Source organism: Stegodyphus dumicola, chromosome 8 (genome assembly GCF_044657685.1).
Source record: "Stegodyphus dumicola isolate Sdum_Otavi_A_Nest chromosome 8, ASM4465768v1".
In the NCBI taxonomy this organism is placed as follows: domain Eukaryota; kingdom Metazoa; phylum Arthropoda; class Arachnida; order Araneae; family Eresidae; genus Stegodyphus; species Stegodyphus dumicola.
In genome coordinates, this window is record NC_140775.1 from 54,417,327 (window position 1) to 54,489,415 (window position 72,089).

The following is a 72,089-nucleotide window of genomic DNA, read 5'->3' on the forward strand; positions in this document are numbered from 1 at the left end:
TTGCTACTTACCACGCCTGTTATGGTAAGGACGATTTGATGAGATTTAGCCTTGAATGTGAACTATTTTCTTTCTTTTTATTACAATTCTTTAACTATAAAAGCGAGGGAAAATAGACCACAAATAATTCCTCATTGTTTACAGAGAGAAAGAAGCTTTCAACATGCATTACTTGGTAAGTATTTGCCTTCTTTCCTTAAAAATGATTAAATAATTAATAATTTAATAATTAACAATTTAAAACATTAGCTACTTGTAGAAGAGATCCTCTTTTAAACTGATATTAGAAATTTAAAATGGATTAGTAATATAATAAGAACAACGCAGAAGGTTTCCAGAAAATTTCATTTTGCTTCATTTAAAAGCAATAATAATGAAAGTAAGTGTAACTTAATGATATTGATAAAATTGTAAGACTGTCTTATAAAAGCGTACAACTTTATTGCGTGAAATCGAACTATCAGGCATTTATGTTGTTTATGTTGCATCAATGCTAAACTAAAATTGCTATAACTAAAATATCTTTTTAGAAACTAATCTAAACAAACGATTACGATTGAGACGAAATTCTCAAATTATCCATAAAACGCTTATTACTTTGTAAAAGATTCGCAGTATAGGAATGAGCAGAATATCTTTTTGTGTTATTTGGCTCAAATGTTCTTTTAGAATTCAGTAAAAAGCGAAAATTAATTTCATTTAATTTCGTCATCTTTTTGTTTTAAGGCTGCGTTTAATATTATGAACTCTATCGTCGCGAACACCTTCCGCAGACTACCTCCTCTAAATCTGCCCAATAATTTTAGAACATATAACGAAGTATTAGCTGTGAACATTAACTCTCTAAGGCGGTCACTTCCACAGATGATCAAAATTATTTGCAATTATAGGAAATAGTATAAATCGTCTTAGAGAGGGTTCACTATAGTTTAGTTTACAAAGATATTCAGTTATTATTCAAAAGAGCTGCTTTCAGATAAGGTTGAAACCCTAAACTTATTATTACTGCTTAAATTATTATTCTTGATCTCAGACACACTTTTCTTATTTTTCAATAAAAAAAATCTTAATTATAAATTATATTTGTATTAGCTATATTATTTAATTCATTTAAAATTTGACGATAATATATAGAACTAACTATTTAGCTATCTTTAAAGAAATATTTAATTAAATCTTTAATTTAAGCTATTAATAATAAATACTCACATGATAATAACCTGTAACATTTCGTATCATTTACATTTTAATGTTTTGAAATTTATTATAGCGTTACATTTTCTTTATGTTTCAGTTTGCTATTCTTGTTTTGGTTGCTTTGATGGCCGTTGCTTTTGCTCAGTGGCCGTACTACACTACTTACTATAATACTCCTGCCTTTGGTTATCCTTATGCCTACAACTACGGTGTTTACAACCCAGCTGTTAACTACTGGTGGAAGAAATAGACGTAAGTTTATTTATATCCCATACATTTTTCATTCAATAGGGGCAAAACGAATTAAAAAAATTATTATATGTACGTGACAAATTGATGTGTCAAATGTAAAATCTGCGTGTATCATGATACATATGGATGTTTTAATAATATGTAATCATAGCAAAACGCACTTTTACTTCTAAATTTAAATTAATGAGTATGGATATTTAAAAATAGTTTACTCACGTAAAGTAATTTTTAATTTTTATAGCATTTTACTTAATTTACTGTAAAAGGATTGTTAATTTTTTGAAATCATTAAAAATACTCAAACAAAGGTTTTTAAAACTCTGATGCATAACTATTTCACCTCTATTAACGATTATTGTCTTAAGTTTTCTTTAATTTCGATTTAAACAGACAGCCAGAGTTTTCCCATTTTAATGAAAATATATTTTAGTGTATTCTTAATTTACTTTATCACTTTTAAAATGCGTTTTCTTAACACAAGTTAATTTCATGCGCTTATACATGAGTACTTTAGTTCTATGTGTTGTAGGAATAGCAGTAAGAACTATTTATTGCAGTTTTGGTAGCATAGTTTTACTTAAGATACGAGCTAAATTCTTCAGTTTAAAAATGTAATTCTGTTTCTCGATTTCTATGATTAGCATGTAAATAAATTTAATAACTAATTATTGAAGAATCTTTTCAATTCTTAATAACTCGATCTAAAAGATGTTTTATTCATTTTCATACCTTTTTGCATTATTTCTGTTTTAAAACTGCTTCCCAACTATGTTTTGAAAGACAAAAATATTCAAATTGCTTGTGCAACAGTTTTTCTATTTCTTCTTATTAACTAGTAAATGGTTCAACAGCGGCTTCTTCTGTGGAAAATCGTATGAAATATTCAAATAGTGAACTAGAATGATAATAAAACATGTTCCTTCCTATGCCTTTAAAGAGGTAGGGGTGCAATTCTTAGGCTAGATAAAAGCTTTTCTTACGTAATTTGAACTGTAAGTATGACCGAATTCTTAAGAAGTGTAAATGTGTATTTTCAGAATACTTTTAATTAGACTAGAAGAGAAGCACGCTAATGTGACAATCAAAATCGTAAAAACAACCTTGTATTTAGCGTAAGTATAATGAAACACTCAATCGATTTCGAGGGCAGCTAAAGGTCCCTCCTCATCAGGAGAAAGAAATACCTAGAAAGAAGAAAATAAAATAAAGGAGAAGGAGTCTCAGAAACACGTGGTCCTTATCAGCACTGCACGTGGTTATAACTGGATTTTTAATCAGAGTTGCACTGGCCGCCTACTTTTACTGAGCCAGGCTATCTGATCAAGCATAAAGGACAAGAAAAATTAGCGAAGTTAAAATAGGAAGCGAGGGGCAAATGCACCTTTACGCTCAAAATCTGAACTTCAAATAATGGAAAGCAACCACTGAACGAATTTTTATACCCTCTGGTAGTACCAAACGCGAGGATGTAATGCCATCTATCCGTAAAAATAACTGAATTAAGATAGCAGAATTTTAAAGGCATTAGGAAGGACTGGATTGGACTTCAAATCATTAACTAAACCTGCTAAATCTTTGTGAATGTGAAAAGCCTCAAGAAAATCCAATTCACCTATGGAAGAAGCCTTTTGGATAATTTTTGCAGACCCAAAATCAAAATTATGGTTAAATGTCCAACTATGATACGCTATTGAAGACTTGTTAATTTCGCCTTTTCTGACATAAGATTCATGTTCCTTGATACGAAACTTCAACCCTCTTTTTGTTTGGCCAATATATCTTAAACCACACTGACACGATATACTATAAATTCCCCAAGAATTCAAGAGACAAACGCAATCTTTTAGAATCGAAGGGTGAATTTTATTAATAGGGGAGAAACCGACGTGAAAATATCAAGGGCCTAAAGTATGGCCGAGCTTAATAATAGCTTACGAAAGAGTAGCCTAAAAAGGCGGACGCGTGCAGCCAGAATATCCCGTATCTCTCTCTCCAAGACTGTAGAACTTCGCGGTTAAATACCGCTCTTCCTTATTAGCATTCAGACGTGATTCTAAAACTACGTTCTGGCCGGAAGTGGTAAGCTGAAATTAAGAATCGATAGGAAAGAAAGTTTAACTCAAAATTTAACTGTTAATAAAATTAACATAATCTTTACAACGTATTCTATAATAGCGGAAAACAAAATAAGTACGCCTTACCAGTCAGTATATTAATTCTTTTCAATAATAATATCGTTCACTGAAAAGCTGTTGAGTTAATGATGCATAATTGAAATGTTTCACATTTATAATAAGTAAATTTAATAACTCATTATTTCTTACTTAAGCTTCTATATTTCCTTATAGGTAGGCTCTTGAATATCATATTTTTGGGAAATACTTTTTATAATATATGTACTTCATACTATATTTGTAAGTTTTTAAACAATTCTTTATTCCTTTGCAGGAAATAATCAAGGAGTTACCGCACGCTAACGTTGATGGATCAATGGAAAATGGAATAACCGAAGTGCTGATCCTGTGCTCCTTTCTTAAATTTTCGGATCTCTTTCTTCTAAAAAAATAATAAATTTAAAAAAGAAAAGTTGTGTTGCGTCTTTTTTTTCTCTCATTTTTCGCAAATTCTTCTGAAAAATACCAAGTTTTAGCCAAAAAAATTTTAAAGAAACAAAAATGTCATTTTAAATGTAACTGTTATTTATTATAATTTATTGTTTATTGTTATTTATACCTTTGGTAATTTCTCAGATAATCTTCAAATCATTTTCACACACACACATACATACAAAAAAAAGTGCAAGCAAATGAAACCTATTAAAACACACATTTCTACTGAAAGCAGTGAAATAGTCACTACAAAAAAGTAAAACGAAACAAATATATTTTAATGAATAACGTAGATGCTACGTATCGTAAAGTTATTTATAAATAAAATCTGAAAGGTTTCAGATTTTAAATTACGTCCAAAGGGGCGATTTTTTGTGTCCTACCTTTATTTATTAAATATCATTTTCTACGTCCTCAAACCATAAAATTAAGTTTACCAGTAATATCGCAAAATATTTTTAAAATATTATTATTAGATTCCCGATACAGTTTCGCGCGTTGGAGATAAAAGTGTTTTTTTTTCGCCCAGCGTTGCCATTGCTCGCTTTGAAATCGTTTAGTTTGTTAATCAAAAATTCGCTGAAGAGTTATAAAATATGAAATCGATAATAAAACAAATTTCAAATTCAAATTAGGACTTCCACATGCCCGTATTCTATGGAAGATTACGTTATTCAAATTTTGATGGCTCTAGGTATTGTTTAATCACAATACGAGAAAGATATATACAGTCATGCAGATTCTTCTTCATTATTTAGTTTCTTTAAATATAATACAGGGCGATAATATTTGGTGGCAACAATTTGAAAAGTGAAAAACGCTTACCGTGAATCGACGTAAAATGCCGAAACGAAAGTAATAGTCCTTCTGGGCAAATTGGCCGTTTGGACTAATTATAAAGTTTTTCATTTTTAAGTTGTGCAGAGAGGATTTGCAATAAGTTTTAACGATTTTGCATTCAGTGTGTTTAATAATGAAATTTTGACTGAGAAGATATTAGCTATGTTACACTGATCATTCTAAATATGATTCTGTATTTTCTCGCACGTTTCATCTGACAAGTATATAACAATAATATGAAGTACTGCAATGTTTATTTATATTTTTTCACTTGAATAAGATGCACTGACCATTTTTTATATTATAAGAATCACTTAAGACTTTCATTTTTAAGAGCTAATAAAATTGATCGAAAGAATCGCATCTTTTCTTCCCTCTCTTTTCTTATTATACAATACCAACATTGATGTAATTAATGGTGCATTTAAGTACCGATTGGGAGATTTAAATTTTATATCTAACAACAAGTTTAATTACCATTTTACTAAAATATTACAGAATATTTAAATTTTTGTTTGTTAAAACAGGTCAAATTTTGAAATGCATTGCAAAAATATATAAAATTACATTTTAATGTTCTTCCACATTTAGAAATATGCCAATTTTTTATCAATGGCTCACAGCGAATTATTTCGGTTCATCATTTTGGTTTAGAGATCTTAGAAGTTTACAGACTGAGCTGACGAGGTTAGAAGGGTGTTTGAAAATTTGAAATATAAGAATGATCTCGAAATCATTTCATTATTCTCTTATTGTACTTCCCTTATTACTCTTTTTTATATCCCGGATTATATAAGATATTCTTTACTTATAATTTTTGAAAATCTAGAAGAAAGAATATTTTTATTCTTCTCAAACTAAAGAAAACTTTATGCTAGGACCTTCTGGGTCAAGGAACCAGTGTACAGAAACATAAACGTCAATAGTCTGAATATAAGACCCGAGAATGAAATGATAAAACACATAACTACCAACCTACCTTCTCATTTTTGTTTTATAACAGTAGAGACGTCCCTAGATATTTATTACAATTAAATCAATATTGCACAATTATTTATGTAAATGTATTGAATAACTACCAAACACACTCTAAAGGGAAATAATTACCAGAGAGAAAAACTGGTTGAATTAAATCCCATGCCATTCAAAATATAATGAGAAAATTATCCTAGAATTATCCTTGAGTTATTCTAGAATTGTTCTTGCACTATCATCCATGAGAAAAGGTAAGCAACAAAGGTTTCAGTTTTGAAGTTTGGTTAAGAACTTATGCAGCTTAGAAGACTGTGAATTAAATGAAAAAGTATTCCTACTTGCAATAAGTTGTTATTGGATTTCAGGTATAGTTAAATTCTTTGGTTTTAAGAAAAACCATGAAAGAAAGAACTCGAAGAGTTATAATCGGGTTTTTCGAAGAAATATGAAATACGTTCGTTGAAACGCTATAAATATTATATTTATTTATTTCAACGAAGCATTCGTATGTGATGCATAAACTATGTATGGATGTGTGTATATGTGATGATGATGGTTATGTGTATACGCTTATGTGATATATAAATGTATAATGAGAAAATCATTTTGAAATTCTCTATTCTATCTTATATTCATTATGAAGGCCAAGGAAGTTCGACATTTCATATAATAACAATATTATCTCAAATAAACTTTGCACAAATTTTATCATATCCTACATATATAATATTTGAATAACTATTCATTAAAATAGGGATTAAAGTAATTTTCAAAACAAGGTTTCAAAACAGGTTTTTTTATCAAATATGCTGCACCACATGGAAATTTCTGCTGTGTTGCACGAATTTTTATTGCACCAATTCTAATGAATTTCATTATTATAGTAAAACATACTGATGTTCTCTTCCTAAGAAATGTTATGTGTCTTTATGGAAGGCCTTTCTGAAGGAGACTAAACAGCGTTATGTTACACAAGGGGAACACCACGCGAACATCTCTCTTTTATCTCTTATTGTCACAGAGAACACACAAAAAACGCAATGATAATAAAATGTTAATGTTGAACATTTTCGCGGATTGTTAAAAAGTGTTATCACTTGAAATGCATTACTGAAAACTCTAGATACAGCGTCACACAAAAGGAACGAAACACTTGTGATTTTGAAAAACAATGGCAAAAGTTTTATGTATGCTTCCAAAAATATTGAGTTTAAAATTTCATATTTTCCATTTTAAGCTGAAAATGATGTCACAAAAGTTATAGGTACTTAGTATTCTGTAAAATTACAACTGAAAAATATTTTGAAACTCTTCTAATATTTTGTTGGTTTACTATTAACTTTCAAACGCATAGCTTAACATTTTTTGGCCTGGATTTTATTATTTATTACTTTTCTGTTATTATTTCTTAAGAAATTTTCTTCTTCATATTTCCCATTTCTGATTTCAGTAGTTACTTTGAAGAAATACTTTCGTTTGGAATTTCATGTTTCATTTCTTGTCAGATTATTATTTGACAAGGTTTAAATCTGGATACTAAAGAACAGTTTGAATCTTTCAAGAACATCACTCAGAAACCAGAGTCACGCATTCATAACGGTACATTCAATGTCCAAGTAAAAGCTGTAATCATTTTTCAGGCTAAAGTTTTGATTTTGATTTCAAATTTCCTTTTTAAATGTTGATATATTGACTCATTATAAAATTAATAAATTTCAGATCATGAAAAATAAAACCTCATAAAATTAATCATAATCCTCTCATAAAATTATGAGGGTAAATTGTGCCCTTCTGTATCACGATTCCTCCCTCATAATTTTTTATTAGTGCAACTAACTACAGTTTTCGAAATCCATGTATGGTCTCTTCGCCCAAAAATGGTAAAAAAAGATATTAAATTAGAAATGTTACCTTGTTTCAATGTTTAAAACAAGCATTTACTTTTCATAAATTCTGAGAAAGAATGCTGAAGATTTTGAAGAGGCAGAAATTTTAGCTTGGTACCCGATCATTATATCTAATACATCGGATTTCTATTTTAATAGTCTATCGATTTCACATTCATATTTAGAACCCATGTCTTTGATTATTTTATATAATATAATGCAGTAGTCCACAGTACACTTTATATAATCTCCAAAGTCTTCCTTTTACTTTGAGTTCTGTCATCTTTTGAATATTTCATTGAGTCACAGACTAATAAATTCTTTAAATGATTCACTTCAGCAACTTCAGTAATTTGCTTTAAATGAATTCACTTCAACAACTTCAAGAATTAATTAACTTTAACAACTTACCTTTCTTTAAAAGCTATAATCATAAAATGTTCAAATAATGTAAATTCTAGGATAACTATGATTTTTTATGTATTTTCTATAATGTACGAGTAATTTATGCAAAACTATGTTATTAATTCACACATTACTCATTTATCACACATCATTTTAACTTCAGTTTGAGTAGCATCCTTTTACTTTTGTGGCAAAAGTTTCCTGTTCTAAAGACAAAATATTAATTTTTGAGCTTGATATTGGAATAGTTAGTGTAAAGTAAAGAACAGTTGAAAGATTGCTTTAAAGAAAGTCACGTTTCATTAAAACTTAAACTAAACATTAAAACTCGAGACATAATTTTTGAATATCACAAATGTTCCACCACTCTTGTGAAACGTTGTAGTTCTATAATTCCTAAAAATCGTGTTATTTGTACTACTGTATGTCTAACTGTCTCTTTTATTTTCTTGAAATTAACAAAATGTCAGATTTTCCCCTTATTAAAACAGAATTTGTATTTATGTCTAACATGTTTAATTGACAGTTATGTCTTATCTATTTATTAAAGCATAAAGTTCTTTTTCAATTATAATTGAACACTTTCTGTGTAGACATTAGTGCGATTTAACTAATCTCGGAGATATTATATTATATTTTCTTCAGATTTACTTGGTGAATAAAATTTTAGTTCTTATTTTTCAACTGGAAAAAAGTAAAACATCATTTTTATATTACTGTTTTATTTCTAAAAGTAAAAATAGGAACACAGCAAACGGATGTGGTAAGTTAAAAAATTAGATCAATTTTATTGCAATCATCTTTCATTTTAATTGGTTTCGCTTTTCATTCCTCTTTCGTTACAATCGTCAGCTACTACAGCCCAGGAAATTGCTGATATTTTACCTATAGAGAAAAGAAAATTTTATAAAGTTACTTATGAAAATATGCTGGAAACAAAACAATGTTTTCAATTAGATATTACAAATATTACCTCAAAAATGCTTGAAAACTATTTTTAAATAAATATTGACTAATATGTTCAAATGATTAGTTTTTCATTAATACAATACATCATTTCTGTTTAAAAAACTAAAACAATTTCTATTTGAGCTTCGTAAGAACTGAAAAAATAGCTCTTCTTATGGTAAGTGAATTAATTTTTAAACAAAAAGAGTGTATTTCTAATAATTCAAATTCTGGAGCTACCATACATACATTCGGTATTCAAATGATCATTAACTGCCCATTACCCCATAGGAGACGGAAAATGATATCTGTTATATTTCATTCAGTTCTGGTATACTTATAGCTACTGGATATTTAAAATTGTGTATTAACCAATAATTATTCCCAGTTATGCCGAAGTATAGGAACATAGAACATTGAAATAGGTTAGAGAATGAAATATAACATTAAAAGGCAAAATGAATGATTTTACTGCATTAGTCTAACAGTCCCATTAAAAAAAGAATTGCAAACCTAGGCTATTAGTGAATCATTCTGTTTAAAAGAAAAGTTTAATAACTATATTTCAAAACGCAATTTGAAATCTGAGAATTTTTACACATAGGCTTTATGCTCTAAAATTTAGCACTTTATAAGGTATTTCTCCCGCCTTCTTAGCATGCCTTCGTGGTGTAGTGGTGGACACACTCGGCGCATGTTCGAGAGCTCCGTGGTTCGAGCCCCGGCGAAGGCATTGCTCATTTCTTATCTTTTCTGCTTTCAAAAAGTACCTAATGTCTCTACAGTGGCACTCGAACTAAAAAAGGTGGTGGAGGATGATTCTTCACCACCAGGATTTGGCGATTGCATCCCCTAACAACCAGTCGCCCTTTAAAAGTGGGAGTATATAAGGTATTTCTCCCGCCTCATTAGTATGTCTTCGGGGAGAGGTCAGCACACTTTCGGCGCGTATTCGAGAGGTCTGTGGTTCGAGTCCCGATGAGGGCATTGCTCATTTTTCATCTCTCCTGCTTTCGAAATAACCTAATGTCTCTACAACTTGATGAACCAATACGTTTTTAACACAGAAATTTTATGCTAGTTACTAAAGTACGGCAAATCGTATCCCTTATAAAGTTCATAGCTCTTAAGAAAAATTATTTCCTTGAAGAACCAGGGCAATATTAAAAAAACTCATAGACATGCAGTGCTCTGAAGTCTTTATCTACACAACTATGTCAAGAAAACAATATATTTGCTAAATTATGGGCCCCTGTGCTATCGAGGGTCTGTTGCAGTGCCAAGAGTACCCATATATAAAGGCAATGCTGGGAAGGTTGATTTTTATTTTTCAAACACTATTTAAACAAAAAAAAAGATGACTAAAGAAAGATTACTTACGTTCATTTCTTTCAGAAGTAGGTCAAAGCGGGGTTGTAGACGCCATAGTTATAGGCATAAGGATAGGCAAGAGCAGGAGTGTTATAATAAGAACCATAATAAGGCCACTGGGCGAAGGCCACTGCCATCAGGGCAACCAACACAAGGATAGCAAACTAGAAAATAAGGGAAAAAGTACTAGTATATCACTATTAAAAAGATAAAAGGCTGCATTTCCAAATGTACTACGTTTTAGTTAAAAAAGGCACAGTTGCGAAGACTAAAGTGACTTAATTTTTTTACACTTCGATATTTGCCTGCACTGGAGATTTTTCATCATTCAGACATGTATGTTTCATCAGTACCTAGCAAATTACTTTAATTCCTCAGAACTATTCCTTTTATTCATTTAAAAATTATTTTCTCCCTTCTTTCTGGGCCTTCGGAGCGCATCTGACGCGTAATCGGGGGATCGAGAGTTCGAATCTCATCGAGGGCACTGCACCTTTTTTCCTGTACCTCCATCGATATACCGTAATGACATTACAACTGGAGTTCGAACTAAAAAGGTGGTGGAAGATACGGTTCATCACCACCAGGATTTGGCAATTGTGTCCTCTAATCCCCAGAGGGAGTAGAAAGAGGTAGTATATATTTTCTTCCTACTTTCCGTGTGCCTTCGTGGTCTAACTGAAAGCACGTCTGATGCATAATCGGGAAGTGCAGAGTTCGAATCCAGGAGTGTATATTGCATATTTTTATATTCCTGCATCAATATAAACTGATGACTGAATGTAAAAACGCATTAATCGTAAAATGAAATTTCTAATTTCTTTTTCCTAAAAAATGCTCATTTATAAAATTATTCTGTTTATTTCACAATTTTTGAATTTGAAATGTAAAAATATGTACGACGTTAAAAAAATATAAGTTTCCGGAGCACTCATTCGTTGACTCTAAGCAATAAAAAGAGTCCAGAGAATTATTATTACGTCTAGAATGAATTTAGCCATTCGAATGATTGATTAAAATATTCATATAGTTTTTAATCCTGAGCTAATCATACACTTTGTTTTCAAAGTTTTGAATCCCACTGATGTACGCTAGGAATTTTGCAGAAATGTCTGAGTAAGGGCACATTTTTGTAACTTTTATTTAATTTAGCCGGTTAAAAAATTAATTAAAAAAATTTTCTTCTATCATTTTAATTTTAAAAATGAATTTTTTAATCTTTATACAATATCAAAGGAAGGAAAATCAACACTGTGTTTATTTTAAATATGTAACTCTTAGTTAAGTCGCACACAAGAACTAGTATTACTTCAAAAAAGATTTTCTACGATTGCGCTCATTAATACAATGTTCATTTGTTTATTTATTTTTAATAATTTATTTTTTATTTATTTACTAATAAATTTTCAATCATTTACTTACTTATTTATTTATCTTTAATAAATTTGTTTGCTTATTTTTATCTATTTTTTTAAGCTAATATTTTAAGTTACTGGAATTTTTATCCAGATTGACATCTATGGTTTTCTGTGCCTTTTATCATATCATTTTTCTGATAGACTGTAGGCTTTCAGGTGTGACGGTAGCACACTCGGCGCGTATTCGAGAGGTCCAAGTTTGAGTCCCGGGGAGCGCACTGCAAATTTCTTCAGTTTCCTGACATCGAAAATAAACTAATAAATCTAGAATTGCGCCCAAACTAAAAGGTGGTGGATGATGATTTTTCACCACCAGCGTTTGGTGACTGAATCCCCTAATCCCTCGTCGTCCATTAAAAGGGGGAATATGTAAGGTATCTCTCCCTCCTTCCAGCATGCCTTCGTGGTGTAATGGTTAACCCACTCGGCGCGTATTCGAGAGGTCCAGGTTCGAGTTCCGACTAGGGCAATGCTCATTTTTCGAGTCTCCTACTTCGCAATAACCTAATGTATCTGCATTGGCGCCCGAAATAAAAGGTGAGGGATGGCGATTTTTCACCACCAAGATTTGGCGACGGGGTTCACTAATCTTCACTAATTGGGTCCACTAATTCCCTTTTAAAGGTCGACCGCTTTAAAAGGGAAATATATAAAGTATTTTCTCCCTACTTTTCGCATGCCCTCGGGGTGTAACGGTAGTACACTCACCGCGTATTCGAGAGGTCCGAATTCGAGTCCTGGCGAGAGCTTTGCTTATTTTTCACGTCTCCAGAATCAAAATAGCCTAATGACTTTACAAATTTTTGACGAGATAACAAATAGACTAATTTTAAGAAATCTCAGTTAACTATCTTTTTCTCATTAAAAGCGGACTGAAATATAATTTCTAACTTTAAACGAAAAGGTAAATGATTTTCACATATGACATATATCCTCGTTTTACGTGGTAAGAGATCTTTCGTTAAAATTATGATGGTTTAGATATGTAAGAAAAGTCAACCGAGCTGAACATTAAAATTACTCAAATCTAACAAAAGTTAATTAAAAGAGTACTTAAATTTAGACTAAAGTTAGTATTCGTGGGCTTTCTGAACATTGGGGTGACGTTTTCACAGAGTTTTCGTATGAGAATTGGCTCATATTTACAGGAAACTAGCACCATTTTCAGCTAATATCCGATTTCCACTTTGGACATTCATAGGGTTTCAGTACTCTGCGGAAATTCCGATTAGTAGTTACACATGTGAAAAATACTAAATTTTGCTGTTTATTCTTTTCAAAATATGAGTCAAAATACAAATTCATTAACAGAGTTTACAGAACACAATATTTTATACGTATACATATGTCTTTGGAAATGTTTAAAGAAATGAATAGGATTTTACTCACCAGGTAATGCATGATGAAATTTAGCTTTCTTACTCTCTGTAGAAGACAAGAAAATATACTTTCTCATCTTCCGGAGACGCTCTTTTATAGTGGAAAAACGAAGGTAAACAAACAAATGGTATAAGAAAAGTAGTTCAACGTCAAGGCTAAATCCCTTTAAAATGTTGCAGTTCGTCTTAAAGAACGAGAGGGTGTGGTAGAAACAACTTTTCTTCTTACCTTTTTTATTTTCTTAAACCACAAATAATAAACAATAGCTTCTGCTTCTACTTATTTTAATCAGCTGATATGGGTACGTAGTCAAAATACGTCCACTTACGAATAAGTAGTTTCTTACCTATTTCTACAGCCTATGTAATACTTATATTCATTTTGACAATTATTTTTCATTTAAGATACTTTCAAGATACATTTTATTCAAAATATGTTAAAATTTTCCAAAATGCTTCGATTAGAGTTGAATAAATTTACATTCGAAATGAAAGAACCATTTAAGCACCAAATGAACATCGTGTTGTTAGCTTGTTAGCTAAATAGTTAGAAAACAGTACAAATACTTTTGTTACATTTAGAAAAACCTTTACACTTGTGATAAAAAATTAAACACGAAAAAAAAAAATCTGACATTAGTAAGGCAAAAATTGACTGAGATATTTTACATAGAAATCAGAAATTATATTCAGGAGGTAAATATAACAAAGCAGAACTTCAAACTGGAGTACAGCATATAACGTAGCATATTATCGCAAACCATTAATATATTTCGCATATCAAACATTCTCTTTCTACAACAAGATTCAGCAATCTAGCCATAACTTAAACTCATACGAAGTAATAAACTACATATCTATCTCCATGCAACGTTATTGCGGATACGATCTATACTGCGCCCACCAGCGGCCGAGCGGTTAAAGTCGCTGAACACTGGTAGTTCGGTCCGAGGTTCGAATCCCTCGAACGGGCTGGCTGCATGGGCGTTTTCGTGGTTTTCCCGATGTGTAACGTGTATACGAGTCAGTTTTCCTTAGAAAGTCCTCCACGAAGGCATCCTTCCCTTTAGGAGATAGCCCTCGTGTACTTAGCCATAATTAAATAATCCAAATCAAATCGATCTATACTGCTAGCTTTATTGCGGGGTAACTTCACATACATTTAACGAGCTAAAATATTACCAACATCTCTCGCTATGAACCATTATTACATTTTGAGACGTTTTATTTGCTTTTGAATTATAACTAACAATGCAATAATTTTATCAAAAGTTTATTCTATACACCTTTTGATAAACTTCAACAGTCCCTAAACCAAAGTCGGTGCTTCATTGTCAGTGATATTAGCATTAAGATCACTGGCAATTATATTATATCTATGAAAACATAAAGAGGCTATGATAAGCTTGAGAGACTTATCCGGCAGATATTACAATTTCTTGCTTCCTGTCGTCGGGAAATAAATAGCTCGTACTTCAGCTGCATAAAGCAAAACTGCTTTTATTGAGAAAATACGTAGAGGTGGTATACATCACACATTTTTTCATATCGAAATTCGAATACAAAAATATCTTGAATCTCTCGAATCCTTCTCAAAAATTGTAACAAAGCTTCTAGTTAATATTAAAATTAAAGTAAAATTTGAAATCTGCACTTGATAAAAAAGCAATTATAAATAATTTAATATAAAAAAATCTGAAAGTTTTCATATTTTAATTACGTCCGTAAGTGGCGTTTTTTTAGGGTCCGTGACCCTTAGCCGACTACCACTTAGCCGATGGGACACTTAACCGACATCAGTTAGCCGACACGGACAATTAGCCGACACGGACACTTAGCCGACACGGACACTTAGCCGACAGGTCATTTAGCCGACACGGACACTTAGCCGACATTAAATTTAGCCGACACGGACAGTTAGCCGACAGGACATTTAGCCGACACGAACAGTTAGCCGACTGGACATTTAGACGACAAGGACACTTAGCCGACAGGACATTTGGCCGACACAGAGAGCTAGCAGTCAGGACATTTAGCTACGGGACACTTGACAGTCAAGACATTTAGCCAACAGGATAGTAAGCCGACAGTGACTTTTAACTAACATGTACCCAATAATTATTTAAACGTACTATCAATTACAAAATTTCTCGACTTCTCCATAAGTTCAATATTTAAGTTATTTTTACACCTATCAGTAAAATTCATTTTTCGATTCTTATAGAGCTCATATGTGCTTTTAATTTTTTTTAATTGTGTTAATTTAGCATTGTTTGATATGTATCGTGCTGTTTGGTATATATTGGCGAAACTGAAAAAGCGCTGAAATTTCTCGTCAGGGAATACGAATTAAATTTCGAAAGGAAAAAAGAATTTTTTTAGCTAAGTACGGCGATCACTTAATTACGTTTGGGATATTCAAAAATTATCCGTAAAGCTTCTTCATTAAATCAACTGGGTTCTTTTGAACACTTTCACATCATTAATAATTTTTCTTGTTTACTTAACGATATTAATTTTCCAATCTCGCTCTTCCAAATGCTTTCAAATTTCTAATACCTTTACGTTTCATTACTATTTTAATCAGTACATCATGTTACATCCTTTTCTTTACAAAATCGTTTCGCTCCTCCCACAAATAAAATTTTCTTTTCCTGTCATGAAAAATCTAAATAAATGCAATAAAAATTGTTATTCTTGAATTATACTTTTTATAGAAACATATGGTGGTGAAGGATTAGTTTTGAAATATATATTATTTTGTTATTAGAAACAATTAAAAAAAGTGCATCAAGACAAGCAAAGGTATAAATTATTGACCTCTATAATGGGCTCTTCATGCCACCATCCTTGAGATAAAAATTCTGTAACATTTCATTGACCATGCCTCTCTCTTAAAATACTTAGGTTAATGTTTATAGCACTAAACTGGTGCATTATGTTTAATTTTGAAGTAAAATATTCTTTAAGATTTTATTTCATTCATAACTAAATTCTATTCTCAAAAGCTACATTTTTCACTCTTCATATATCGAAAACGTTGCTGATATGAAATTCCGGACGTTGAAAATCTCCGAAGAGAAATCGGAGGAATCTGCAGAAGGAGGAGCACCAAGCAGGGCGGAGCAAAGCGAGGCATCCTGAAAAGTCACCGTAATGTGATACCAACTATCAGAGCTAAATTTAACTAGATCAGTCATGTAACTAGATAATATTATGTACTCTGTTTTGAAAGTCGTGATGTGTAATTTTCAATATAATATGTTATATTGTGTCATGTTTTTCTCATAAAATGTAACTTTCTCAATATCTGTTAAAAATGTATAAATTTTCATTTCACTTTTCATAACTTTTGTTTTCTCTTTAATTCCTTCTCGTTCCTTTCTCGTTTCTGTTGTAGCTACATGGTAATAGGGAAATTTTTGGTGTCCATTTTCCTGAATGCATTTTAAAGTTCTAGCCTAAAAGGGCAATTTTATTGGAAGAGACTGGTTATATATTAAGTAAAAAGGTTACTCTATTTCTGTTAAGCCCAGCAGCGGCCGAGCGGTATAAAGTCACTGAACATTGGCAGTTCGATCCGAATTTCGAATCCCGCGAACGGACAGGCTGCATAGGTGTTTTCCCCATGTGTAACATGTATACGAGCCTGTTTTCCTTAGAAAGTCCTCCACGAAGGTATCCCTTTCGTTATGCAGATAGCCCTCCGGCTTTGCCGTAATTACATATACCAAACCTACTTCTGGCCGCAGGCCACTAGGTATGAATTTCTCTGCCAGAGTACTATTCCACATTAATAAATATGCGATGCCTAACCTCTAATTGTATAGGGTGTAAATAGTATTTTAGATTAAAAAAAAAGTAGTTCCAGTGTGGCGAGGAGCACAACGAATCAGTTGACTTCTTCTCGGAGTTTACAACAAAGCCTCCACTTGGGCTTGAACTCGGGAATACTAAGAAATAAAGCTTAACTAAAACGATATAGCCGAAGCTATCAAAATTCTACAAGAGTTGGCCCCTTAACGCTAACTAAACGGCAAGGCTATGAAAGGCCTAAAGTATGGCCGAGCGTAAAAATAGCTTTAGAGAGAATATAGCCGAAAGGCGAATGAGCTCTGGTCAGAATTTCTGGCTCGAAGTCCGAAGTCAGTAGAACTAAGTTAAATACTTTCTCCTCCCTCATTTGCATTTACCGTGATTCTGAAAACACGTTCTGGAGTGAAATTTGTAAGCTGAAATTAGGAGAGATAGGAAAGTGGTTTTAACTAAAAATAACTGTTAGAAACTTAGGAGAAACCTTACACCATCAAACATGAATTTGGCTTTTTGCCCGAGTTCAAGCTATTTATCCGACGGCATAAGAAATCATTGCTTTTCCATTCTATGCTGTGCAAAAACTGTAAATACATTCGAAAATCAATCTCTCGAAATTCGATAAATCAAAATTTTTGATAGGTTGATTTGAATATAAAAATATAGAATTAAAATTAAATTCTGCATGTCTTGATAAGCAGAATTTTTTATTACTTAAAATATCTTTCTGTTTTCGTGAGATTATGCTTATCGAAGTCCTACTGTCCTTGCAAAGCTTTATTTCCAAATCGTTCTATTTACTTGAAGCATCTAACAATGTTTAAGGTTATACTTGATCTAGTGCTGCTACTTTAATCCTGTAACCTAAAAAGACATATAACGAGTTATCGGTATATCTGAGATACAAAGTCTGCACATTATTTTTAAATATTTTAAAATTCTAATAAAAGGCAAAGCTTCCTTGAAGGTAAGGTCACCTTTAATAACAGAAATGTAAATATTTCAGAGCAGAACAGCATGCAATTGAATATACTTGTTTGTAAATGTTGTAAAGGCTCGTTAAAGTTGTTCATTTCAGACTGCCATTTGGAAAAGAACAGGGAGTTTAAACTAGATCTTAGTGGTTAAAAGAATATGCCAGAGAAATTCCTTTGATATTTTACTTAAATACACTTCAGAAGATGAACGGATCAAGGACTTAATTTGCTAACTTATATACCACAATTTTCACATTTTATTCAATTCTCGTAAAATTTGCTTAACATCTCTTTAATTTTTTTGTATAAATTAAATTTATAAAAATAAAGAAACAGGTATTAATTTCAGAATTTTTTATTTTTATTTTCATTAGTGTAAATTAAAAAGACTTATTAAAACTTGAAAAAAAGAAAAGAAACAACAGTAGAATTTCTCAGTAATCTTTTACACATTATTCTTTATGCCTGCGTCGTTCAGCTTTCAAAGAACATTCGTTGATTTGCCATCTTAAAAAGAAAAAAAAAACTTTGGATAAATAGGTCAAGAAAGATTATAATGTTAATAACAAACGTTAATTACAGTATGTTTTAGCGTGAAGTTTGTAATGTTGCAAAATTCATTTAAATTCGAAATGTTCATAAAAATTCTTTTTTCCCGGTAACTTCCTGTTATTAGATTCCCAAGATACTATTTTTTTAATTTCAAAAAAGGACTTTAATGAAGAATTAAATACAGTCCTTAAATAAAATAATATATGCAAAATTACGTTACTAGATATATATATATATATATATATTGCTTTCTGTAATATCATATGGAAGTCGTTCCATTAAATGCTCTTAAACACAACGGGATTAAAATTTAAAATTTTCATCTATATTCGTGTATATTCGTGTATGTATTCGTCTTTCACTGAGAGTAAACAGAAACCATTTTACTGAAGTTAAAAACGGATCAGTTTTAAAAATTTATATTTATCAGGTGTATTTTAAGTAAGGTGTAAATTCCTTAAAGAGTTCAGTAATACTTTTGCAATTAAACATTAGCAAACCAATTTATTCTTAGTGCTCGGTTTTATTACAAAGTTTTGTAAGAGTAATTTACGAATAACAAAATTTTATTTCGTTTCTCTCATTAAATATACGCTACTGTTAGCTAGTTATGGCTTTAAAAACAAAATATCACATATACTGTTTTTCTAAAATTTCTTATTAGTAGTGTATCATAGAAATTTGAAATAAACGCGATAATTTCTTGTAAATTCTAAGAGTTAAACTAAGTTTCAAAAGCAGTTTTATGTATTCCTTTCTTACAGAAAGGATGTTTCACTTTTTATATACTTTTACGTCTTCTGTTTTCTCTATCGTTCCTGGACAAATGAAGTAAATTTTCGATTTAAATGCAACAGTAGTACAACCTGAAATAAGAATTTTCATTTTCGTTTCCATTCCGTCAAAAATTCTTTTTTTTCCTGCTTTGTTAAAAAATTTTAACAGCTTATTGAACGATTTACATGTTTCTTGATACTAATTTAATTTATTAACTGGGTATGACGAAATTTTTCGTCATGCTGGGAAGACTATTTCAATGTATATGACGAAATGTTTCGTCATGCTGGAAAGACTATTTCAATGGGTATGACGAAATGTTTCGTCATGCTGGGAAGAGTATTTCAATGAGCATGACGAAATTTTCGCCATGCTGGGAAGACTATTTCAATGGGCATGACGAAATTTTTCTTACATTTTTTTGCAATCTGTCACTTGACTATTGTTCAAGAAAAATCGATCAATGGAAACACTTGTCCGCTCATAAATTGTGATAACACTCCTAATTTGCACAACTTAATTTCATTTTAGTCTGCATGTCCGTATTTTACATATTAGTAATAACTTGTTGATTTGAGTAATTGTTAGTTTTTTATAAATATGGCTAAAAATTATTGTGAAGTAGAAAATATTTTTGAATTGTCTGAAAGTGACGATGAAATATTGCCCGGGACGTTTGGTAAACGACGTCGAATTCTAAGAATAAGTACCAGTTCGGAAGAAAGCGATAACGACTTCTTTACTGATGGTCCGGACATTGAATCAAAGGATGATGATGTTATAGACCAAAATACTCAACCGACATCAGCTGAATGGAAATGTGAAAGAATTTTGCGATCGCCTTTCCCGTTTTTATCTCAATCTAGACTTACATTTGAAGGACCTGAAGAAAAGGATTGCCTTTTTTATTTCGAGAAATTTATCGATGAGAATTTTGTAAAACTTATTGTGGAACAATCAAACAAATACGCCGGACAGTTTTTTGAAAAAAATACTTCCATGAAACCGCGTTCAAGATGTCTCTCGTGGGTTGACACAGATGACCGAGAGATGAGAGTATTTATTTTTTTACTAATTTTGCAAGGAATAATAGGAAAACCTTCTTATCGGCTTTATTTCACAAAGCGAGAAAGTCTGGAGACTCCATGTTTTTATAAAATTATGTCAGAAAAAAGATTCCAACTGTTAGTAAAATTTTTACATTTTAGTGATAACAATGCTTTCGATCTAAAAGTGTGCAACAAAAAAAAAAAAAAAAAAAACCTACAAAATCGATTCCATTTTGAACTATTTGAGAAACAAATTCAAGGTGTTATACGTACCAGATAAGGAAATATCTGTAGATGAGTCTCTTTTGCTATGGAAAGGACGACTGTCTTGGAAACAGTACATTCCATCGAAAAGAAGTCAATTTGGTGTTAAATTGTATAAGATATGTGAAAGTAAATCCGGATACATAAGTGATTTCATTATATATACAGGTAAAGACACGCAGTATGGTTCGAACTATCCAGAAGAACAGGGACCAAATCGTATTGTTCTTGAATTGTGCCACGATTTGTTGGATAAAAGATATACGCTATACCTCGATAATTGGTGCACTAGTACTGATCTAGCTGAAAAGATGTGCAGAAGAAAAACCGATGTTGTAGGAACAATGCGGAAAAATAGAAAGGGAATACCATCTGATATCAAAAATTGTGTTTTGAAAAAAGATGAACATATTACTAGGTACAGAGACAAAATAATGATTATGAAGTAGAAAGACAAAAAGGATATAATTATATTGAGTACTATCCACGACAATAAATTTGTAGAAATAGAAAAACGAAGGAAAACGATATCAAAACCGGAAGTTATCGCTGACTACAACAAAAATATGGGAGGAGTTGATCTTGCTGACGGACAAATTAAAACTTATGAAATCGCTAGAAACCAAGTAAAAAAGTATTACTATAAGATATTATACCTGCACTAGACATGGTGGGTTTGAATGCATATCTTTTATACAAGAAAGATAGCGGTCACCTAGATAGGCTTCATTTCCTTATCGAAACTGTAGAGAAAGGTGTTGAAAAATATAGAGACGGATCGCAGTTGCCATCTACTAGTAGAGGACGATCCTCTTTGACACCAAAACCATCTCGACTCTTTGAAAGACATTTTGCAGACTATATACCATCCGACTCTTCAAGAGTAAATGTAACGAGGAGATGCAAATTATGCTATTCCAAAGGTCTTAGGAAAGAATCGTGATTTTGATGTCCCGACTGCAGTGTTGCTTTGTGTATGCCGCATTGCTTTAGGGAATATCATACGAAATAATTGTTTAAATTCGTTCAATTAATTTTTTTTCGGATTAAAAATGCTTAATTTTAAAAACGATTTTCTTTTATTTATTCCTTGCGATGTGCTGAAATTACTGCAAAGGAAAAAGTCCCCATTGTGAAACGATTTTACTGAAAGCTTATTCCCCAGTTAACAGGTTAAAAATTATATTAATACGTAGGCTTATGAAAATAGTATTTTTAATCGAATGGAAAAAAAAAATAAAACTCATTATTTTAAAACTTGTGATTCACAGTTTTCATTCCTTTTTTAATTGCAAACTTTATTTTCCCTTTGTGCTTTTTTATACTATCCTCTTCTTTATTTCATATTTACTTGAACTGCAATTTACAGACTTTTAGCTAGATTTAATTTATATTAGTAATAATAATAATTAGCAAATTTGTTTCCATTTTCAACTAAGAGTATATCGTCATATCATAAGCATATCACTATTATGATACATATTTGTGCAAACATCGAAATCAGAAAGCGTAATATCAAGCTTTGAGAAATGAAAAGCAATACAAGTGAGAGAATCATACCTTAATAAAGTCCCGAAAAGCTTTAAAATACAAAGCCGAAATGAAGGAAATCCGTTTCGTTATATATAAAGTCAACGGAATCTCCATACTCTGACCTGTATTCTAGTTGTTCTATATTCCACATGCTGCTGTACTTACAGAACGAGTTTAAAAATGTTTTCTAGCTTGTAAGTAAATGCACGTAAAGAATGCTCTCGCGAAATAAAAAATTCATTTTTTATTAGGTATCGTTAATCTGAAAACGAAAATACAGCTGAAATTCCCTGCTGTTTCCGCATTATTCCAAATAAATATTGCATGATTAAGAACACTTCATGTAAATGGTGGCATGAATTTTAGGTAGAAAAGACCCTCATGAAGAATAAGGTCGCGAGGAAACTAAGAATAAGGTCGCGAGGAAATTAAGAATAAGGTCGCGAGGAAATTCCTGTTAACTACAATGGTTCAAATGGCTAGAAGACAAGCTTTTATCATAGGGACTTGCAAGTGTGATAATACATTATGAGTTGTGTTTAGAAGAACAGTGTTTGAAAACAGCGTGTATCTAGTTTTTATATGCATTGAAACATTTTTTATTTATCTTCCTGCTGATTTCTAATTTTCTCGACACTCAAATGAAATAAAAACGAACGACTCTTTGTTCTATTTATATACTGAAAAAAATAGAAGAGAAAATTTATAAACTCTATTAGCTAAACCATAAAAATAAAATAAAATTAGGATTATAAAAAGAGTAATTAACTATCTATCGAAACAGAATATTTAATTACAGAAATTCATATGCAAGTGAAACTAAGATATCTGGAATATAAAATATACATAAAAAGAAGGATACCGAAGAACGGAGGAATTAATTTTCATTTCTTCCACAAGTAGCTGTAGAATAAGGATAACCCACGGCTTGAGTGCGTTAGTAGTACCATAATAAGGCCACTGGGCGAAAGCGACTGCTATAAGAGCAATCAAAATAATGATAGCCAACTAAGGAAAAATAAAAATAAAAAATAGGTATTAAACTCTGCAAAGAGAAATTAAAAATTCTTGATTAATTCGGCAAAAAATTCCATTTCATTTAATCTAATAAATCTGTTGGAGAAGGACATTTTATGCTATTAATAAAAAATTGCTGAAATATGACATGGAACTAGAATAATCCTGCATAACTCACAAATTTAAAATTGCACAGAAGAAATAACCTATAAATTCGAGTTCATGTCAACATATATAAAATAATATAAATTCTACTATTACTACGAAAGTCTAAGAAAAGAGAAAAACTACAAATTTAACTTGCATCATAATTATTTCCATAGAACATAATAAAGAAAATATGGAAAATAGCATGTTAATATTTTGAAGTGTATAAAATTAGTGTTAAATAAAGGTAATGAAATGTCCAAATTAAAATTCAGCATCTTCATATTATGTAATACACTATGCTACCAAATGAATTGAGGTAGGTACTTGTGCTTCAAATTACCAATTGTGTTTTACTCTCTAAAAGATACAAAAATAATTGTTCATTAAGCGTTACACTGGACCTAAAATTTGCAACATATCCGTAAATAGGAAGTAGGAATAGTACTTTAAAGGACTTTTAGCATGTCTAACACACACACGGCAAGTCCGCTAATCATTCATACTCACAAACGGCTAATGTACTGAGGATTTCTTGCTTTACAGTGGAAAATATATACACAGTGGAAATATATCACATAAATCCCAGAATGATAACCATTAGCTAAGTTCATTTGTCTAAAAATCTCTCATCAAAATTTGTGACATCTATTACCTAGTCTCACCTATGCGTATTAAGCGAAAAGAGCTACTTAAAATAGCTGGCTACGCTTTTGATACTGAAACGCCTATCAGCAAGACTACAGGTCAATGTTCTTTTCATTATATCTGACATCGAGATATCTAAGAGAATGTACACTTGATTGCGTCAATGAAGCGACAACCCACCAGTTTCTCTCCAGTGACAAAACGCCATTACAGGACATTATCCAGATATGCTTAATATTGATCGGTCTAATAAGTCGCTATAGTATTTCATCCTGACGAGAATTTCGAGTTTTCAGAAATCATAAGTTGTAATTACTGTAGAATAAGGCCAATAATTTATCTCTGATGATATGAAGTACTTTCAGTTGAATTTCCTTGAGGCCATCCCATGCGTCTGGAAAACCTCTTTATTGATGCAAACTATGTGCAAGTATTAACTGAAAACTTGCTCCTTTTCAAATCGACTGTCTTGGTGGCTATGGAAACTTTCAGCAAAGCAACGGTCCTTCTATTTGGTCATTTCGTCCAGCTTGGCTTAAGAAAATTATATAGAATTTAAAATCTTATGTTGTCCTCCAAGATCCCCATATATGATGTTAACAAGTCATCTAGTAGTTTGAGGAACGAACTGTTTCTGCATCTACTACCATCTCATCTAACAGATATGTAAATTACTGTTAAAGTGCCTTTGGATCTCAGCACTTATAGAATACTTCCGTCGTCAACTGCGACGAGCAACTAGAGGATCAACACTAGTCTGAAATTTCCTTGTAAATCAATTCATATGATTTTGTGTATTTGCTCATAATATAAAAGCTGAAGGCATTTTAATTTATGAATTTATTTTTGTTTAACATAATATGTGGAATTCAAAGAATACTTTTTTCCGAAATAAGTTTCACAACTATCTGGTTGAAATTTCCGTGTTTTATGACATAAAAATGTAGTGTGCCAATGATTTAGGAATCTTGATACTTGTGGCAACATCATTCATTTATCAAATGCGAATGAAAACCTTGATTTCTTTCGAATATATTGCGCATGTGGAAATCTACTTACTTTCAAAATATTTTACTTGAGCAGTTCAACGTCAAGGTTAAACATCATTAAAATGCGAAGTTTTCCCCAGAAGAAAAGATAAGGTATGACAGAAGTCACTTTTCAGTTTTTATATGTTTACCCAGACATGCAGAAAAGGCAAAGTATTCTATTAGAGATAACCGAAAAAATAAATATTTTAATTGAAACCATTAAACAGAAAAAAAAATTCTTATGCTACATTATCGTATATATCTATCCCTTTACCTAAAACATATTTTTTACAACCGAATACTAATTGTAGGCGTGTAAAAAGAGACTGATAATTTTCTAAAATTCTTCCCTACGTGAATATTTAATATGCACATTTCATGGTCATTATTTATCATCACGCTGCTATCTTTGTATTTGGCTAAGTGAATACTTAATATGTAGAACAGTTTAGAATGGCATAATATTTAACATATGTATCATGAAATAAGAGTCTATGATGTTTCTGCTAATTTTTAAGAATAAAGTGTTTGCTTAAATAACTCTCGCAGCTATTTGTATTCTTGAAGGTCTTTCAAGCATAAACCAGATTATATCTTTTCATTTATTTTTAATCTAACATACATAGTTTTGTAATGTGTTATTATAATCAATAATTAGTAAATGTTGTTAATTAAATATTTCAGAAAAATATTAATTGGCTTTAGGTGTAAGGGCTTTTATGCAAATAGTTCTTGAAGACTACGAGTTGTTGGGACTTCATCTGTTGAAGACTACGAGTTACGGTTTCCTGCGACTAAGTTCTAAAGGCAAGGTACGCAAAACTGATTATTTATTTTGCATGTTCCTCCCTCAAAAATTTCGATTATCACATTGCAGCAAATACTGATAGTAGCCACCCCTTTTCTATAGGCTTCTATTAATCTCATCGGGATATTTAAGAACATTTAAATAAGATGAGTGCGTTTATGGCATCAATGGGCTACGTGTACCATTTCATTTTCCGGATTGCGTGCAGCTCTATGATGAGACAGTACGGTTTTCTAAAACATTAGTTTCAACTGCATAAACATTTCGGAAGTAAAAAAGTTCTTTCTGTGTTATTGAAAATAACTACATTATCAACCCAACTCATTCAAACATGTATAAAATATTATATAGTTAAAAACGAGTAAGAATGTTTACATTCATTTTTATTTTCGGAAATATAAATTTTAGAGCACTTCCAAAAAGTCTATAACCACTATAGGTAAACAGATAGGTAACGAATGGGGGGAACACTTTGTGGCTACCAGTGGTAAGCAGTATCTCCACTGTCTAGAGACAACGCTTTCTGTAGGACCCCTAAAGATGCCTTATCGGGAGTTAATGGAGAAATTGTAATTACATTTACACTACTAAACAAGGGCACCTAGATTTTTAAAAAATCTCCAGGGTCTTTAGATTTCAACTGCGACCAACACTTATCTCTGAAGCTGATCTTCTGCCGATTACATAGCCGGCTCATGTGCCTTTGTCCATCGGAACCACAACAGAGCAATCATATACGAATTAAACAGTTATTTCAGCCTCACAGCAATGTTTTTCAAAAATTGGCAATACAGAACTTTACAATTTCATTTTTTTAAATATTATAGAGACCCAAATGCAGAAAAAAGTGCAACTGATTAACGACGCAGAACAGAAACTTGAACGAGCTTTTATGACAAGGCGAAAAATCAGATAGACTCGAACCGTTGATTTGAGCCTCTTCAATACCGCCCACTATCGATGACCATGGAGCTATCCACTGAACTAAAGTTTACATGGGAAGGAGTGGTATGAAATTGAAAACAGGTAAAAGGAAGAAGGAAATATTCCTTCATTTAAAAATTGTGCAGGAGAGATGATGATGCAAACAAACAATTAACTATATAGAACTAGCATGTTGAATAGATGTGCTGAGTAAGATCTAAAAACGTAGCCTTCAGGAATAATTTCATAGTTTCAGATTTCATTATATTTTTTTCGGCATTAGGGAAGAAATTTTCATTTATCTTATTGAGGCAATCCTTAATCAATCTTTAAATCTTTATGCAGATTCTTGTTTCTGAGAAACCAAAGGATTCGGATAAAAAGATGAAGAAATTTATTTTACAGATCTGTAGCTCGTAAATTCCTTCTCCTTTCTGATAATGTCCTTGGTCGCCAATCTCATGAGGCATCACCAATAGTGTACAGCAGACGTCAAACATTACTCCAACGAAGCATAAACTATACTAAAGCGAGATGCTACTGTTCGAATACGGTTTCATTCCATGAATTGACAGAATAATGCTAATTTTACTTAAGAGAAATTTTGTATACACTGTATTTTAAATATATAAATTTATTTTATCAAAGACTTCTTCGAAATATCCAATTGTAATATGAAATTTTCAGATAGCGATGTTTTTTGCGCATTGTTGTACGTATATCAGGGCATGATACATTACATAAAACTAAGCAGGGATTTTAATATGGCTAAGTATTTTAAATGTTTTCATTGGAAATTATTTATTAAAATATTGTAAATCTACTGAGCAAAATCTGTAATTACATAAAAATCATTTAGCAAACATTTGCTGATTCAGCTCACAATAAGAATTGTATGTAAAATTGTTTGAAACGGCTAAAAAAAGCAAACAAGAAACACAAATCATGAACTTCGCTTTTCTTTTATTTTAGAATTGGAAACAGGAAAATATCTGAGAATTTGAAGAAGTAAAGGTAAAAGGACTTCAGATGTTTCCATCATCTTCGACTTAGTTCATCATCGTACTTCATTCCAGAGTTTTCTTATTTGCTACCTGAAAAGAGGAAATAAGTGATACAATTGTTATAGAGATCATATATATTTATTGGTAATGAAAATATTTTGGGAAGCTATAGTAAGTCAAGGTTTTCATAATTTTTAATTTCTTTCAAGCCAGAGTTGTTTTTGCAAAAATATTGAATCTATCCACCTATTTTTAGATTTTCGAATCATAGAAAAGCAGTATAATCGAAAGTTACACTTTCTTTCCAACTTCTAGCACACTGATCAATATTCTTAAATTGCTTCTCTTTGGGTTTTCACTATATTTTGAAATGATCCGTAATTTTACACTTTAATAAGCCAAACAAATGGAGCGAGTTTACGAAAGAATACACTGTTGCCTTTCACATCTATACTCTATTTTAAAATTCTTTACTGCAATTATATTTTGTTGTCACTAAAACGTTTTAAAATTTCGTGCGTTTTATGCTAACGGCAAGATTTTTGTTTGAAGAGAATAACGTAGACTATTTAAGATAAATAGTTAAGCATTAATAATTGTGAAGAAAATAGCTTTCAAACAGAAGGTCAAAATAGAATGTTTTATTTAGGTTATCAAGTTTTAATCATAATAAAATACTTCTCCTTAATAATGTATTACGCCTTTAAATACATATGAAAAGTAAATATCACATTTATTTAGTCAAATATGTTTTTTTCTGCAGCTTATTTTAAAAATCATAAAAATATTTCAAGAATTATTATTTTTTTACTCACATGCAAATTTCAAGGAAATGCTTTAGAACTTTCGTTTAATTTATTGTAGGAATAACATCTGAAGTTTTTATATTAAATTTGAAAACAAATATAGTAACTATTAATAAAATAATTGGGTTCTTTGTCAAATTTGATAACGTAATGGACTATACCTTGGAAATTTTTAGTTGCGGAAAATCTTGAAGAGATTTTCATAACGACTAAAAATTTAAATCTAACTAAGAAATTGACTCCATCTAAGAAAATAATGATACTATTACGTAAGAATACTTTAATGAAGCACATCACGTAATTTGCTTTCAGTGTAGTTTAATGGCATAGTTGATTGTTTGGATTTGTCTCTATGTTTCAATGCTATATTTGCGCTTTTGGTAATATTATAATTTAATCTTTTTTAAGCTTAATTGATGTGTTTTGTTTTACACATCCCCGCTAACACCTATCACTGTTAAATTTCATTTAATATGCTGTGTAAATTTTATGCGAGATTTTTTTCCTATAAGAATCTGGAGAGGAAAGCTAAGTTTGAACTATCATCATTTATTAGACAAGCTTGAACTGAGATTTCAACATCTAATTAATTAGCAAGAAATAAAAATCATACCACCCAACCATGAGTAGAATGATATTTCTAGCACCATACCCAAATACTTAAACTTGCGCAGGAAGGATATCAGCTAAACAAAACCATGTATTTTAAGGAAGTCCTTTTGCTGCTTATTCAGTTAATTTGCAAAGGCTTGGTTATTTGTACCAGTTTAAACATTTTGTTTTATTAACCCGTTCTTGAAAATTGTCTTATGAAAGGATGAAGGAAAACACAATATGAAAAATATCCCTTGGGACAAACCTATCCGTCTTACTTTAAAAATACAATAAACTGTATCCTATATTTATGCTTATAATCAGATTTGCTATGAGGAAAGAGCCGAAATGAGTTTCATTCAAATGTGCTATAGTTTGACTTAATACACTGATAAATTTCAACTGCAGTGAATGTATAAAACAGTAATAATTTTCTACAGAAAAGGTTAAAACTTACATTCATTTCTTCCACAAGTAGCTGAAAGCTGGGTTGTAGAGGCCATAGTTATAGGCATAGGGGTAAGCAAGGGCATGAGTGTTGTAATAGGTACCATAGTATGGGAACTGAGCGAAAGCCACTGCCATCAGGGCCACCAAGACAAGGATAGCGAACTGGAAATAAAAAATAGAAAATTGTTGATTTATACAACAAGACCGTATAATTCTATACGTTATAGACCGTATAGAACTTTTACCGAACATGAAATGTGGAATTTATGAGAATTTTCTTATTTGACTACATTTAATACATTCAAAAATTAAACATCTTAAGCTATTATTATTTTGCATCCCTCATAATGATGAGAATATGTTGCAAAACAAAGTTTAATAACTTCTTCATCATCTGTGAAATGCGATGATTTTCAATGCAACAAAGCGAATTCTTTAAAAGTAATTTAATCCTTAACTTTTAATGATGATGTCACGCAGTAAGTTCTATTTTAGTGCATTATAATAATAAATTTCAAAAAGCACCATATGACATGCCGGTCTCACAATTTTTAGTTCTATTTATCGTATACTTAAAATATTCAAAATAAAATTTGATTATAATGATGAAGTTTTGCTTTTAATATCTTAAAAAATTTTAATATTTTGATATTTTCCGCTTTAATCTATATTAGATTCAAAAACCAGATGCAGCAGTAAGCCGGGATTGCAAAATTGAAAATCATTTTCTGAGTTGTGTTTTCATCACATTTAAGAGTAAAAATTTAGTTTTATCTGATGGCAATTGTATTTTAGTGTATTGTTTAGATCTACAAAAGAGATTCATGTCTTATTCTGTTTGATATTATATGAATTCTGAACAGGCTATGATTTTAAAAACTGACAGGAAAAAACCTAATGATTTTTCAGAATACGGTTTTAAAATCATCACAAATGCTCCATGGTTTATCAGAAACCAAAACTTACATGAAGTTCTAAAAGAGCATCATGCACAAGATTTTATTCTTTCAAACACGCATAACGTTTTCAGAAAGATTATGTCTTCAATCTGTAACCACATTGTTTAGCATGCAGATAATAAACTTAAGGTAGAACATGTGCTTAAAACACCACAAATAATTCACTACAGTTTGGCATATTAATCAATAATTATGTTGGTGTATAGAGTACATAGCCATTCTGTAGTTTTGAATAGTACTTCTGTTACTCAAGACTAAATCGTTGACTACCTCGAACAGCCCAAACGTTTCTCTGATTTCAGTGGGCTTATGCGCTTATTTTATTTTTAATTATGCCAGGAGCATTCTCCAATTACAGGTAAACGTCGATATGGTTGAAAGCTTGAACACTATCTAAGATTCAAGATGCAAAAAGCTTCATGAACTGTAATTAAAACAAAGTTATAAATTTAAAAAAAAAAAAAAACATATCTTATATTTTGTTTAAATATAACTTAAACAACTGAAGCAATAAGTCAGGGGATATAATGTATCCTAGGCTTATATTTTGTATTCTAATTTGCTGCATTGATTAATTTATATTTTTTTAAATTTCTGTATGAAGCTTTATATTAAGTTTCGCAATTTCTAGCAATTTTCAAAGTACGAGTATAATAGACGATTTATACTTACTAAGTAATGCATGGTGAAGTTGAGATTTTCTTACTCGCTGCAGGAGACAAGAAGATATAATTTTCAGCGTCGAATCGCCTTCTTTTATACTCAAAATTTCAAGAGAATGAAGAAAAAAAAAAAAAAACATTACGATGATATGAATATAGTTCATCGTCAAGGTTAAACCGCCTGAAACTGTTAAACTGTCCTTAGAAGAACAGGAAGAGGTGTGGTACAAATGACCACTTTTCTTCTTTTTTTTCCTATTACGTAAAGAAACACAAAAACTGCTTTTCCAAACATAATGAGTAAATATAAATGTTATGGTCACAAACCATCAGTTAATAAAGAATAAATTATTTAACCGACTTGTGCTAAATACATCCCTGCACTATCTGCATAAGGAATTAATTAAATAGAAGAATTAATTAAAGACTTAATATTAGCTTACGATGTGAATTGTTTGCCCAAAAAAATGTTGATTCTTCGTTATCTACTTCTGTAATGCAGTCTTTCTCAATACATATTACCTTTAAAGAAGTAATTTTATCTCAGATCGAATATCCACGATTAATTTCGCAAATTTTAGTGAAGTTTCTGTGATATCTCAAATAAAGAATTCTTCTGAAGATGTCGAACTTGCGAATCTCAAATTATTTCTTTCTGTTTTTTTAACTTTTGCTCCAGTTGGTCGATTTTTACACATTTCAATAATACCAATGTTATTTTTTGTTTGAAATTAAGCAAACAATAGATTGGAAGTAATCCTGTTCCAAAATGCAAATCGAACTTTGATTTAAGCTGCAACTTCTGCTAGATTTACAAAATAGCAGAAAATATTTTGTAAGTGACATAGCGTCACTTTCCGATGGCTGCAGAACATTCAAAGGTGTGGTGTATTTAATTATGGCAAAGCACACTAGGGCTATCTGCCTAAGGGGAGGGATGCCTTTCGTGGAGGACTTTCTAAGGGAAACTGGCTCGTATACACGTTACACATGGGGAAAACCACGAAAACGCCCATGCAGCCAGCCCGTTCGCGGGATTCGAACCTCGGACCGAACTACCAGTGTTCAGCGTCTTTACCGCTCGGCCGCTGGTGGGCTCGCAGAACATTCAAAACGAATTTAATCCCTGAATAACTTTTCTAAATTTAAAATTGTGCTACCCCATGGAGGTAATCTGTGCGTGTGAGCATACAAAAGCCATCTTATTGAGAAGCAGATTTACTGTTGTTGATTGTATCGCTAAAATTTGGCAGATTTCTAGACTGTCGATACCATATCAAAATCACGAATTTGTATTTTTTGCAATAAATTTAATACAAGGATGTGTAAAGTTTTACTAACAAACTGATATGTCAGAAAAGTTTGAATAGGTTTTTTATTTGGGAAAAGAAACATGCCGCAAAACTTTAGTTGTCCAAATAAAACCGGTTTTTTGATTAAATACTTAATGCCACATAAAACTCAAAATTTTGCAATTAGAGATTATTTTAGTTGGCAGATTACATCTTTGGTTGAAAGCTCTTGTGAAGAGAAGAACAGGTGCTCTTGATTATAAGATATTTCTTTATTTCTAGGTATTATTCTTGAATGCTTTAAAAAATTAGTTAATAATAGTTGGGCTTGATTAAAATCTTCTAAAAATTGTATTATATAGATCTGTTTTAATATAATTCTGTATTACCTTATTCAATAAAAGGCACATATCAAGGTGTTCTGTTAGTAATAACAATATAAAAAGACTTCTAAAATTTGTTCCTTTAAAAACAACGATAATGTAATAAAGGATAAAACTATAGTCAACTCCCGATTAACCTGACTTTGTTTAAAAAGTAGTTAAGATATTTTATTGCAGTACGAGTGAAAAATTATTAGTACGAAACATCAGAATAAAGCAAATTTTATACGGATAATAGCGGTGGTAGCAGATGATTTAGAAAGAGTTCTTATCCACAGCAGTGCATAATTTAAATAGCCTAATCTGGAATATATAAACATTATTCGTCTTCTGTCCTTACATCGATTTCTGTTGAAATACAAGAGTACTATAAAGAAAAACATTGTTCTTTGTGATTCGAATGCTGATTTAATTTTCATTAAAGTGAACTTATTCTGCAAATAAAACTACTGCATAGTGCAGCAAAATCATTAGTAGTGTTTTTCTGTTAATTTACAATATGGGTATTCCTCTTCCTCCCTTTTTTCTGTTCTCAGAGTAGGAGGTCTACTGTATATATCTCATCTTGGAAATAAGGAATAAGAATGCTTTGTGTAAGATACCACTTAATTTCATGTATATTTCATCGATACATACAGGTTCATAAAAACTACAGTAATTTCCTATACAAGACTGTGGAAAAAAATAAACCATTTTTTAAATTTTATTAAGAACACATATACATAACTTTTAGTAATTTATAGCTAAACATTTTTATTTGTCAAATGCCAGTTACATTGGCCGTTAGGCCATTAAACTCCTTGCCTGCTAATAGCGCAGAAATCTACAAGAAACATTTGTCAGTGCTTCACACTCTTCCAAATGTTCCGCTGTCATTGGCTGCCTACTATTACATAAAACGCATAACGACAAATCAGCTAGTCCAATGCGAAATAAATGATTCTGTAGACAGTCGTGTCCCGTCAATAGTCTAAAAGATGCAACCGCAACTGTTCGAGAGTGGTCAGGAACAAAAGCTGGGTTTGTTGAGAGAACACGCCAAGGCTTCCCCTCACAAGCCCGAGTGGCAAAATCTCTAAAAGTCTTTTGCTATGTTATCGATGTCAGAAGCTTAATAGAATGGAGGCTTGCACTCGTTTTTGGCTTCTGGAGAACCGTAGGCCCCTTTTTCGCAAGCATATCAGCCATCTCATTCCCATAAATATCGTAGTGTAAAGGTACCCATTAAAAAGATATCTTATGTGAAAGTTCTTTTATGACTTCCTGACACTGTTGAACGCATATGTTCTTACACTCTTGGTAAGAGGAAATGGCATGTATTGCTAAAGTCGAATCAGACAGTACAACAGCCCTCCTGACCGAGCTCTGTCTCAATAATAATTGTTAGTGAGCTACATGAATGGCTTTCAGTTCTCCATCAAAGTGAGTGGAGTAAGCCGCTACAGGTACGTAGAAACTGAAAAGCTTGCTAAAACCTCTAGCTCTAGCCCCCTGAATTCTTTTTGTCAAATAGCCATCCGTATATACATGTATCCATTCTTCAGCCTGAAAACTTGCTCAATTGCATAGCTAAACAAAAACAAATCTTTACTGAAAATAAATGCTGTAAACACAGGAGACCAAAAGCATCTAAATGAAATGCGGTTTGTATTAATCTAGAAATTAATATTTATTATTTATCTGAATAATAAATTATTATTTATTATTCATAAATGTGTAGTATAAAAATTGCTGAAGTCTAAATTCAGGAAAACTATGCTTGCATAGTTTGATCTAGATTTCCAAATAAATGCCAGATTATAGCACATTCACTATTGAAAAATAAATGTGAGATAAAATTGAAGCACCTGTGGCAGCAGGATATCGTCAGTGTAACCATAAAGGAAATTTCTTACTGGTACTTCTTCATTTTGCAAGGAATGACTACTACAGCAAGCCTGTAGACCGGTCTGTGTGACTTCGGTATATCTCCCATTGTATGAATTTCACTATGTGCTCTGGAAACTAACTGTAGTGTGTGATCACGCTGGCTCGCCCAGATTAATATTGTGAGCTATGAATTATACATTAAATTATACACGAATACTGTGAATTATACATTAAATTATACATGAATACCGTGAATTATACATTAAATTATACATTGTAAGGATTATGTTAATTTTATTAACAGTTAAATTTTAAGTTAAAGTTCCTTTCCTGTCAAATTCTTAACTTCAACTTACTACTTCCGGCCAGAACGTAGTTTTGGAATTTGCTGAATATTTAATGAGAAGGAGCTGTATTTAAACCACGAAGTTACTTACTGAGAGAGAGAGAGAGAAACAGAGTTTCTGAACTACGCGCGTCTGCCTTTTTGGCCGCTCTCTCTCTCAAAGGTGTTTTACGCTCGGCCGTACTCAGGCCCTTGCTAAGCTTCGTAGTAAAATAGGTTAAGGGGCCAACTCTCATTGAATCTTGATAGCTTACTTAGTTAGTTAATCTTAGTTTAGTTTAATTCTTAGTCTTTTAAGTTCAAGTCCAAAGCGCGGACTTTATTTGTTCACTCCCAGGCGGAGTTTTGTTAAATCTTATAGAAATAATAAAGGGTTATTTACCCTTCTCTCTTGTTGTTTCCTGTCTTCGAACTCTAGCGATTATTCGCTTATCAGTTCCTAGGTTCCTCACTTCCAACATTAACTTAGAATTTCAAGTGAGGAACCTTACAATATGAATACTGTGAATTATACATTATACATGAATACTGTGAATTATACATTATACATGAATACTGTGAATTATACATTATACATGAATACTGTGAATTATACATTATACATGAATACTGTGAATTATACATTATACATGAATACTGTGAATTATACATTATACATGAATACTGTGAATTGTACATTAAATTAGTAATATCCCCTTTATTCATCTTTTTAATTTGGGCACTCTCCTCTCTATTCTAAAATTAGTTGCGTATGGTTCTTAGCCAAAAGGAAAATGTTATTTTGTCACTGTAATCATACTACGCATTCACCAGAGCGAAGAACTTGTATTACTCTTATATTGCCAAATTGGCAAATTATGATATCACAGTTGAACAACCATTCAAGGAACTTCGCACGATTTTTGATAATTCAATGAAGTACCAGTCTACATAGTACTAGTAGTCGTATACATACTACATAGTACTACTAGTTAGTAGTCCTTAATAATCTGTCCAAGTAATCCACTGCTCCAAGATTTTTAACGAAGTTAAAGACTTTATAAATCCGAACAAAGCAGGAAAGAACTTTACTACCACTTTGCACATATTCTGTAAATATGTTTATTTTCATTACTTTTATATTGTTTGTATCTTAAATCTGTGAATTTTATCAATCAATTTGTTTGTATTTGCATAACATGTTTCCTCCACAGGCCCTATACTGTAACTTCCACGTCAATAGTTCATCTTCTTTGAATCGCTCTAGTTGGCTCCACAGAAATTTGACTTCTTCCAATTTCTGCCTGACCTTTTAAGTTACTCACCATCTTGAACTAGCCCCATTCCTTCGCAATTTAACGGCAGCACATCTTAGAGCTTATTCTCCATACACCGCCACTTGCCTTGGAAGCAAAGCCAAAGACAGATTAAAAGCTTCACAGTGGCTAAATACTTGTGCACAGCGAGCAGCGTGCATAAGCTAGAACATCCGAGCAGCGTGCGTAAGCTAGAACAGGGAAGAAGGGCGAAAGAGAGAGAATAGTGAATACATCACTATTCTCTCTCTTTCGCCCTTCTTCCCTGTTCTAGCTTACGCACGCTGCTCGGATCGCTGTATTGTTCATTGTTTAAAGATAGTCAAAGTTTTAAAATTGTGGGGTGCTATTGCAGTCATAATTCTGAGTGAAGCAAGTAATGTCTCTCCAAAAATATTTTATCTAATAATAAAATTATGTTAAATTTGGTCACGTTTGTGTACAAGCCCATTATTCCCATTTGCACAGCTCTGTCAGGCTATGTGATCAGTTTGAGTATCAACAAGTCATCTATACACCATCAAATCTTTACCGTTAAAATTTAGTCTGACAGGATGAGTTTATTTCACGCGGAGTCTCCAACAGAAAGTTTATTCAGCCATAGATCACCGTTTAAATAATGAAAAATTAATCTGAAATTTATTTTTTGACGCATTTCCTGCCTATTTCCTGACCTTTTCTACGGCATTTTATTCTGCTGTAATTTGACCCGATTTTTACAATATGTGTATTACTTTAATAATTAAGGGTTAATTCGGTTTAATTAAGGGTTAATTCGGTTTAATTAAGGGTTAATTCGGTTAGTTATTTCTGTACAGCTTCGGCTAAATTTTAATTAGTTTCTTATTTTCTATCTTAAGTCCAAGTGAAGGCTTTCTTGTAAGACCGAGAGAGGCCAACTGTTATTATTTTTTGAGTTGAATAAAAGAGTATTTTAACCCCTCTTTAGTCTTTGTTTCTGCAGTTGTAAGAAGAACAGCGAATAGGCGAATAGTCGCTATATTCTTCTCCAGTTCTACTTGCCAAGTATAGAAAATTTAACTTGAACCACGTATCTTCTTTCATTGTACATCTTAATCTACTGTTCATTACTTATTTTACTCTACATATTAATCTACTGTACATATTCATCTACTGAACTTAATGTACTGTACATTTGTAGAATTATATATGAAGAGTCAATCAATGTTTAAACAGTTAATAACTTGTATTTAACTTTGTTTATATCAGTATTTGGTGCACTACTAAACTTATACATACAATAGTATGTATATTAATTATTATATTTATTTGTATTTATCGTATTTAAAATTACTTAAAAATGCTAATAAATAAAAGCTTTCCTTTCCTAATCAAGTCATTCCCAGTATAAAATTATAAGAATACTACAAAATGAAATTACTCAAACTGTAAAATTTGGGACATCTCATTCAATACAGGGTGGTCATAAAATAAATTCCCTGATGTATTTACTCCTAGCAGCTTACGCGCTCTACCAATCGAAGTGAAATTTCAGATATTGTTATTTGTGAATGTTAGCTTGGAATAACCTTGAACTGTATCGGGTGAATTATACAGCACCCGTTCGGTGCCCTAAGTACAATCAGCACTCAGTATAAATTAAAAACATCAATAACACAAAGCAAAATGTTCCTTTTAAATAATCCTAATAAATTACTTAGTTTTGGCTTTTAAGATTAACTTAGCTGATGCCTTTCGAAAATCAGTGCCCTAGAGAATATCGCTTACACTTGGAGTAGACCCTGAGTCATGTCAAAGCTTAAATTAACATAGACATGCGTAAGTAACGCTAACCAAATATTTACCGTTGATTACAAACATTTGTGCTTGCATCATCCTTATAAAAAATCTGTATCTCTTTGCAACAGAACTTCCAGCATAAACTACACAAACCTCAACGAGAAGCCTTCAGAAGTTAACGATTTGACTTGACGCTTTTATCAAGTTTATTGTTTCAAACTTCACTTATCAATATAAATGATTAGCACGAACATTATCATTGCTGGCATAAACGCGAGGTACAAAATATTGATGATCAGAAAAAGTCTTCTTGACGGGGCTATCTGTTAATTTCTGCATTTTCTTTTACTGTAATTAAATTTGCACATTTCTGTAAACAAATGAATCAAGAACGAGGATGGAAAGGAAAGCTTGAGATAAAAATGAAATTGTTGATTGGGTTTGAAATGAAACCTCGCAGTTATTTTAGTAACAATAACTAAGATGAGAATATAGCAGGTTGCGTCAAATCGCTCTCAGATCATATTTACTTGGGTAGACATGCCTTTTTAAAAGTTTGTTAATGAGAAATAGCTAAAAATTAAGATTGCAGATGAATTCAGAAACACGAAAATGTCTGCAATCATTCATTTTCTCCAAAGAAAATCAAATCTAGTTTAAAAACACTTGCGATCAATTGCTTAGCTTTTAAGAATATAAATAACTCTTGTATATATAAGTTTAATAACCTAACATGCTTAGTTTAATTAGCTCGAATGACATTTTTTAAATCCCAGATGCTTTAAGCATTTGAACTGTAATTAAAAACATTTATTTCAATTCTTATTTCAATTTGTCGGTTATAAATTTTCTGGGGAATTATATTTTACTTTGCAGAATCAAATTAAAGTGCATGCATTGTAGAAAATAGCCTGAAACAATCTTTCTTGGATGCATTAATAACTTACACATTTATTTCATTCTAGAATTTGTCCACCAGCGGCCGAGCGGTAAAGTCGCTGAACACTGGTAGTTCGGTCCGAAGTTCGAATCCCGCGAACGGGCTGGCTGCATGGGTGTTTTCGTGGTTTTCCCCATGTGTAACGTGTATACGAGCCAGTTTCCCTTAGAAAGTCCTCCACGAAAGCATCCCTCCCCTTAGGCAGATAGCCCTAGTGTGCTTTGCCATAATTAAATACACCACACCACACCACCATTCTAGAATTGAATTTTACCAGTTACGAATAATATGCGCCCAACCGGAATAATGGTTAGCGACTTTGACTGTCGTTTCGAAGGGTCCGTATTCGAATCCTGGAGAAGGAAGTGTTGTTTGTAAATGTATAGTATCAGTGCGGCATGGGGGCACTCAAACTGTGGGAAGAACCGAAATGCAAGCACAATCTTCCCTCCTTCCTACGATGAATTTCGTGGTCTTGTTGTGATATCAGACAAGCGAGATTAGTCACAGGGACTACAATGAATAATATAAAGCTAAAATTTATCATAACTTTTTTAAGCCTCGAAGAGATATTTTTATATTTAATTGACGATAAAATCCTGCCCATTATATATAAAAGATCAGAAACACGACAACATATTGTTTCCAAACGACGATGCTTAAGAGCTTTTTTTTTTTTCAAATCCGTATTTCAAAAGCAGAGTCATCTGAATTAGATTGACGTCTTAATTATGATGGATTGAGCAATAATTAGATGATGCATGTAATCAATTAAATAATTTTCATTGGAGGAAAAATATATAAAATATATTTCACGTCACTTTCTATTTAGTTTTGTAGAGACTTGGGAAGCAGAACAAGAGAAAAAATGAGCAACGCCTCCGCCGGGATTAAAACCACGGACCTCTGGAATACGCGCCCAGCGTGCAAACCACCACGCCACGAAGGCACGCTAAGAAGGCGGGAGAAATACCTTATAATTTAAGCAATTTTAATATCATAAAGATTGTTTGTGAGCGGGAATGCAGCACTTCAAAAGATATATAAGAAAATCACTGAAAAGAGCATTTTAGAAGCATTCTTGTCACCTATGAGGAATCCTACTTCGCTGTCCTTAATGGCCTTTGAATATTTTATTCCTAGTGATGGGAGGTAAATTTATGTATGATAATAAACAAAGTTGTCACTTTAGCACACATGTCCTAACACAACTGTCTTGTTTCAAAGTTCAGCTATCGTTTCAAATAATTGTCGAAACAACGACTAAAAGATTGCTCTGGAAACGGAAATACAGATTCATTCAAACGTACCTGAATCTATTCATCACAATTTATCGACACATTCCAAATTTTTAGTAGCAGAATTCGAAAGTTGGGGTCCTCCCTCTACTTTAATGCTGTGAACCCTCTTTAATCCGATGGCTTTAATTCGGTATAAACAACTATTTCCGTAAAACTGACATAGCACTGAACAATAAAAAAAAGGTTTTTTTCAAAAATATAAATTAGGTATTAATTTATTAGTACTACTATAAATACATAGCATATGTTTTCAAAAATACAGTAAACACATATTTTGCAGATATTAATTTAAAATGAAAGGTTAAAAATTTACTATGCCAATGAAAGAATGGAATTATATTCTTTACGAGTGTTTTCTAGAGAAAAATGGTTTTTAAACGAAAAAAAAATTCTTGTGACAAAAACTAATGCAGTGAATTCTTTTTAAGACGACCATCAACGGTTTTTGTTGATTTTGATCATCTATGGAAGTAGATCTATTCTATCATGTATGTGGACATTCGCTTCTACAACTCATCCGCCTTTTCCTAAATCTGGCAACAGCTACAGCAGCGAGATACTTCTTCAAGCTGCGTGAGGAAATAAAAAGAGACTTCCATTCCGATGATGTTATAGCGTGGCGATGGATGTAACTAAACTATCCCGCTCGACAATGTTGCTTGATGATGTAACTCCGTTTCATGATGAATCAAAATTTTTATCTTACTTCCTTTCAAAATTTTTATCTTACTTCCTTTCACTCTGTACATACCATAATCATGTTTATTATTTCATTATTAAATACCCTTAAAATGCCACTGCCTTCCTCTATTTGAATCCTAACCTCATCCCACATGGGGGCTCGGCCCCGCGAACTCTTTCGGCCCCTGGATCTCTTCCACCATTTGAACTAACCACCCTAGACACCACTATATAACTATAAATGATGGAATACTTTGGAAACCTATGGAATAATATCTCAAGATTCCCGTTGTTGTGATGCGTCAGCACGTAAGTAGAGCTAATTTTATTTGATGAAGTAATGCTAATCAGGAAGTAATATTCTTTCAAATTATGATTATTTGATGACGCATTTTTATGAAGTTTATTTGAAGAAGCGAAAGGCATTTGATTTGGATGAAAATTCATTTTGTTTTTAAATGATTATTACTTTGAAGAATTAACACTTCCGTTTTCGAATTTGATGTTGATGATAATTAATTAAACAGTGTTGATGAAGTTTAATTGAATAAACTAAAGGTATTTGACTTTGATGAAAATCCATTGCCGACTATTTAAAGAATTGTGATGTATTAAAAAAGTTACTTTGAAGAATTACTTTCATTTTCGTTGCAAAGGAACTCAGTTAGCTGCTCTCTATGACACTGGATCACAAGCAACACTTATTACGGAGAAAACATACCGCAAAATTGGTTCTCCACCAATACATCCTTCCAGAATTACATTCTCAGGACTTGGCCGAGACACAGTTCAAAGTATTGGATTCTTTCAAGACTACATTCAAATTCAAAACACTATTTTACCTGCTAAAATCCATGTAGTAAAAGACTATATGATTCCTCTTGATGCCATTATTTGAATAGACTTTTTGCAACAAACTCGATTTACATTTGATAAAGATGGTATTCATTTATGCAACAATAATAATGATCAAGTTTTTGTTAATGTTGTAAGGATCCTAAGTTTTACTAACGTTTATTTTGTTTTAAATCTTTACTATCACTTCTTATTTTCTACTTCCTGCCAGAATTAAAAGCTTTAACTTATTTATGCAAATTTGTCTTGCTAACGCCAAGTACTTAAGTTGTGGCTTTTTGCCAAGCAAGAGAGAGGAAGGAGTTATTAGAAGCAGACCGCTTGCCATAGTAGTTTTACTAGGTTGCTGGTTGCCAGAGGTTTAGTCCTCTTAATAATTTCAAACGTATCGTAGTTTTAGCAGCTCTCTGTACTACATACGGATTTTGTTAAATAACGGCCAATCTTAAAGTTAGGCACTTGTATATTAATCCAAAGTTAGTTTCAGTTAGAGTTTTAGTTAGTAGTTTTATATTCTTACGTTCAGACCACAAGTGGTTGGTCTCTGTATTCCGAAGTTCCGGAAATCCCTGTAAAGATATAAAAAATAAAGGGTTTCGTATACCCTTCCTGTGTGTATTGTCTACTTCACAATTTATTGAACATAGCTTGAGTAAGCTCCCTGTTCCGAGTCAGGACAGTTCATATTTCCAAAGCAAGTAAAGAGGAACACAAGTCCTGATAATGTTACTGATGATCAGACATTTCCACCTGATCTTTCACACATCTCAAAATCTGAAATTCGTGAGGAAGTTCAACATATCGTTACTCTTCACAAACCACACGGAGTTAACACTGCTATGGAAGATTTTCAGAAAATAACAGAAAATGAAATTCAGTTGAAGAAAACAGTTAAGGAAAATGATAATGATGATGCACATGACGATTCAGAATTGGATTTAGATGATGACACTTTGGATTTGGATGATCACGATGACGAAGATGATGCTGATACCAATCATGGAGCTCATGACGATGATGTTGATGAAGATGGTGATGACGCAGACGACGACATGAATCAAGATCATGATATTGATGATGACGACAATCATAACGCTAATGGTGCTTATGATGATGATGGCACTCCTGAAGCTAATGAAGATGGTGATAATGATGTTGATCAAGATGACGTTGCTGTTGTTGATGAAGATCGTGTCAATGAAGATGATGTTGATGACAACGAAGATGATGATAGTCATGAATCTAATGATGATGATGATCTCGATAATGATTAAACGTGCAGAATACTGAAGAAACTGTGATAAATAAACTGAATCAATTTGAACAAGCATGTGCTGATCAAGCAAACGAAAAAACAGCTGCTAAAAGTGCAGAAACTCCCAAACAACAGAAAAATAATCCAAGTAAACTACTTGTCTCTGACATTCCAGCGGATAGTACAATTTGTCAAATTGCTTAACTTTTTCCAAAAGCATCTCAGATAACTTTGAATTTATCACCTTGTACATCCAAATGTTACCGTAAGTTATATACAGAAAAAAGATGCATTTGAGCTTTTGAGACAATAAGGAATGCTGAAATACTTGGAATCAAAATTACTGTTTCATACACTTTATTCGCTTCACACCCAAAGATACGCAACAAGAGAGCTTGGAAGTATAAACGAAGAAAATTTAAACGAACTTCAAAGACAATGAAATTGTTGACACAGCATGATGATGAAAAAGCTGCATTATGCATTGAAGCTCAACGGAACCTCCTCCGTTTACAGCAAGCACATATACGACAGTATAAGAAACGTCGCAAACCTGCCTGCAAATATAAACTTGGACACCAAATGCCAATCCAGCTTGAACTGAAACTTCCACTTGGACTGAATCTTCGACTTGAACTGAAACATGGACTTAAACTTCATCCCAAATTCTTCGGTCCTTATGAGACAGTTCATCCCTCTGATTGTTACGAAGTACGAAAGATACGCCATGAAGACACCATTATGATGTCAACCTGTACTGATAAGATGAACTGGTGGTGCACAAAGCTAACATTCGCCACCTGGACATTAATTGTTTTTCTCTTTTTCTGCTTTTTGTTTTTTCCTTTCTTTTCAGATCAACCCCCAGGCGAGGACGCCCGGCAAGGCAGAATGGCCGTGTGGACATTCGCTTCTACAACTCATCCGCCTTTTCCTAAATCTGGCAACAGCTACAGCAGCGAGATACTTCTTCAAGCTGCGTGAGGAAATAAAAAGAGACTTCCGTTCCGATGATGTTATGGCGTGGCGATGGATGTAACTGAACTATCCCGCTCGACAATGTTGCTTGATGATGTAATTCCGTTTCATGATGAATCAAACTTTTTATCTTACTTCCTTTCACTCTGTACATACCATAATCATGTTTATTCTTTCATTATTAAATACCCTTAAAATGCCACTCCCTTCCTCTATTTGAATCCTAACCTCATCCCACATGTATGAAGTCTTACAGAACTAATCTTCCGCACTATTGTTTGTGCGTGTTTTGAGAAATTCTTATGACTCTCAAAGGTAAGCGGCATGATAGAATTGTCGACTGTATTTTATCGTAAGTATATAGTTTCGGGAAATTTGCATTGAAACTGCGTAGTGCTGAAAAGGGAGAGAAGTGCAACTGGTGTTTAATACTAGTATAAATCAGACTGACGTGGCTACCGTCGTGGCTGTAGCTGTGGTACGGTGTTTCGAAGATGGAATTCTGACATGAAACATAGCTGTCGAAGACACGAACAGCAGTAGGACTCCTTAAGAGTGAGAAATTCATGCCCTTCCCATTATATTATGTAGCAATGCACCCACTCAATAGTCAAGTGCCTACCGACTGCCAAGTAGACCCAATAGATAAGACGCAGAAGTACTACACTGCAATACAATGTAAAATCCGTCTATATGCACTTTGTTTCTTTTTATTATAGTTGTAAGCTTATTATTCAAACCAACCAATTATTATAATTTTAGCCTTTAGTAACTTCTGTTTGCCGTTTCCTCACCAGAATAAAAATGAGTTAGCTATTACTTAAACTGAAGATTTTGGATTTTAAAATAGAACGTGTTTCTGGCTACCCGTGCACGATACGTTTAGTCCCTGCTAGCTTTGACAGTTGTGATTGTTCGGTTCTGTGCTATTATGCTGCCGATAATTTGATTTTGACGAATTACTGAACCAGCAGCATATTCAAATTGTGTACTCTTTGATTATTGTTTTACGTCTTAACTTAAATTTGAATGTGTTTGTTTAGCTGCCTCACTACCAGTTGTTGCTGATATTTAGCACAAAAAAGTGGATTTATGCTCAAATTTCTGTTTTATTAAAAATGGTTATTGAAACCTTATCATAACTTGTAGTTACTTCATATCTAGTGAGAAGTCGTACACTTCTGATGGGTTTATAAGTTCCAGATCCCGTAAAACCTCACTATGTAATCACAGACTGACTTACATATGTCCATCTATCCTGTTAAGTCTAATGAAAGACTCATCAAATCTTAGCATTTACTTACACTTACTGCACAAATTATAGTATGCAACCATCACTCTCAAAACCCAAAATATAGCTAAATATAACTTCAAAATGCTATTTTTATTACCATATATAAACAATATTGTTACGAATTTGGTATTTAAAAAGCTAATATTAGTTCAATTATAAATTAAATGGTTTTATTTCTCGCGCAGTGCAGCGCGTGACGAATATTAAAAGAAAGCTAAGCCGGAAAATTGAAAATACAAGAGCGCGTGCATTAAATAAATAAATATCTCTTTTTGATTTCGAGAAAGTACTGGAAAATTCTAGCGAGTGATTTTAAAATCTTATAAAAGGAGGAAAACATCTCAGTTTGTAGTTAGTTGCTTGCTTAGTTTGTTGTTGTTTAGAAAACTGCTCTTGTTGATTGTAGCGAATTCGCAGATTAGCGTTCTTTAGCTGTTTTGAATTACGTTCTATTGGATATTTGAGTAGTTAAAAGATAACTACTGTGATATATTGTAATACTGCATGATAATTTGAGAAAATTTAAGCATTTTTGTTGTGATAATAATAAATTTTTGTTCATTTTTCATCGGACTTGTGCATTCATTTCATAACGAACCCGTACGCACGCAACAATTTTTGGTGTCAGGAGTGGGGTTTGAATGCCAATAACAAGAGCGATGGAGGAACAATTGAGACAGCTCATTAGTGCTTTTGCTGCATTCCAAGAAAAGATGGAAGCTGGCCAAGCATCATTTAAAGAAGAGATGAAAGACTCTGTTAAAGCAGAGATTAGATCCGTTAAAGCAGAAATGAAATCGGGACAGGAATCCGTTCACGAAAAGTTGGAAGCTGGTCAAGTAACTTTTAATGAAGACATAAAAGCTGTACAAGAAAAGATTGAAGCAGGTCAAGACGAAATGAAAAGAGAAATTGCCTGCATAATAGAAACTAAAGTCGAGGCTATGGAAGGCAGAATAGACACAGTTGAAGGCAAAGTTGGAAAAATTCAGGAAAGAGTTTCTGCAGTGGAGCAGCAAATTGAAGAAAGCGTTTCTACCGTCCAAGAGCAAATCGAACAACAGATTGATGAGAGAGTTTCTGCAGTTGCCAAAGAAATCGATACTTTAAAGAAATTCGTAGCGACGGCAGGGAGCAGGAGTGATGATTTTAAATTCTTACCGAATTTAAAATCTCGTCCTGCTCGTCCATCTCTAAAGTTATCCACATATGATGGGAAGACATCCTGGAAAGTGTATAAGGCCCAATTTTCTATAGTTGCGGATGCGAATGAATGGGATTCTCAAGCTAAGGCCTGTCATCTTGCCGCTTCTTTGAGAGCAGACGCAGCGGATATCCTGCAGAATCTTCCCGAAAACCAGAGACTAGACTTTGAAGCTCTATCCGGCGCATTGGAGCTGCGCTTTGGAGAGAAGTGTTTAAAAGACTACAGCAGGCTTCAACTAAAATCCCGTCAGCAGAAGCCCACCGAAACACTTCAGGAGCTCGCCACGGATGTTGAAAGGCTGTCCCACCTCGCCTTTTCGGAGTGCCCGACAGAAACAAGGGAAATCCTGTCCCTGCAATATTTCATCGATGGCATCCGGGACCCTGAAATACAGAAAGCACTGCGAATGGCAGATGTGAAGGACATAAAAAGCGCTCTGTTGTACGCCGTAAAAGTCGAGGCAACCCAGCAAGCAACTCGTAGAGATAGCCACCCAGTCAGAGCTGTGCGAGTCCACGAGCCAGTGGATCAATTGATGGCTCGTTTAGATGATTTATCCAGACAAGTCGATGCTTTGATACGGAGTAGCAGTGAGAACAAAGTAGCTGTAAGGTGTTGGAGATGTGGTAGTGAAGGTCACTTAAGACGGAATTGCAGAACACCCCAGGGTACGAAATATAAAGCAGATGATTTTACCAGACTAGTCAGTGGCTTGAGACGGAACAGAAGTGAAAAGAAACCGATCCTAAAGTGCTGGAACTGCGGAGTTGAAGGCCACATACGAAGAAACTGCAGAACACCCCAGGGTACGAAATATAAAGCAGATGATTTTACCAGACAAGTCAGTGGCTTGAGACGGAACAGAAGTGAAAAGAAACCGATCCTAAAGTGCTGGAACTGCGGAGTTGAAGGCCACATACGAAGAAACTGCAGAACACCCCGAGGTACGGAAAATAAGACCATTTCCCAACAACGACGCAGTAAACAAATTAGTGACCATATCGAGGAACGGAGTTTGCCAGATAATGAAAAATCTTGTTTTAAAGCGCTTAAAATTTATACAGTGAGTAGCAACAGTAACGGAATGTCCATTAATGAGAATATCGATGGAGTTCCTTGCAATATGATCATTGACACAGGAGCTAATGTTACCATCATTAGGAAAGATTTAGCTGAACAGTTTAAAGATAAACTTATTTGGACGCCATCCTGTGTTACCCTTCAGACTGCGTCTGGTGAAAAGATCGACATAGCTGGGAAATTAAACGTGAAAATCACATTTGGAAGTGCCGCCTACCATCACACGGCATATGTGGCGGATATTACAGATCCATGCATACTCGGATTGGACTTTTTAAGGAAATACAATTTTTCCTTAGACTTGAAAAACAACAAACTGCTTTCAGGATCTGAAGACATGACTATCCATCCTAAGAAGGGATCCTCACCTGGAAATGCCGACGCTTTGTCCGAAAGAACCAGCTCGAGAAACAGCCGAAATCATGCTAGGGTCGAAAAGAAACACCAGACTACCAGCTATTCTCCATCTCAGATGCTCTTCGGTCGAGACCTTCGTCTGCCTTGTGACCGCCTGTTTCATCGCCGTACAGATGCGCCTTCATCGCCTGAGGAACACATCCAAGATGTCAAGGCCCGTTTTGAGGTGATGCACCGTTCCGCACGAAAGCGAGTGAACTTGACGACGGAGAAAGTGAAGACCAGATACAACGCGAGAGCTACTGGACATAGATTCAACAAAAGAGACAAGGTGTGGTTGTGGAACCCAATTCGGCGAAAAGGAGTCAGGCCTGAATTACAGTCACCTTCGGATGGTCCATATAAAGTCCTGAAGAGACTGAATGACGTCATGATCCGTAAGTGTTCGAACTCTAAACCTAAAGTCGTTCATTACGACATGTTAGCTCACTACAATGGCCATAGTACATAATGTAAATAATTGTAAGTAGTATAAGACCATGGCCCATTTTGTTTTTAAATGTGTATTTGATTTGATTTGTATTTAGTATTCGATTTGTATTTGATAGCATTTGATTTGTTTTATTTATTGCATTTATTGTTCATGTTGTTTATTATTGTAATGTAATGCTTATTAATGCATTTATGCCACAGTTGTAAGTTTAGCTTCCTGTCCAGGGATTGTACTGCCCGGGACGTGCAGTCCTTGGGAAGGGGGCAGTGTTACGAATTTGGTATTTAAAAAGCTAATATTAGTTCAATTATAAATTAAATGATTTTATTTCTCGCGCAGTGCAGCGCGTGACGAATATTAAAAGAAAGCTAAGCCGGAAAATTGAAAATACAAGAGCGCGTGCATTAAATAAATAAATATCTCTTTTTGATTTCGAGAAAGTACTGGAAAATTCTAGCGAGTGATTTTAAAATCTTATAAAAGGAGGAAAACATCTCAGTTTGTAGTTAGTTGCTTGCTTAGTTTGTTGTTATTTAGAAAACTGCTCTTGTTGATTGTAGCGAATTCGCAGATTAGCGTTCTTTAGCTGTTTTGAATTACGTTCTATTGGATATTTGAGTAGTTAAAAGATAACTACTGTGATATATTGTAATACTGCATGATAATTTGAGAAAATTTAAGCATTTTTGTTGTGATAATAATAAATTTTTGTTCATTTTTCATCGGACTCGTGCATTCATTTCATAACGAACCCGTACGCACGCAACAATATATTGTTAACTATATTTTCATTAAGGACAGATATTGTATATTTTATAATAAATAAATAACGAACGTGTGAACTATTTCTAAGATAACCACCCACCATTGAAGATCATCCTGGTCTTCTGTGATCGTCTTACAGAATGAGCAATATGCTAGAGTTTATTGTATTTAATGACTACAACAAACCATTGTGTTCCCCTGAAGTTTATAAAAAATGAATTACTGGAATATTTTTAAAGAATTATGTGTTCTGGTATTCATCATTTTGCACTATAAATCTCTGATTTTAATAAAAGTTTTAAAATGAAAAACTGTTCACTTTCGGAAATGCGACAAATGTTCTCTTTCTTGGTTCTCTAATTGGCAGTCCTGTAATACGGAAGAATCTTTATGAGTTGCATTTTTCTTTATCATTCCATGGCTTTTCGTGCAGTTAAGTCTGTGGAAAACGTTAATATATTTTATCTAACTGCAAGATACGAACGCAGATATAAAAATTAAAATCAGGCTTAGGCAAAGATTTTGAATTAATCTTTATAAATTTCAAAGCCTATCTGATTTACGCCCATTTCCAAAACAATTTTTTTCTCCCTAGAGATCTCCTCTGGAAGTGACCAGCATTTCTACTAAACAAATTTCTGTTTTGAAAGTTACCTTTCTAAACAGAACTTCTCTACAGAAGACCGAAATCAACTAGAATCAATCAAGTATTTGATTGTCATCATTACTGTTTTATAGAAATAAATAATATTACTGCCAAAACTCTTTTGTAGTTTTAAGAGATTGGTTAGATGAGTTTAAATGGATATTTCTATTTTAATACTTTTTTGTTCTTTAACTTATTCTGTGTTTTTAATAATGAAGCGGATATTAAACTTGCTTTAGCTTGTGATTTAAAAAATTAAAAGTAACGATGTAACCCAACGGCTTTCAAGCGCGAGATCACGAGAAGACAAGAAAATGGTAATGGCAACAGTAAGAAAGAGTTTCAAAGAAAAACGATTCTTAGAATAACTGTAACTAACAAAACTTTGTAAGGAATAAACAGCGTTTTAACGACATTGAAGTGGATAGACCTTGAAGGATAAGTATTAACGATAGGATAGGATTTCTGTAGATATTTTGTCTTCTGTTTTTTAGCTTTTACTTGACTGGTAATTCTGGTAAAATCCTAGTATACGATACCGCGTGGACGCAATTTTGAAACTTGCCGCCAACACCTAAATGACTCGCTTACTGCTCATCATGATTACCGCTTTTACCGCTCATCATAATCTCGCCAAACGTCATCATAGTCCGTGCGTGCTCTGTACTTGGATTAAACCGTAATTCTTTATTTTATGATGTGAATAATAAAAGGTGTATAAATTTTAGCAATAAAATTATCTATTGTAATACCAACACACACACACCTTCAGTATAATGTTAGTTTTAAAGGATAAATGTAAAATATTTAAGAAGTTAACAAGGCTTAGATTTATGGCACTTTCATTATAACCGTAATGTATCTATATATTGTTACGGATTTTGTATTTATTTTGCTATTTTTAATAGAATTTTTAATTAAATTTGGTTCATATTCCCGTGCAATGCAGCACGAGACTTATTTGAGAAGAAATCTACGACGGGAAAACTACAATACAGGAGCAAGCACATTTAATCTCGTAATTGTACTCTTTTGCTATACAGAAAATCGAGAAAATGCCAGTTCTTGTGCAGAATTAAAAAGAGTGTAAAAGCTGGAGGAAAATATCTCAATTCAGTTATTTACTTATTGCTGTTATTGATTGTAGCGAATTCGCAGTGAGATAGGATTAGCGTTCTCAGTGTTTTGAATTGAGTTCTATTCAACGTTTAAATAGTTTTTTTTTTTTTTTTTTTTTTTTCATACAGATTTCCCGAGCACCACATATGGACAACACAGGGATTACAGAAGTACGTTAACTATTAATAGTTACATGCATGAATAAAACGAACAAAGGCAGAGAACAGGAGTCTGGACTTAAAAAAAAACAGACCTTGGAACATAATAATAAATTATCTTTCAAATCATCTCGACGGTGGTTTAAAAATTGCATTTGCAGACGAATTACTTTTAATTTTCCAAGGAAAGACTTTGAATAACATTCTTTTGAGAGTACAAGAAGTTCTAGAATTTGTCTCCAGTTGAGCGATTTCTCATAAACTCACTTTCAATCCCTCAAAAGGTAAAGCTATGATTGCTCCCAGAAAGATTAATGGACAAAATATTGCTCCTTTGTTACTCGATGATTCTCCGCTGTTGAAACATTAGGAAGATACTTAATATTTTCTACAAATTCAGTTGTCATTCTTGACCAAAAATTAACATGGAAAAAGCCCATTGAATTCCTTTCTGCTAAATGTGAAAATTTAAATTTAAATTAAATTTAAATTAAATTTTTATTATTTTTTCATATTTGTAATTTTTTTATCAATCTTCTTTAAGGGGTTCTATTATAATATGAAATTTTTTAAGATTTTTTTGCATATTTTTGTATATCAGTGCATAATACATTACATAAAACTGTGCAAGAATTTTAACATTTCTATTGTTTTCAATGCAAACGTATTATCTTTATTAAAATATCCTAAATCTGCAGATGTAAAATCTGTAATTATAAAACCTTAATCATCAAATATTTGCTATTTCAACTTTGTTTAAAATACGAATTGTATTTAAAATTATTTCAATTAGCTAGGTTTATGGGAAAAGGGATAAAGGAAGACAAATGATGAATTTCCATTTTAGAGTATTTTATTTCAGAACTGGAAACAGAAAGGTAATCGAGGAATTGGAAGAAGTAAAGATAAAAGGAATTAAGATATTTCCATCATTTTTGACTTCATCATCGTATTTCATCACAGAATTTTTCTCATTTACTACCTGAAAAGAAGTAAAATACATAATTATTGCAAAGATCATACATATTTATGGCAACAAAAAATATTTTTCAAAGCTTAAGTTGATTAAATGTTTTCATAATTATTGATTTCTTTGAAGTTTGATTTTTTTTATAAAATTATAATGTGTACTACTTATTTACTTTTAGATTTTTAAATTATAGAAAATGAAAATATTAAAATAATCAAAAGTTACGTTTTCTTTCCAAATTCTATTTCAATAATAAATATTTTTAATTTGTTCTGTTCGGTTTTGAAAAGAATTTGTAGTAATCTGTGATTTTACATTTAATAAGCCAAAAAATGTAACTAAAAAAATAATCAATACAGTTTTTCTTCAAGCATCTATACCATGTTTTAAAATTCTTTGCCGCTATTACAGCTGGTTGCTAATCAAGCCTTTTAAAAATTCGCATTTATTTGGCAACTAAGGACAAGTTTTCTGTTTGGAAATAATAATCTGTGCAGTTTTAAAGTAAATATTTAAACATTAATAATTAGGAAGAAAACAACTTTCAAAGAGAATCTCAAACTCGAATGCTTTATTTACGTTATCAAGTTGTAATCGCATTAAAATTTTTCGCCTTACTTAAGTACTAGCAGCTGAACGGCCAGCCTTCGCCTGGCTTTTAAATGTACCCGAAAAATGCCCGAAGGGAACAACACCAAACATTAGATTTAAAAACTGCGCAGAATTTTACTCTGCAGAAAACTTCATCAAAAAAAAAAAAAAAAAAAAAAAAAAAAAAAAAAAAAAACCCACAAATTAAAAAAAAAAAATGTATTACATATAACAAAATTACAATGTAGTAAGCAATATCCCTTAATACAAATATTAATTATCCTAACAAATAAAATTAACCAGTTTCCCGTTGCCTTCTCTCAACAAACGTTCCAAGAGAAACATTAAATTTAAAAACGGCATAGAATTATCGCACTCATTTTTCCAAGAGGCAACAGCGCTAATTTTCAACAATCAGCAGTCCAGTATACATTTGAATGAAAAACTGTTGCCAAAACCACATTTCTAAAGAATGAAACTATTCAAAAAGATAAAATTTTAAAACAAATCTGATTCGAATTGCGAAAAAATCGCTTCGAGGTGCACTGGCTCTTGTCTAGATCCACCTGTATACCAAATTTCGTAGGATCCTGCGTAGCTTACGCGCAGCACGAAAGAAAGACACACAGATTCTTTCTTTTATTAAAGATAAGATTATGAAAAGTTAACATATTTTTGTAATCAAATATGTGTTTCTGTAACTTATTTTAAATATCATAAAAAGTCCTTACGAATTATGATTTTCAAGAAATTGCGTTAAAATTTTTCTTTTAATTTTTTGTAGGAAGAGCATCTAAAGTTTGTTATATTAACTTAAAAAATATAAGCAATTATATATAAATAATTGGATACATTATTTTTAGTCAATGAAATGCTGAACTATCTTATTCATGAAAAATAATCAATTAAAATTTTTTTCTTTAAAGTAATCATATGAGAAACATATCTTGAAAATCTTTAGTTATAGAAAATCTTGAAGTGAATTTCATAACAACTTGTTTTATAAGAAAACTAGAGAGTAAGTCCCTCTATATGAGCTGGATACTGCCAAAGCAAAATTTGTAACGTCTATGCACATTTGAAAAGAAAGTGTATAAAAATATTTCAGTGTGAATGAAATCGGTTTATTCTTTCCAAGCTACAACCAATTCGTAAATATTTTTTTTTTGTCGCCAAACCGGGAAACAAAAGCTTTTGACACATCAGATTAATACGCATACGTATGATGTCATGATTTAAATTTAGTGTAATATAACGATTTTTTTAACATTTTCAATAAAAGAATTTACGTGGCAATATCAAGTTAGTTATCGAGTCAGTTTATCAGGTTCAATGTTTCTTCTATCCTTCTTCGGAAACATACAATGACCTGACTAGAACAGAGAGCTTACTAAAGCTATGTTCACTAATTGTAGTAAGTAGACAGGATACAGACGAAGGGTATACAAAACCCTTTATTTTTTCTTTATATACAATGACTTCCGTACTTCGGAATACAATGACCCTCCACTCGGGGTCTAACTTAAAAGATATCAAAATAAAACTAAACTCTAATTTAACTTTAGAATAAGATTGGCCTTATAATAACAGGAAGCGTATGTAGCACAGAGACTGTGAACACTACAATACGTTTAATTTATCAAGAGGATTAAAACCTCTGGCCTGGAAGGCAAATAAGCAACTGCGTAACTTCTAAGGTAAGCGGCCTGCTTCGAACTCACGGCTTCCTCTCTTCTGCTTGGCAAAAAGGCCACACTTAAATACTTGGCGTTCGCCAGACAACTTTGCATAAACTCCTTCACGCTTATAATTCTGGCCGGAAGTTGAAAATAAGAAGTGATAGTAAAGATTTAAAATAAAATAAACGTTAGTAAAACTTAAGATCCTTACATACTTCCCGCCAGAGTTAATTAGTTTGAAACTGAGGTCTAAAACGACCTTGTTGAAAACTTTTAGCTCTAGAAACTAACGCCAGGCCAAACTTTTACAATCATAACTTAGCTAGAAACTAGAAAATTTTAAAAGAAAGAAATTTGTTACAATAGCAGCTCCCGGAATATACAACAATCTTTTTTCTTTTTCATCTGTACTGCATCAAAACAGGAGCTTTATTCAATTCTGGTTCCTTCCAGAGATCTGGAAGGAAAACTAGTTTAATGAAATGTTACAGAATGACATTGCAAATAACATAGAATATACTTTTCTTAACATTCTTATTTCATTCATGACTATTTTAATTATCTCTCCCCGTGCTCTCTGACATGTGTTGTAAAAACACCAAACACGAATGTGTTTCTGTCTATGTGTTCAACACTTCCTCCTACAATCAAAACACTAACGTGTTAAAATTCAACATACGAGACCTCTTAACACATTTCAACTCTAGACCCTGAGGTACTATTCTGAAAGTGGCTAACTCTAAAGTGTAGCGTCAGAGAGCCTAACTACATCATTCAACCTTTAACACATATTCACCATGATTTAATCTTTACAGTCACACGAATAACAAATTTTTTAACATTACTTTCACTTTTACCATATCACGTTATTTCTAAACATTCAAAATAACAGTTCACATGTATACAAGAACATATCAAGATGCCGTTAATTTTACACATTTGAAAACATACATTAGTAGTAAATTGTTAACTTCTATTCTTTTCAAAGCAAGTGCCAATTCTTTCTACTTTGAAATACTACATTTCAAAAAGTCTTTCAGACTAAAACTTCTTTCTTGTTAGAATGTTTTAAATAAAATTTATACAATAACTTTTTACAATATTTAAGTCTTTATACAACGCTATTATACATCAACTTTAGTTTTACGCGCGAGTAATTGAAAAACATAATAAGAAAATCGGTCACAACTCATTTCTCGCCCTTTTGGCGATAAAGGTAGACCTCGCATGAGGTAAAACTTCTTGAAATCTGCCACTTGCAGTAAGAATGAAAGATTAACTTAAGTTTGTAAAGTAACATAAAATTTTACTTATCTTTGTAATATTCAGACATCCTTTTCTGGGCCCAGTCTTTAAAGGTGCTGCAGACCGTAGCTTGGTTGATCCTCCTTCTTGTACGGGCTCGCCCTTCAGTGCTTTCCTCTGGAAGCTTCCGTTTTTCACCACTACGGCCACCCTTGAACATCTTCCTTCTGTCCTCTGCTTGTGGTCTTGGCCGTTTGAAGGCAGCTGGTCTTGGTGGAACCGGGAAACTTCTGTCGTGATCCTGCTTGGACCTCGTTGTTGGCCGTTCAAATTTTTCTTGTACTTTTTCCTCCGCCGCTGATGGCCCTTCCGCAGTTCGGCGACTTTTGCTGCGGAGAGTTCTGTCGGATGAGTCAATCTTCCGTTTCACAGCCGGGTTATAGTTGCCGTCCTTTCTCCCGGTCTTTTCCACATACGTCGTCCTTCTCCCTTCTTCATTCTGGGGGTGTTCGTGAACTCTGTTTTTTTGACGGTGGAACGGCTTCTTTTTCTTTGTACCTTCAATTTTTCCGCGGGGCAATTTTCTTTTCACTTGCTTCTGTCTCTCATTGGCTTGCCCTTGTACTTGTCGTTTTCCCACCTCTGGAACTTGTACCTGCGGTGTCTGCCGTACCGGATCCTGCAAAAGATCTGAAAAAATTTGCATTTTATTACGGTCATAGAATGGTTTTATCTGGTCAATGTTTGCGGAACAGGTTTCACCATTTCTTGCCTTTAACACTACAACAGCGTGAGTTATTTTTTCTATAACATATGGTCCTTCAAAGCGTGGAAAAAATTTGGCAGTTTTATCTTCTGGTGCTGAAGAAAGTGAATGCTTAATTTTTAGTACTTCATCCCCTACTTTATAAGTTACTCCCCGTCGTTTCAAGTCATAATACAATTTTTGTTTTCTTTGTGCTACTTCCGTATTCTTTTTTGCTTCTTTTATTAGTTTTTCTATATCACCCATTTTAAATTCTGGGGCTCTTTGTTGCACATAAAATAGTTTATCTAACGGTGTTATAACCTTTCTGCCTAGAAATAACTCAGCAGGAGTTTTGCCCGTTGTATCATGTTTTGCGGTCCTAAGGGCGAAAGCAAATTCATTGACATAGTTATCCCAGCTTTTATGAAAATTTTTAACATAACTACGGATAATTTTCACTATATTTCTGTTGACCCGTTCCGCTATATTTGATTGCGGCCGATACGGGACCATTTTTAAATGACGTATGCCCAGTTTTTGGCACATGTCTTCAAATATATTACTTACAAATTGAGGACCATTATCCGATATAACTTTTAGGGGCGCCCCGTATTTTAAAATATATTTATTTAAAATAGAATCGGTAACTAATTTCGCGGAGGCTCGTTTTAAGGGAACAATTTCGGTCCATTTACTAAAATGATCAACTATAACAAGGAGATAGCGACTTTTGTTTAACTGACTTTTTGGGAAAGGGCCCAATAAATCGATGCCGATTATTTCATTTGGAAATTCGGATTTAATACTATTTAGAAACCCGGCCGGGCGGAAATTAATATAATTAACGGCTTGACATGTTGGGCAGGACTGGACATACGCCCTTGTTAACTTTTGCAGTTCAGGAAAGTAGACTGCCTCGCGTACGCGTTGAGTAGTTTTTCGAATACCAGCATGAGAAGCTAAAGGGCTGTCATGGAGCTCTTGCAGGATATTTAATCTAAGACTAGCTGGGATAACAGGTCGAAATTCGTTGTTGGAATTCGTAGTTTTTGTATAAAATAATAGACCATCTATTAGTTCGTAATGGGCCGCCCTATTTCTTATCGCCACAATATCTTGGTGGCTAAAATTTTCAGGACCCTTCAAATACTCATAAATACTTCCAAACTCAGGATCCTTACCCAGTTCGGTTATTACAGTTTCTCGGGAATTTATTGTACACGCTGTCAGCATTGCAACTTTTACGGTATTACCCTGTTCGTCTAATTTAATTCGTGACAGGGCATCTGCTACGATATTTTCCTTTCCGGGGGTATGCTTGATTACCAGATTATATTCTTGTAGCTTGAGTGCCCATCTTATTAACCTTGGGGATAAATTTTTTCCAGAGTACAATCTAGTTACCGCCGCATGATCAGAATATACTGTTATCGGCGCCTTTCCAAAATAGACTCGGAACTTTTGCACTGCTAACAGAACTGCAAGTGCCTCTCTCTCGGTCGCGGAATAGTTTCTTTGTGTTTGATTTAAAGTTCGGCTAAAAAATGCTACTGGCTGCTGATTTTGCGAAAGTACCGCTCCTACCGCATAATCCGAAGCATCCGCTGAAATTTCTAAATTTTCATCCTTTTCAGGAAATTTCAACACAGGGGCTTGCGTTAATGCTTGTTTTAATTTTTCGAAAGCACTATTGGCTTCGGCCGTCCACGAGAATCTTGCCTTTTTCCTTTTTAATTTTAACAATGGCTCAGCGATAGCCGCAAAATCTTTTATAAAGGACCTATAATATGAACAAAGTCCTAGAAAAGAAGAGAGCTTCTTTGCCGTGTTTGGAGTCGGATACTTTTGTACAGCGATTATTTTTGATTCATCTGTCTCGATCCCTTTTTGCGATATTTTGTAACCTAAATATTTTAATTCAGGGGCTGCAAATTTGCATTTTTCGACATTAACTTTTAGACCGGCCTCATTTAATAAAGAAAACACCTGTCTTAAATCCTGTACATGTTGGTCTAGATTATCACTAGTAATAATGATATCGTCTAAATAGATAAATGTGGACTTTCCGAGAACAGGTCTTAACACAATGTCCATGCATCGCTGAAATGTTGCTGGGGCGCCTGAAAGGCCAAACGGCATTCGCAAAAATGCATAAGTGCCAGACTTGGTTATAAAAGCAGTCTTAGGCACGTCCTCAGGCCTGATCCCTATTTGAAAATAACCATTCGTTAAGTCTAAAGTTGTCATAAATTTGGTTGATTTTATGTTCCTTAAAATTTCTTCTATAATCGGTAACGGATATACCGGATATTTCGTTATGGAATTTAATTTACGGTAATCAATAGCGAATCTCCACCTTTTTGGATGCTCCAAAGGATAATCATTATTTTTCTTACATAAAACCACCGGACTAGCATAACTACTTGAGATAGGCGTTACGATCTTTTTACGTAGCATATCGGTAATATGCCATTCTATAATTTTTTCCTTATTCTTATCATACCGGTATGGTTTTTGACGAACAGGCAATGCATCTCCGGTGTCAATACTATGGTTAGTAACCTGGGTAAATCCTGGAATATCACTAAATACGGAAGCAAATTCACTTACCACTTGTCGGATTCTATCTTGCTCGTCATTAGGCAGGTGGTCGAGATTTAACCTTGGCGGTTCAACCTTTTCTACACGCACTGGTTTCATCGTCAGCTTAAGAGACGCTTCATTAAAATCCAGTGTAGCTTGTGCGTCTGAAAGAAAGTCTATTCCTAGTATTAAGTGTGCTTGCAAATTCTTTACTATAAAAAACATCACCTTTACTTGTTCGTCCTTGATACGGATGTACAAAGGTACTTTACCTACGCACTTACATTGTTCTCCTTGCGCCGCTAATACTGTTGTATTATCCGCATTATATATGCGGTATTTGCGAAAATACTTTCTAAAAAAGACTTCTGCCACACAGGAACACTGCGCGCCGGTATCCAGGAGTGCGGTGGCCGGGATATTATTTACCAAGACTTCAATCTTCGGAAGAGTTAAATTTTTCACCATTACTGTATTTAACTTGTAGGAAGAGGGGTTTTCGTGGCCTTCGGATTTCCGCACCCTCTCGTCAGCAGAAATCCGTTTTAGTTTAAATTATTTTTTCTTTCGGTGCTTTCCTTCTTTCTCCACTGGCCTTGAGACTTTTTTCCTGGGTTGCTATTGAACTGTCGACGTTCGCCGGCTGTTTTTGAATGCTCGGGTTTCCTTGCCCACTGATTCGCTTTTTCTCCGTAGCCATGTGCTTGAGTTTGCTGTAGTCTTGGCGTACCAAATTGGTTTCGCTGTTGATATTGGCGTCTTCTTTCGACGTCCGCCGTTCTTCTACTTTCAAACTGGATTGCTAGCTCAAATAATTTTTCCAGTGTAGTCGGATTTCTCAATTCAATAAAGTCTTGCACTTGGGGTAGTAACCTCGGCAAAATCACTTGAATTATTTCAGGATCCGGACGGTTTCCATACAAGAGCTTGAAAACGTGAATTTTTCTTAAAATAAAACTCGAGATGTTTTCCATTCTTTGTTGATATATACTGAAAAGTTCTGTTTCTAATTTCGCACGATCCCTTACAACAGGGAAGGCTTTTAGTAGGGCAGTCTTGAAATTTTCGTAGGTATAGGTGGGACTTCCTGCTTGACCCAAGAGACTTCTGCCGATACATTTGAACCAGTTAAGCGCTTGGCCCCTCAAAGCGCTGGTAGCTAAGGTAACTTTTTGAAACTCGTGCACGGGGTAGAGCATGAAGTGGTCATCCAATTTTTCCAAAAAACTGGTTACCTGTGAGTTTCCATTAAACGTTGCTTCTGGTTTCATCGAAGCGCGCATGGTCTGGACAATATACCCAAATCCTTCCAGGGCGGCAGCTGGCATTTCTGGATTCTGAGCTGTTTCTGCAGGCAGCACAGGTTCTTCTTGAAACTCGGCCATGGTTATTCTTCGTCGGGCGCCACTATCAGGTTCAATGTTTCTTCTATCCTTCTTCGGAAACATACAATGACCTGACTAGAACAGAGAGCTTACTAAAGCTATGTTCACTAATTGTAGTAAGTAGACAGGATACAGACGAAGGGTATACAAAACCCTTTATTTTTTTCTTTATATACAATGACTTCCGTACTTCGGAATACAATGACCCTCCACTCGGGGTCTAACTTAAAAGATATCAAAATAAAACTAAACTCTAATTTAACTTTAGAATAAGATTGGCCTTATAATAACAGGAAGCGTATGTAGCACAGAGACTGTGAACACTACAATACGTTTAATTTATCAAGAGGATTAAAACCTCTGGCCTGGAAGGCAAAGTAGCAACTGCGTAACTTCTAAGGTAAGCGGCCTGCTTCGAACTCACGGCTTCCTCTCTTCTGCTTGGCAAAAAGGCCACACTTAAATACTTGGCGTTCGCCAGACAACTTTGCATAAACTCCTTCACGCTTATAATTCTGGCCGGAAGTAGAAAATAAGAAGTGATAGTAAAGATTTAAAATAAAATAAACGTTAGTAAAACTTAAGATCCTTACAAGTTATCCTAACCTTAAATACACAAGTTGTCAAAAGTAATTATTTATTTAAACTGGCATTAACGAAACATTTTTCAGCATACAGTGACGTCACATGCAATCGCATGCTTTCTTCAGCGTCAGAATATGACCTTAATAATAATATATTAGATGTTTGGCAATGTTATTTCAATCCGTATTTTATAAAAGTTAAAATATTTTCATTAACAAACTCTACGATTTGAGAGCCAGCAGTGGCAACTTCTCGAAATAAAGCAGATTTTTATCTCCAGAGTGCGAAAAAATGAGTGCGACAGCGTTTTCAGAGTTTTTAATTAATAGCTCAGCTGACTGAAGTCGTATGAAGATGAGAATAGTTGAAATGGCTTCCCACGAATTTTTGGAATCCGGTGGTAGTTCTCTCAAAAATCAACTCCTCGCAGTTCCGGAGGAAGTGATGTGACAAATAAACAGATAGACAGACTCGCACAGATTTTGATAGTACAGATAATGATGCTATGAAACACACTACTGAGATACAACATGTTAATATTTTTTCAATGCAGTGACATAATTGATTATTTGGATTTGGTTTTATGATTCAATGCTGAATTTATGCTTCTTGGTATATCAGAAGTTAATCTTTTTGGAGCTTAATTAATGTGTTTTGTTATATACATCTCCATCAGCACGTATCACTACCGAAGTTTAATTTCAAATGTTAACTAAATATTCAGTTATATGTTTTATAAAAGAATTTTAATAATAATCTAAGTTTGAACTGTCATCATTTATTATACAATCTTGAACTCAAATGTCTACATTCAATGAAATAGCAAATAGTGATATAGGTTTTGGACATGAGGAAAGTGATATTTCTAATACCACAACAAAATACTACTTGTGCATTAAGAATATCAGGTAAAAAAAGCATCCACTTAACGAAGATCCTTTTGCTGATGATTCAGTTAACTTCAAAAATTCTTCAAATTTTGTAACATTTTAAATATTTTAGTTCGTTAATTCCTTCTTGAAAACTGTCTTATAAAATGCGAGAGGAACATCAAAGTATAAAAGGACGTCAAAAGCCGTATCTACTTGGCCTGCTTTAAAACTAAGATAAATAAAGCCACACATGCATATTTATTCTTATAATCAAGATTGCCATGAAGAAGCAGCTGACAGGAGTTTAATTCAAATATACTGCACTTAAATTGTAAGTGAATATACGCACAATTTCTAACTATAGTGCTTATAAAACAAGAATGATTTAAAAAAAAAAGATTAAAACTTACGCTCATTTCTTCAGCAAGTAGGTGAGAGCAGGGTTGTAGACGCCATAGTTATAGGCATAGGGGTATCCCAAGGCATGAGTGTTGTAATAGGTACCATAGTATGGGAACTGAGCGAAGGCCACTGCCATCAGGGCCACCAAGACAAGGATAGCGAACTGAAAATTAAAGGGGAAAATTGTCAGAAACTTCTACCTAAACTAAGATTCAGAATTATAATTCGTATTTAATTGCATTTGATAAGTTTAAAAATGAAATATTAACCCTTCGGAATCTATTTTTTATTGCTAAACGTTTTTCGTCCTACATAATGTTTAGAATATGGTGCCAAATTTAAGAGAAACTTTCCTCATCATTGATATCATAAAACAGCGTTGCTTTTCAGTTTAACAAAGCGAATTTTCAAAATTAATCTAATCCACAACTTTTAATATTACTGTGATGCAGCAAATCTTACGTTATGCATTAAACTAATAAATATATTAAGTTTCTAAAAACATCGTATAGCAAGTCCGTAGCCCAATTTCCATTTCTGTTCACTGTACACAAAAAATAGAATCGTATACTAATGGTGAAATATAGTTATCAATCTTTTTTTTTATTTTAAAATAACTTTTAATGTTTGGATACATTTCATAATCTATTTACTATGATTAATTTCTTTGAGTCGTTCAGTGTGTAAGGATTTTAAGTTTTACTAACGTTTATTTTTATTTTAAAACTTTGTTATCCTCTCTTATTTTTCATTTCCGGCCAGAATAAACGCGAAAAAATTTGGTTTTGCAAATTGAGCGTGCAAACTGTTAAGTATTTTAAGTTGTGGCTTTTAGCCAAGAGAGAGTTAGAGAGAGACTTCGCGCTGCCTTACCTCGCACACGCTTTTCAGTCAATTGCTGTCTGCCTTTGAACTTAGTTCTCTTCGATACTTCAGACATATTGCAGTTTCCCGCATTCTGCTCACTACATACGTACAGTTTAAAAGGCCACTCTTCGCGTTACTAGGCTTTGCAAAGTATCTGAGTTTAGTCCTTATTTAATTCAGTTAGTTTTACTTCTTATTTTTTACGTTTCAGACTATAAGGCCTGTTCTTTGTATCCTGAAGTGAGGAATCGGCTGTACGCTGTGAGAAATAAAGGGTAATTTAACCCTTTCCATTTGTTCTGTACCTTCTACACTCGCATGAACATAGTTTTGAGTAAACTCTTTGTTACTACTCAGGACTCCAGTGATGTTTCCAAAGTTTCCAAAGGCTATTAGTAGAAGAACGAGTTGTTCTGACAAGTGGAGATCGACTTATAACTAAAACCATAATCAGACTAAGAACTGGTCATCACAGAGGATGGAAAATTGACAGAGACTGTAGGAAAAACTACAGGAACTGTGATAACTGCTTAGACACAGAACTGCCAGCTGCATACATTTTTGATTGTCCGGCCATACTTAGTGAATTGTTAAAAACTCGGGGTCTTGCTTAAGAGACATATACTCTATGATGATAACATTTTGGAGATTACCAGTCCTGTCACCTTCGCCTATGTTACTATTTGAATTGGCTTTATCATAGACACGACATTCATTTTCTCAATGGAGTTTTTATTGTCTTAAAGAGTAAAGACTTAGTTTTATCTTATGGCAACCGTAGGTAGTTTACAGTATTTTTTAAATCTACATCTGTAAGTTTTTTTCAAACAAAGATATGTATTTAAGAAAAAATTCTGTTTATACAAATAAAATTTTAACTGCTTATGGAAGAGGTCTAAAACGCGAAGTCTAAAATTAGCATTTTATAATCTATTTCATTACTTTTATTAATTTACATTTATAAAAATTTCTATATTCTATAGAAGGTTTACATCAAAGATTCGAAATTTCTGCCAATTTTTCAAAATACAAGGAGCAATTTATACTTACCAAGTAATGCATGGTGATGTTGAGAGTTTCTTACTCACTGTAGGAGACAAGAAGATATAAATTTTCTGCGATAGACAGCCCACTTTTATACTCAAAACCTCAGGAGAAAAAAATTTAACGATGATAAGAATATATAGTTCATCGTCAAGGCTAAGTCGCCTTAAATTTTAAATTGTCCTTAAAAGAGCAGGAAAAGGTGTAGAAATGACCACTTTTCTGTTTTCTTTTCTCCTTATGTGAAAAAGACGAAAACTGCTTTTCCATACATAATGAGTAAATAGTATAAATATTATGCTAACAAAGCGTCAGTTAATAAAAAAGAATTGTTGAAACTGCTTATGCTAAATACATCCTTGCGTCATTTGTCTAAACATTAATTAGTATTAAGCTTTCTATGCTAATTATTAGCACGGAAAATATTTATTCTTTATAACCTAATTTTGCAATGCAGTTTGTTTCAAACATCAAAGCAGCAATTTTTGCTACGCCAAATTTCTAGAATTAGGTTCGTAAATTTTAATATATTTTCAGAGATACCACAAATATCGAAAATTTCCGCGATTTCCGAAAAAAATTAATGATTCCAAATTTATCTTACTGTTTTTCACATTCTGCTAAGATTGAACTTTATATATTTGAATAATATCAATGTTTTCTTTTTACTTCCTTGTACGAAGTAAAAAGGAAGTATTGTAATCGCGAAAACCTTCAGGTAGCATATTTCAACGAAAATATCCACTTTGACCGCTTTCGAATGCAATTTAACGATGTTTTTGCATGATATCTGTACGTAAGGACAGAATAAAAGACTCTTTTTCTCCAAAAAAAAATAAAAAACTGCTTTAAAATGAATTCTGAAGAGAATTTTTTGTGGAGTCTGTACAACATATGTATGTTACGTTCGTACAGACGAACGTATGTACAGACGAACGTATGTATAGAGAACGTATGTACGTTCGTACGAACGTACGTACGTAACTCGCATAACTCAAAAACGAGTAGCCTCAAGAACGTTGAAATTTTGTATATAGGACTACTATAACATGTAGATGTGCACTTCGTATTTTGGTTTCAATCGGCCGCGCCAAACGTATATAAATATATTTATAAATATATCCACTCTGTTACCCGGCTCAGTGATCTCAGTTTCTTTACTCTTATATGTTTGTAAATTGTACAGTTTTTTTTCTTTAAAAATGATTGAATTATGTTGTTTTTATCTTCCGGTTAAGGGTTTTATGCTTTTAGTAAATCTGTATGCAATATTTTTAGAATTATCAACAATTTAAATGTTGTTTAAGTGCCGCTAAGCCTATTTTGATGGCGGCCATTGCTTGCTTACATTTGAAACAGCTGAGTAGTGAATTTGTTGCCAGTCTAGAGAAACGTAGCTTCGCAACAACAAAGATAAATGCCTTCATTTATTATTGCGATTTAAATCATGCTTAATCCTTTCTGGAATTTTTTCGCGGAAATAAGTGTTTAAGATTTACTTAATTTTTAAAAATTTAATTTTTAATAATTAGTAATTTAATTTTTAGTAATTAGTAATTTTTAGTAGAGATATTTTGAGTTTTTGTGTATTTTTGCCTTATCGTGAAGTGAGAACTGAATTAATTGAATAAGAAATACTCAATCGTCTGTGAAAAATTGTTTCTTTTTTGATTTTTTGCTTAATTTCTTTTATACATCATTCTAGCTTTATTATAGTACTTGAATAGAACATGTGGCAACGATTAGATAATTCTTTAAATGATACAAATTTTGTGCATTCTGAGTTATAATTTAAACAAAATATAATACTGTTAAATGAACCTAGCGCCAGAGTGTCGCTATGGTAAACAAATAGAGTGAATTTTAAGGAATGACTTATTCTATTGTGGTTTATGCGCTGTCGGCGAAGTAGATATAATTAAATCCAATAAGTTTAAACAAAATGCAAGAAAAATTCCTATAATTTAGTATTTCGTACAAGGAAGTCATGTGGTGTACACATCAGATTTTTTAATAAAGCAAAAATAGACTGTAAGTAATCTTGTTCTAAAATACAAACCAGATCAAACCCCTGACTACAAATTCTGCTACATTTACAGTATACCAGAAAAGATTTTTTAAGTGGCACAGACCTGACTTCCGATCCCACTCAATAATAAATGTAATAAGCAATTTTATTGCTGAATAGTTTTTCCTAAGTTTAAAAATATGCCATTTCATGCAGGAGATCTGTGCGTGTTCGCATGAAACTGCCATCTTCCTAAAGAGGAATCCTCCTCTCTTCCAACGCCATTGATTATATCGGTAAAATTTGGTAGATTTACAAATCGTCGGCAACAAACTAAAATCAGCATTGTGCATTTTTTACAAAATATTTGGAAGCAGCAATGTGTATATTTTTTTAAACATATTCATTAGTGAAAAAAATTAATTGTTTTTTATTTGCGAAAAAATATTTGCATTGAAATTTTAGTACTTCAACTGAAAATAATATTTAATTAAATGTTTAATATTACATAAAGCTCACATTTTTGCGTTTAGGAAGTATTTACTACGTTTACAAATCATATTTGTGGTTAGCAATTCTTGTGAAAAGGCAAACATGTCACTCATATCGCTAACATCACATTTCCTTATTATAAGCTTTAATTTATTTCACTTATGGTATTTCACTGTTATTAAAATATTGTCACCGATTTTTATATTAAAAACTTACAGTCAATTTTACATTAAAAAAATTATTCACTAAGTCATTTCAGATTGTGGTCATGAAAAATTAGGAGAAAAAATGATCCTCAGTTGCATGCAAAATTCCAATTAATTTTCTTCTAAAGTTTCTGAAAATCTGTTTTCTTACATTTCACATGCTATAGATAAGATTTTGTGACTCTTAAGAAAATTTAGTTGCGGGTCTCGAAATTTCCCGAAATGAGGCTCTTACTGATCTGTAATTTAAACACCCCTGATATAGGATAAAAATAATTATTGCAGACTAATTTAAATACGTAATTTAATTTTCAACGAAAATTTATTTTTCTTTGAATCTAGTAATACAAGAAGTTTACAAAAAGTTAAAATGAAAAAATAAACGACAATTGGATAAGAGTATTTTTCCTCAAAAAAGAGCAACTTTTTTTTTCTTTATTCCATTTATGTTCTTAATTAGTGTTAAAATACTAGAAATTTAGAAAATTTTAAATGCCTTTAAAACGGGAAGTGTATAAGGTATTTCTACCGCTTCCCTACAGTGACATCGTGGTGTAGCGGTTTAGCACACTAATCCGGTATTCCAGAGGTTCGTGGTTCGCTTCCCGGCAAATTCCCTGCTAATTTTTCATCTCTCCGGCTTTTCCAATTCACCTAATGTCTCTACAACCCCAATAAAGAAACTGAGATGTCAAATGAAAAGCTATTGTTTCTTTTTTTTTTGATTGAATAAAAAGTATACGAAATAATTGATTATATCAAAAGAACTCTGGAAAATGTATGTTTTATCCTCCATTTTGATTAACTATTGAAGCAAATAAATTAAAAACAGCTTCACTGCAAGTGCTTCGAAAGGTTCAACAGATCGACACACCTTACTGAGTTCGTTATGAATACAACATAACCTTAAAATCATTAAATCCCAGTAGCTTGGAAAATTAAATGCGAAATTTGTGCTTGAAATATTTAACGCATTTGTTGCGGAAACGTCTAAAATTTATACGCGGAGAAAACTAATGACCTGTCCGTTCTACAGCTGAATGTACGTTTTCTGGCTGTTTTGAAATTATGAATGTAAAAACACCTTTCAAAGGCGGAAATCAAAATAATACAATTTTCATACATATTTTTTTAATCGGATGGATGTTTGAAAGTCATATAACTGTGTAATTAACGCAGTGACACGGGAAACTTCTCAGGCATTGAAACACACAACATATGCTGTTATTGAAATTACTTGTTATACTATATACAAGAACTGAATTTCAATTATATTCTGACTGCAAACCTTTAGTTATCGTCAACTGGTTGAAGCATGAAAGTGGAATAGCCCTTTGAATAATGGTAATTTCTGTCGAAGAGAATGACATTAAAATATACAATTCTTATTTCCCGCACTAGTATGTATTGCTGGATATTGCTTGTACGCAGCTAGTAAAAAATCAAATAATTACTGACATGAATAAAACTGTAGACATCAACGAGAAATAAGGCTAGAGGAAATATGAAATATCCTTCCGATTTATTCAAATTGTAATTTACATTTCCTTATAATCACAAAATTGTTATCACATTCCCCCAAAGTTTTTTTTAGGGATAAAATATCACTTGTATTTAAAATTTAGCCTTCGACGAATATTTTATTAAAAAAGTGTTTGTAAGAAAAACAATTAGGAACTCCGAAAAAAATATAGAGAAAAGGACAACATGGAATCCATATGTAAAGAATGTAAACTTCAGACATTCACAAAATCCTAAATTTGCGAACACGAGGATGACAAGATATGTTTAAAAAAATATATACATTCTGTCTTTTTGACATTTTAGACATTACTAGGTTTAAAAATTGGTGAATGTTGTGAAATTTAGTCAGTTTTCTTTTAATTGAAGCACGTGATTAAACATACTTACCAAGTTTTGTGGTTAAAGTATTATTAACAAGTTTAAACAACCTAATCCTAAACGAAGCAAAAAAATAAAATTATAATCGTATGAAACACTGTCAAATAGACAAACTAAATGCCGAACACATGTCAAATTTAAGATGAGTGTTTATTCTTGGGACCTGTATACCAAACATCATTGCCATTACTTCAAAAAAAAAATACTACGTTTAATGTCAGTTTGCTTTTAAATTAAAGCACTGTAAGATTAATTAATGATGAGAATTAATGCTACGAATGAGCCTGTTTTATTGAAACCAATTTAAATATGTCGGCTTTATCTTCATTAATTTCAAGCGCAAGTCAGGTTTAAGTTGCAATTGTGTGTATTTATTTTTGATTAATAGCATAGCTGAAAATCCAGTTTTGGAGAGATATGATGGGTTGAAATCGCTTTATCCATTCGTGTCATCTTTTTAACCAAAAACTACATAACTTTACGTTTTTGAAGTGAAGTGAAGTTTGAACGTATCGTTTTTGATTTCAACATTAAAACTAGAGCCGTCAATGTGTTTCTGAATAATGAAGGTTAAAACAAAATGTTAAAAGGGGCGCAATTTTACATTCATTTTGAACACGCTTTAAATTTTTTTCTGTAAAAATTGTACTACTAAAAATTTTTTAATGTACACACCAATGGTACAAGTACCACTGTTTGAGAATCGGTCATATAAAGAATGTATTTTTTTAATTATTGCTAAAAATAAAAGTAATAAATTAATGTGTATGTATAGATATAGATAGAAAGAGATACATAGCATATTGCATTCTATTCCAGAATGTGTGATAAAATGCGTTTCTTTCATTACATATTCTAAGTAACTTCTATCTGCCGTTCTAATTTTAAAACTAAATCATGTTTGCAGTCGGTTTTCTTCGAGTGATTAAATTTTCCATGAATACGTTGTAGAGTCTCAACCTCTTTGGCAAGGCCGGATTTACGTATTAGCTACACAAGCTATAGCTTAGGTACCCTCCCAAAAAAATTAAAATATAGTATAAATAGTATTAAAATATATTAGACTTATAATGGGCCCCACATCTTAAATAGCTTAGGGCCTTCTCAAGTCTAAATCTGGCTCTGCTATTTGGTAGCATAAGCTATGAGAACTCTACCTAAGACGAAAGAGAATTATCGTCGTGTCTTAGAAATTACAACAAAGGAGTGGGAATGATGTAAAGGACCCTTTTATTTAACTTCGATAAAAGTTAACAGAAGCCATGTCTTGTGATTATTGAACCAGCCAGCATTTATGGCCTAAATCAAAACTGTAATTAATTGAAATTAAACTAAATCAAATAGTAACGCGGTCTTCTACAGGCTGGACACTCTCTGATTCTACTGTCTAAAGCTTTCCTTTAAAAATACTCTTACCTCATTTGAATGCATGCGAACTAGAAATTAGCATTCTGGCAGGAAAGTGGAAAAAGAGACGGAGAAGCTAATTAACAAAAAACAACTGATTAAAAAATAAATATATACTCTACAAAGTTTTCATAAGCAAATTTGAAATGAAGTATAAATTTATGTTAATACCCTGAACAATGACTTTTTTTTAAACTTATGTTGGGAATGGAACTTGAGATTTTGTTCCAGAACTGTAAAATAAACTGGTCTTTAAACATGTTATTGATACGATTAGTTGGTTCCTAAATTAATTTATTTATATTATCTATTATACATTTAATTAGGTCTGAGTCTAAATTTCCTTTGTAACGACAAGAATTTTTTTATTTCCGTAAATATTTACTGGTTCAAAAATTATTTTTCCCATCATCATATTGAATAGCTTATCTGCTGTCACTTCTCAGTTACAAAGATCTTGCAGTTTCTATTTATTATTGCAGAATTTAATCGCATATAATTTTTAGTAAAATTATTATAAAATTCAGTTTTCTCTCTTTGAATCACCGTGTTATTATCAGTAAAGAATGCACAATTTTATGATAAAAGTAAGAATATTTATTACATTACTCAGTTAATGAGGGAATTTGTCACAAATACATCTCTTGTAGGCAGCAAACTACTGAAGAAACATCATAAAGTTTTATTGTTAATTTATAACGTTGCGCGCCTCCAACTTGCACGCAACCAAGAGGTGACTGTGAAAACTTGTATAAAAGATAGAGCCTTGTGAAGGGTTTAAGTCCCTTTTTATTCAACGTAATAAATTACAATTGCGTCCTCTTGACGCTTACAGACTGTGCCAACTTGGCAGTCAAATAAAAATAATAACCTGAAAATAAAGTAAAGACAAGATTCTAACTACGAGGCTCTCTAAAATAACTAACTCACCGCGTTTTACAATACCGCTGCTAATTCAGCAGACTTGAAGCTCACTGGAACGATTACCACTACTTCCCGCCAAGCACATAGGCCGCAACGCGGGGTTCTTCAATTCTCGCTAACTACCTCCGCGCTCGCTAAGTAAGAATATCACCCCGAACTCGTTTCCTTCTATTTAAATCATAATACTTCCGCTGATAATTTGAATCCTTGCGCGTTCTACTCAAATTTACATATTTTGGCATTGGCAGTTCCAGGGGAAAGTAAGGCTTGACAGGAAAGATAGTTTAAACTTAAAATAAATGTTAGTTAAAATAAATATAAACCCTACAAATTGAGGAATCTAAATTATATTCATTAAGATGTCTATGAATGAAAAAGAGTTGCCATTTATCTAAGTAATGATACATACTATATAATTAATATTTTTCAATAATAAAATTATAAAATTAATTTTAAGATGTGGCTGTTGCATAATTGTCGATTATAGAGAAATGTAAAAGAAGTAATGGTTTTAATTGTGAACAATATTCATTACTTTGCTAATGTTCGATTTTTACTGTAGTTTGTAGAGAGAAATTTTAGGATATTTTTAATGTGGAATGCTCATATTTGTATCTGTATGCAACTAAAGATAAAATTATAAATTTTTAGAGACATTAGGTTATTTCGAGGCCGGAGAGAATGAAAAATGAGCAACGCCTTCGCCGGAAATCGAACTACGGACCTCTGGAATACGCGCCCAGCGTGCAGACCACCACACCACGAAGGCACGTTAAGAAGGCGGAAGAAATACCTTATAAATTACCTGT

At 32.8% G+C, this 72,089-nt stretch overlaps 4 long non-coding RNA genes across 5 annotated transcripts; 1 reads left to right on the top strand and 3 right to left on the bottom strand.

The window, feature by feature from the left end:
* Positions 1–24: 24 nt before the first annotated feature.
* On the top strand, positions 25–4,035 carry LOC118197267 (uncharacterized). Its single transcript, XR_004759559.2, has 3 exons — positions 25–175; positions 1,295–1,449; positions 3,898–4,035. It is a non-coding gene; the product is annotated as an uncharacterized LOC118197267 (long non-coding RNA).
* A 4,890-nt stretch (positions 4,036–8,925) lies between these two features.
* Positions 8,926–13,439, bottom strand: LOC118197232 (uncharacterized). Its single transcript, XR_004759545.2, has 3 exons — positions 13,291–13,439; positions 10,493–10,647; positions 8,926–9,049 (listed from the first exon to the last, which is right to left on the bottom strand). It is a non-coding gene; the product is annotated as an uncharacterized LOC118197232 (long non-coding RNA).
* A 14,324-nt stretch (positions 13,440–27,763) lies between these two features.
* LOC118197239 (uncharacterized) lies at positions 27,764–31,438 on the bottom strand. Its single transcript, XR_004759546.2, has 3 exons — positions 31,306–31,438; positions 29,682–29,836; positions 27,764–27,914 (listed from the first exon to the last, which is right to left on the bottom strand). It is a non-coding gene; the product is annotated as an uncharacterized LOC118197239 (long non-coding RNA).
* Positions 31,439–52,205: 20,767 nt separating this feature from the next.
* Positions 52,206–64,494, bottom strand: LOC118197276 (uncharacterized). Of its 2 annotated transcripts, none has more exons than XR_015042841.1 (3): positions 64,348–64,494; positions 62,439–62,593; positions 52,206–52,348 (listed from the first exon to the last, which is right to left on the bottom strand). It is a non-coding gene; the product is annotated as an uncharacterized LOC118197276 (long non-coding RNA). The 2 variants fall into 2 exon arrangements; XR_004759560.2 differs by having other exon boundaries at positions 52,206–52,352; positions 64,348–64,493.
* Between the last annotated feature and the right edge of the window lie 7,595 nt (positions 64,495–72,089).